The sequence below is a fragment of the Vidua macroura genome, chromosome 3 (genome assembly GCF_024509145.1).
Source record: "Vidua macroura isolate BioBank_ID:100142 chromosome 3, ASM2450914v1, whole genome shotgun sequence".
Lineage (NCBI taxonomy): Eukaryota > Metazoa > Chordata > Aves > Passeriformes > Viduidae > Vidua > Vidua macroura.
In genome coordinates this window covers 6,604,969-6,676,251 of record NC_071573.1, presented here as the reverse complement: position 1 = coordinate 6,676,251, position 71,283 = coordinate 6,604,969, and the positions used below count along the sequence as shown (strand labels likewise).

Below are 71,283 nucleotides of genomic sequence, written 5' to 3'. Positions count from 1 at the left end.
TCCGTCCCTCTAACTCCCAGACTCCAGAATGTTGGGCTCATGACTGTCCAGCCACTGACCAGTGGCTGTTTAGAACTTCTAGAGCCCCTTCCAGTACCTGCTGGGGGCCTGTAAGAAGGCTGGAGAGGGCCTCTTCCCAAGGGCAGGCAGGGAAGAGGGGGAATAGCCTTAAGCTGTTTCAATTGGATATTAGGAAGAAATGCTGGACATTAAGAGCGGCCAGGCACTGGCACAGGTTGCCCAGAGAGGTTGTGGCTGCCCCATCCCTGGAAGTATCGAATGCCAGGCTTGATGGGGCTTTGAGCTACATGGTTTAGCAGAAGATGTCCCTGCCTATTGCAGGGGCGTTGGAACCAGATGAGCTTTTAGGTCCCTTCCAAACCTAGCTCTGATCAAATTGTCATCATGGAAGCATGCTGGGACACTTCCCGAACTGCACTGCAGCTGAGGGCTATGGGCTTTTCAGAAGCAAGAGGCTGGGAAGGCGGGGGTTCAGTGTTAAGGAAACTTCCCTGTCCAAACACCCAAGAGCCACTCTGGAGTCACTCTCACATCACCTCATGTGGGATCAAAGGCCTTCCCAGCTGTATCCTCCACTCCCACAAAGTCAGACCAGGTTTCCTTACCAGTTTAGCCCTGGGTTTCCCATAGCAGAGTCTCAGATGTCCAGATCCTCAAAACAGTTTAATCATGATGCAGTAACTAAATAAACAAAATAACAACTCAAGCCGGTGCCTCTGAGGAGGAACTTGAATAAAGAAACTTGTGTGCTTTTATCCCCTCACCATCTAAGGTCATGAAGGTCTGGGCTCATCAGCTCCTACTGTGTCTCTGAGTCCCCTGGCTGCCCCACAGGTCCCTGTGCCCTTTGTAATGCAAAGGGCAGCTCATGACCTCTTGCCTTGGGCTTGGGCTCCTGCCCTCTCAGAGCTCAACCTGCATCTTGTACTGCAGCTGCATCCCGAGTTTCCTGCACTGAATGTATTCTTTAACACCTACCTCACCAACATCTGCTGAGAAAGTAACACAGCAGGCTGCAAGCAAGGGCACTCCTGGAGCATGTAGAGGACAACTTCCTGATCCAGGTGTTAGACAAGCCATCCAGAGGTTGTGGATGCCCCATCCCTGGAAGTGTTGAAAGCTAGGCAGGATGGGGCCCTGAGAAACCATGTCTAGTGAGAAGCATCCCTGCTCATGGCAGAGGGGTTGGAACTGGATGATCTTTAAGGTCCCTTCCCATGAAAACCATTCTATGACCCTATGATTTGGAAGAGATATAAAAACAGTAATAACTGTGTCATGGCTCTTACCCCGTGTTGGCTTGTTAATAGCAGCTGGTTTTGTCTTACCAGTAAGCGCAAAGAATAATTCATGTTTGTCCAACACCTTAGAAATTTCAAATGACATTCTAAGTGTTCTTTTCCTGTCATTTAATTTAAAGCTGCTACATGTCCCTTCATGCCACATTCACTAAGGGCCACACTGGCCCTTCCAGCAATAGGACACCTGCTGCAATAAGGGAGACATCAGTGACAATGAACAATTCCACTAGCCCATTAGGGCTGGAAAGCCTTTTGAAATCAGATGGCAATGAACAGGTCCAGTGTTTCACAATTCAGGGTGCGTCCCAGCTTCTTCTACCCATGGGGATGCCTTAAAAAACCTATAAATGAAACGACACACACTTTCAAGATACTATTAGTATAGGAGGTAATATAAAGGCTGGTGTTTATTGGAGGCCTCCAGGGGCAGATGTGGAAAATGTCCACAAAATGCACACACACATACCCCTCCCTGGGGTAAATGCAGTTTTCTAAGTTTAGCAAATTAGCATAATTGACAAAAATCACCAATCAGAGACAAGACTGGTGGGGCAATTTCCCTCAGTTTAACCCTTCCCTGATTCCCTCCTCCCCTTTTTAGGGACTAAATGTTCTTGATGAAAATGCATCTCAAAAAAAACCTGCTGGTTTTGACCTTGGTTCCTAGGGAGAACTGAGATGGGATAGGGGCCTTGTAACCACTGGGGTTTAGAGCTCTGGAATATATTTTGTCTTTCTGCCCAGGGAAAAAGGTAAGGAAAAGCACTGGGACAGTGAATACACTATTAGGCTACAAATACATCTGTAAAGAACACAGAGAATATATTAAAAAAAAAAAAAAAGCAAAAATCAATTCAGCATCAATGGAAAACTGCATCTGAAATAGGCATGAAATGAGTCCCATGGAAAACACCACACAAAATTTTCTGGGGGCCTTTAGAAAAGAGGAGACCATATGCAGGAACAAGTTGTGATACTTTTTCCAGTCAGAACCCCATTAATAGAAAATTTTTACTGGAAGACGTTGATTTATTTTTAGCAAAATAATCATGGTAGAAGCCAGTTTTGAGGAATTCCTTATTTGAGCTTTATGGTATGGATCTTCTCTTCATAGTTCTGATACTCTGTTTCCTTTTGCCTTTGAAAACACTTTTCTAAAAAAAAGAGAAAGCAAGTGTAATAAATGAGAGAGATTAGAAATAAAATGTTTCAACCCTAGTCACATATTTTTAATTTTCATTTTATGAAAATGCTCAGCTCTGGATTTTCACTTTAATTAAAATGTCATAAACCAAGAAAAATATTTCTACCTGCTCCATTAAAACATGCAAAAGTACTTTGTGGAATATGAACTGAAGGGTATTTGGTCTCCAAAGAACCAGAGATCTGTCTTTCCATTTGTGGGGATGGGGGGGGAAGGAAGAAGTGATGAAAGCATTTCATAAAAAACATCAATTTGAAATGGAAAAGAAAGGACTTTTAAAAAGACTGGCTAAAGCTTACAGATATTAGCTATGAAGTGACAATGTTGAAACCAAGTATTTAGTCAGCTAGGAATAATTCCCACTTTTCAAAATTCTGGTTTTATGAAGATCAGCTCAGCTCCATTCACAGAGTTGGTGGTGTGCTCTCACAAGACTGTGGATGATTTTTTACCTTTAAAAGCCACAGAGGAACAAGATTTGCGAGTGTGACAAACACTTTTCCCACTACACTGTTAATCTGACTGGGTAACTCCTCTATGCAGCACTGCAGACCTGAGGACATTCCCAGGTTGGTGTATCCATGCAGACTGTGCCTTAGTTCTCCGTACATCGCAGGGGCAGAAATAATCACACTGCAGCATTACAGCATCTTCTTTAGCCTCAAAATGCTGGTCTCTGCTGAGGACCAGCACCAGCTCTGAGAGCCAGAGGCAGGACTTGGGGCACAGAAAGTTCCCAGCTTGTGCTGACAGATGCTTTGCTCACCAACTCCTTTAGTAGTTAAAGATGGGTTCAGCTGGGACTGTTGGGGCATGGGGTGTGTGGTACAATTTTTGTTGGCTGGTTTATAATGGGTTTAATTCTTTCTTGAGTTTGCATGAAAAACCTAGGCATGTTTCACATTATCCGAGGTGGCTGTTCAGAGTGTCTTGATCCTGCTCTGCCTGGATATCCAGGGTGTCCTTCAGTGACAGCCTGATCAATATATCATTCAGATATGCTTGGCAATTAAGGAGCTCAGATGTCCTTGTCAGAACCAGAGGCACACTCTGAATCCCACTGATTGTCAGTGCATTCTGGGACTTCTAAATGGCTTTGCTGATTTTTAAATCAATTAAGAGCCTGAAGAACCGATATGCTTTGGAAAACAATAAATAAATATGAAGGATTTACACTAGAGGCATGCCCGGAAGCCCAGCATTGGCAAAGACAGTTCCCAACAAGGAACAGCTTGGTCATTACCTGCTCCATGCTGTCTTGAGGTGATTTTATGATGATACTCTCTTCCCTAACCATCTGCTCTATGCCCAGAAATGGTTGCTGTAGTTTTAAGGTGGGTCCAGGGCCAGTGGTTGAGCCTTGGGGCTCAGGTTGAGCCTGGGGGTTCTTGTGCAGGCTTTTTCAAAGCCTCACTCCCAGGCATCCATGGTTCCCTGCAGACGGGCAGACTTTAGCTTAGCTAGCTTGGTTTTTGTTAGCTTAGGCAAGAAGGTTTTTTTTCCTTTCCCTGGCCTTGGAGACTTTGATAGCAAACCTTCCACAGTTTTGTTTTATTTTCTCCTGAACTGTTCAGTTTGGTTTTAGTCTGAGACTAAAACCAAACTTTAGTTGATGGGAGAAGCAGAGGACTAGTGGGGAGACAAGGAGTTGCTCCGTCCTGGCCCCAGACCTCAGAAAAGCCGAACCCACAAGAGAAACATCAAATCCAGCAGCTTCATCTGCTGTGAGGAGGACACCAACACCAGAGATTCATCAGGTTCCCATCTGTTTGGTTTTTGTCCCCTGAGCTACTTTGTGAACCTTTTGGTTTTTTTCTTCCCTGAGAAGAAGCCAGGTGCCATTTTGTTCCTCCCCACCACACGGTCAGCTGCTGTTTTTCTCTTTCTTTGGCATTTTGAGGTTTTCTTTTGTTACAGTATGAGTGTGTGCACAGGGAGGTTGTTTAACATAGCTTGGTTTTTAAAGAAAAAATTCATCAGTTACAAAAGTGATTCCCTGTAAGGACCTTGGCAGCTTCCTTTGGATCTGACAAAAACGATCAATGGCTAATTTTGAATATTGACACATTGTGCACTCTGTTTGTCAATAAACAGTTGGTTTTTTCGCTTTCATCTGCTAGTGTTAATTCCTCATTGGCAGAAAGGGATTTTTGGAACCTTTTTTTTAGAGGAAACACTCATTCCATAGTGTTTTCTCCTAAACTTGTCTCTAAACTGAGGCACATGCCAGGTGTGATCAGGAAGGAAGATCTGCTTAGTACAATTAGACATTAGTTTTGCAAGCTGCAACCCACATTTAACCCTTAAAACACTGTTTAAATCCACATCACCACAGCCCAGAGTGGAGATGAGAGAGACAAGTACTCCTGGGCTATATAGGTTTTATATACCTCCAGGGATTTGGAGTCTCTGTCTGCAATTCACACAAAGTGGAGGAGCTACAGGCTTAGCAGCAGTCCATAGGAAATGCTAACTGTAGAGATGCATTAGAAAACACTTCTTCTTCTCAAGAAGGAGAGCTTTGGTGCTTGACCTCAGTGCCCTGATCTCTGGAGAATGTGACACCCCAAACGTTACGTTGAGAGAGAAACAAGAACTGGAGCTAGGATTTTCAGCCACGCTGGCATTTGCCACTCTGGCAAAGAACTTTCAGTTCTGCTTATGGAAAAAGATATACTTCACTCAAACACGAGTTGCAATTTAAAAGGTACTTCAGCAGCCAGCAGTCCAACTGCAAGAAATTGATCTTTCCATTCCCAGGTACCTGTTTAATGTCACAGTCTCTTCTGTCCAAAATCATGGTGCTGCTGTCTTCTGGGACATCAGGGCCTGCTCCATCCACCAGACTTTAATGCATAATCAGAGAATTAAAGAAAGTAAGTGGCTTCTCCAGAGTCCATTCCCCAGTTCTAGCATGTACTAAAAGTCATGGAATTTTTCATTGGTGGAAACCAAGAGTACCATCTCCCCAGTATTACCATTACAAAGAACACACTGATATAAAAAACACAGAAATGTGCCACTAAAAAAAATGTTAGACTCCAAGGTCAGCTTTAGCTGAGCAGAGGATACTCTAGCTATTCAGTGGATAAATACTAATGTAATTTTTTTCTTAATCCTCTGCAACTAGTTATCAAGCAGGGCTGGTCTGTCTTCTGCTGGGGTAGAGAAGTAAAAAATACAAACTCTGAATACCCTCAGTATTTTCAAAGGTACCTTATAGGAAAAGCATGAAAGAGGTTTACACATAGCAGTAAGTATAAGTGAAGTATATATTCATTGTGTGCTTATAAGTCAGAAATAGATTTTTTTTCAAATTGAAATATTTTAAATGTGTTTTTAAAACAAAATTGTTTAATTTCTCAAAGGGAAAGAAATGCAAGACCACAGAATGCACAGTTGTTTCCATACTGTCAAATGAACTGCTTTCCCAGCAATGCTCAAGGGTTTTTGCTGCACAAGATCAGTGGAAAGTAAAGCAGTGGCATTTATTTGGTGCAGAGAGATTAAGGACATTATGCAGGAGATAAGGAGATGTACAGCCCTTATTGCAAGAGGTCCAAATGCCCTGAGGCCTGTGTGATCTGCCAGACTGGACTGAGAGCAAAATGGACCTGACTAACCCTTGCTGACCTTGCAAGATATCCATCACAGAAACAGAGATGTTCAGCAGTCTTTGCTGTTAAAGCAAAGGAGTTTGCTTTGTTCTAGGCCCTCTTAACATGACTAACAGAAGGTTTGCAGAGTCCAGACATACCACCCTGAGGGACTGAGGAAGGCAGAAAAGAGCCCCTAAGCTGCCTTCAAATATCATTACTATAATTTTATTAGATATTTTCATGTTTTCATTAGCTGTAATACTGTAGTTGCATAATTATCACAATTAAACTTTCTTACCCAGAATAAGGAACTCCAGAAACCCACACATTCCAGCCTCAAAAAAATCCCTTTCATGCCCTTCTATTTAATCATCATCATCTGAGCCCTGTATTAAATTCTATCTACAAACATTTCTACACTGAAATCCTTATTGATTAAATCTGTTGGATCTAAAGTTTCTCCCTCTGCATTTTTGCAAAATTGTAACAAAACAGAGTTGACAGAAAAAGACGCAGGAAGGAAATGTTGGGGTGGATGCCCATTCAGGTGTATTCAGGCAGAAAACCCTCTCATCTCACTCCAGTCCAATGAAATTTCAAGCACAAAAACCTGTGGCAAGGCTGGATAAGACAAGTAAAGCTCATTATTTTGTATTAAGCCATAGTACAATCAAGTTGGCTTTCTTGCAAAAGACTGAACATGTCAAGATCCTGAACTAGCACAGAAAAATGAGTGAAAGTTACTGATACACTAGAAAGCAAAGTTAAGGAATGTGTCCATTGCCAGAAAATTGTAGTTATCAATTTTGCCACCAGCCTCAATGACAGTGGTTAAGAGCTTTCCTGGGTCTCTTCCTGGGGAAGAGGTTGGAATTTAAAAAAAAAATTCAGTCTTGAAGCACCACTGTGTGTTACAGTCAACTGGCAGAATAGTCTTTGAGTATAATACAGATTGAGAGGTTTTAAAGGTGGCATTTTTGGACAACCTACATGTCATACCTCTGCCTTTTGTATTTGAGTGGCACCTAGGAGGAGGCTGAGGATGAAAATGCTTTCATTTTAAAATAATCTATTTCAGCTTTATGGTCCCCTAGGAGAAGCATTATCCTCCTTAGAAATGGAAGGGATCTATGCTATATATTTATTTTCAGGACATAGCTGGGATGTGAGCAGGACAACTGAAGGAAATTCATGTGGGATGCAGAGGGTATTGAGCCTCCAACAGTCCCAGCAAGCCAGTGTTTAGGGGAAAATGATCAGAACAAAGTAAATTTAGTCCTTCTGCCTATATCAAAAAAACCTTCCCAGAAGTACTAAAGTTTTAATTAAGTTGCTGTTTTCATTCATTCGATTTTAAAGACCAACTTATCTTCTGGGAATTTTGTCTTTTAGCAACCCTAGAATATCAGAGCAGCATATTTTATAGAATTAAAGCAATCTCACAGCAAATTCCAGACTGGCTGTGCAGCACAGCAGTCCCTGGGCAATCAGCACCTTATTCAAAATCTGCTCTTTGCTTAGACTGTGTTTGGTGACGGTGCTTTGAGCCAGAGAAGGGACAGAAACCTGTAAAATGCATCCTTTCCTGACCATCCGGGCCCTCTCTGCTCCCAGTGAGGCAGCCTTGGGTCCAAATGTTGCAGGGTAAATATCACTCCCTCACTGGAGATGCATGAGGGTGGTTTACTAAAAATCATGCCCAACATGCAGGTGAGATATTCCAGTGCTTCTGGGACTCCTGGGCAACACGGCTGGAATGAATCAAAACAACTGCCTTGAAATGTACATCTATGTAAACATCAACAAGGGATTTGGTGCCCCTGACTTAAACACATTTCAGTTTATTTCCTTACTTCTCAAATTCAGAGAGACACCATTCAAATCAAATGCTACATTTCAAATCATGTCCCTTCTTGAGACTAAAGAAAACAAATCCCTGGCTGTGGCAAGCACATTTCTCTCTCTCTCAGGATTTTTTATTGAGGTGCACAGAGAGAAATGAAAGAGAAAACAACTTCTATTTCTGCTCCTTGTTTTTATCTTGTGGAATGTGTTTGGAGAATTGTTTACCCTGAGTGAGTGCTTGGTTGGATCATGGTGGATTGTTTGGGCCTAATGGCCAATTGGATCCACCTGTGTCTGGACTCTGGAGAACAGGGTCTCGAGTTGTGAGTTAGTTAGATATGATAGTTAGAGAAAGTAGCATGTAGTATTTAGTATCCTCTTTTATATAGCATATTAATGTATTATAACATAATTATAATACAGAAATAATTCAGCCTTCTGAAATGGAGTTAGACATCATCATTCTTCCCATTGGGTTCGCCGACATCTACAACACCCGGCTGCTATTTACTTTCCAGTTCTTTTGCAGACACTACAGTCCTCATTATTCAAACATAATCCAAGGGGAAAACATAATGTTCTTCATGTAATTATATTTCAAATATTTCATTTTCAGGTCATTAAATCTCTGGTATCTTCCTCCCACTCTCCAAGCACCCCCTTATGTTGTTGCTTCTCAATGGCTGCTGCCTGTGTGACCAGACTTCCAAGCTAAGGAGCCGCTAATACTGCAAATAGTGCTATATTGCCATTAATGGAGCACACAGTAAGGTGCCCAAACAGCTGAAATTACTTCTCCCAAACTGTCATCTCTTGTGTTTATTGACTATGAACTCAAAAGACACTTGCTGTTGTGCCACTTGTTCATTGCTCCCAAGAAAGACCATCCCAGGTAAACCTTTCTCCTTAGAACATCTTGACAGAAAATTCTTTTTCTTTTTTTTTTTTTTTTTTAATCTTCCACCATTCCACTGCTCCTTTCTTCCTCTCTCCTAATATTCATGAGTAATGAATTAATATCGAGGTTATTGCCTCGAGGAAAGGTCAGGTCTGTGGTGAATGGACAGTAAGAGTGCAGAAATCTGATGCCTGTCACTGCCCTATCGCAAGGAACTCCAGGAAGTCAGCACAAGTCACCTGAATTCTTCCATAAAACAAGGGGAAATGTTCTATACTCTGACCCCAGAGGTCTTCTGGGAATCCCTCCAAGGAAAGTTTCAGTTCTAGAACATGAACTTTTTTTAAAAAGCAATTTTTCAGAAGTCAGAACTCCCAGAACATGACCATGGATAGAGATCAGGATGATTAGAACTATCAGGATCAAAACATCTATACTTCTGGGTTATTTTGCCAAAGAGTATTGATGTTCTTGTCCTTGAGCTTTCATGAGTATCTTCCACTGTGGTGCTAATGAAGGAGAACACAGAATTCCTCACAAACACAATGTAACAAGGGCAACTTCCCAGAACTGAGTGACATTTGGCTCATGCAGAGCCTTGTATAAGGAAGTCCTTAAAAAAGTACAGTACAATTGAAATATACAGAATAAAGAATGGGAGTAAAAGTGACTATTAAGATTTTAAGGTGCTGATACTGCAGCTCTGAAGTGGCTTCTAAAACAAGGTGATTTTAAAGTGCCTGAATCCAGAGTGACATATCAAAAAAGGTTTTGGTTTGAAGGAGATTAGGACAGTATTCATGCAAGAGGAAACCTCCTGCCTGTTTAAGTGCACTATGGATTCTGGAGGAATGGCTTCACTGTGGCAATCCAGCTGTCAGTTTGTTTAAGCAAACATGCATTCAGCCCAAACAATAATGTTTTCTTCCAAAAGTTGCTAAACATCTCCACAAAGTGGATTAAAATTACGCAGTCAGCAGTTTTCCCTGATTGTTGATAAAACTCCAAAGTTGAGAGAACAATCAGCAGTTAAAGAATTGCAGCATGTTTGTGTGTGAAATTGGTGAAATCAGGGACTATAGAAACAAAGTCTTCCAAAATCAGGATTGTTTTGACTTTTGTTGATGAATGATGATGCTCAGAAGAATTTGCATAGTTCTCCAGGAGCAGCTCTGATGTGCTGGTTCCCTGAGAGTCAGCTCATTACATCCATAACAGCAAATGTCACTGATTTCCTTTCTTTGAAATTAAGGATTGAAAAATGTGAATGAAATGAGCTGAAATACTCTCTGAAAGATGACAAAAACCAATGAAAAGTCTATGAAAATCATTGTTCTGTACTTACTTTTAGAAAAAAATTTGAATACTTACAAAACATTCTGACCAGCTGTTGTTATTACAATAAAGTGGTTATCACTGTTATCACTGTTGTTATGATGAAAATGATCATGAGCTCCCTGACGTCAATACAAGGCTCAAACCAACATCTTCTGAAGGATACAAAAAGCCTTGAATAACTATTTCTCTCTTAAAAAAAAAAAGCCATTGTATATTAATAGATTAAAAAAAATATATTGTAAATAGATCTGTATCTTAGCCATGCAAAATGTTGGATCAGTTTTGAAAATGTAGAAGTTTAGAGATTTTAATTCATAGAAAATATTAACAGAGGTGCTTTGGTGCAAATATAAGTGGAAGTATGTTTAATATCAGCATGAAAGAATGTTTAGAAAATAGAGATCAAATGCATAAAATTACTGGAAAAATGAAAAACATTTATTGCCTGAACTTGGTTGCTTGGTTTTACTTCACTCTCTGTATCTGCTATACTGGTCTGGACCATGGCCAACAGAGCCATGGTTAGGAACAGAGCCATGGCCAACAGAGCCATGGTTAGGAACAGAGCCTAACAAGGTTAGGAAGAAAATCTGCAACACACAAGAGCACTCAAAGCCATTTTTGAGTAGTAACTGGTACCAGCACTGCACACGGTTTCCTATCTTCTCTGCAGGACAAGGCATATTCAGTTGTGAACACAGGCTTTGGATACCTAGAGAGCAGGGATTGCCACATTGAGCTTCCCAAACTTGATCCTACTATTTTCCAATCCTCTCTGCTAGAAAATTATTCTTTCAAAGAACTGCACAGGCCCAGCAAAAGGCACAGGACTCCAGGATCTGGGCTGCTATGGTAGAGGCTGTGAGAATCCATTCTCAGCAGTTAAAAAAACCCAAAAAACAAACAAACCAAAATCCTTCTTAATGACTACACAAATCTGAATATAAGGCAAGATTCTCTTTCATTTATAGCAATTTAATTCCCACTAACAGAACAAAATTGATTCACTTTTACAGCCAAGCCTTTTTATGGCAATCCATCAAAATGAGGTAGTAATTTATAAAGGTCCCTTATAATACTGTAGTTAGCAGAGAGTCCCAAGGGACTGAGAATCAGATGTCACACACACACGAATAAGCACAAAATCCCCTCAAGTGCCAACATCCTTTTTTATCATCCAAGTGTACAAAGAGATAGCAGGGCTGAGTAAAAATAAAACCATGGTCAGCCTACAGCTGTCCATCAGAAAAGCCACTGAGGTGCCTGAATATTTTTAAGAACTGACACATAATCTTCATCTATATGTGAGACTTGAGAGCAGAATTGGAGAAAACTTGATTTTGGCAAGGGGATTTGTTCAACAAGGGAAAATGCAATATTTGTGAACTTAAGTGTCATGGGGCTGTCTTTAGACTAAAGTGGCCCTACAAGCTGTGGTTTTTTAAGAACTAAATTCTGAAGTAGTGTTTTCATAGAAGATTTTTGAAGAAGGATAATGAATATATTTTCCTAAATTAGTAATCATATAAATAATTTGTCTTTTCACTTGAGTAAAGGATTACATGGAATGGTACCACCTGAGTTTTAGCTGGCTTTCAGAACTCCTCCCACATCCAGTGAGCAGTCAGGCAAGGCCATATGACTGAAAAGAGCAGCATGGTGTCAACACTTGGCAAAAGAATCTACTAGTTGTGGGTTCAGGCAAATTATCTACTGGCCATGCCTTATTCCAAAGGGAAAATGCTAGGGCAGATGACCTAGCTGTCACACATCCCCCAGACTGTGCTAAACCTGCAGGGGTCAGAGCTGGTCTTGTGGCAGAAAGGGTAATTATGAAACACCACATATTTTATAACTGGGTTTGCTCCCAAGTGATGTACACAGAGCAGCACAGACAACCCGGTAATTTTTTTTTTCCCCCTTTTCTTTTATATAAATCAGAATTACACCATCCTTTGATTTATGTTGTTGTTGGTGGTTTTTATGGTTTTGTTTTAGTTTTGGTGTCTTGGGAGGTTTTCTTGTTTGCTTGTTGTTGTTGGGGTTTTGAGGTTTTTGGTTTATTTTGGTTTGTTTTTTTTTAAACAAGAATGCAGAAGACTGAGAAGGAATATGAAGAACTTGTTTCTATGAAATAAACTTCTCTAATCAGAGGAATGAAAGGAAAGCCATAGGAAACAAACAATTTAGTGATTTCTTATTAAGATCACAAGAATTTTCTTCATGTGGCATGATACTGACTCCCAGGAAACCTCACAGTGACCTAATAAATTCAGTATCATTACAGTGCTGCCTTCCAAGTATCCTAATACTGAGTCTATCTGGCATTAAGGAGGATGACTAAAACTGAGGGAGGAAGTGAGCTTTTACCCCTGAGAAGCAAGTGGAAAACCACTGGCAATATTCATTTTAACTGTCTTTTGAGTGGTATTTTTTTTCTCTTCTTTATTTTTTTTAAATAAAGCCACAGGTCTTTTGTTCAGCAGCTCTGATTTGTCTTACATGTCGAAGCTCTATCTGAGGCCAAGGTCCCTCCCTGGTCTATAATCAAAAGCAAAATGAGGATTTGTTCGAGCTGTAGATGTCAAGGCAGTGTTAAGGTATGGGAACTGGTGCAGATTTCAGAAATAAACTGGCTGTTGTAATGTGCAGCTTGTGAGAAGCTGAATGAAAAGATCCACATGAGCTCATCCCACTAGTAACAGAGAATTTATCCTTCAGCATCCTATGCTGACAGTCTCAAGTATATTTGAGCAAAAGTCCCATGCACATCCCAGCTAAAATAGAAAAGGATGAAAGCAGAAACAAGACTGAGATAATCTGCTTATTTCCTGGACATACATGGATCAAGGAACTAAAATAACAGCACGCTGCCACCTAGCACCTTCCCTCCCCACATGCAGCAGAAGTGGAATTAGCTCTTCTGCCAGGAACAAGGGTGTCTCCCACAGGTTTGAAGGCCATGGCCCTCAGCACACTTATCCCCCTCAGAAACTGCTGGTTGGTGGGGTTACAAGAATATTAGAAACAGAGATAGAAATCCTAAATTGGGACAAGTTTGTTACCACACTTCTGCACAATCCTTACATTAATGTGTAGCAAAGGCTCCAGGTTCTCACTTCCCTGTTTGACAAGGAAGCAAAGGTTCAGGGACAAGAACCAAGGACCACATGTGCATGTTTTTTAGTGAGCAGGCTATTATGTCTGCACCTGACAAAAGCAAACACAATCTGAAAGAAACCTTCCTGCATTACCTACCATTACTTTGTGGAACACCTGGCACAAAGACGACACAGGCTTGAATGAGTTTATAACAATTGAGCACTGCAAGGAGAATTTTCTTGCTTCCATTGTATCCCTTCCAAGTATTTGAGAAATCATGTCATGGTAGAATTGCAGGATGGAGTGAAGCAGCAGCTAGCAAGGCTTGAGTAAGCAATTAGCCAACTTTAGATACAAGGGGATTTCACATAAATGTAAGAATCACAGTGTGATTTAGGTTGAAAGGGACGTCAGACCAATCCACTAGCCAAAGCAAGATGGTTTAAACCTAACTTGTAAGAGTTATCTTAGATACATCATTGAAGAGATACAAGAAGACAAAGAGAAACAGTATTTTACCTTTTCTCCCCTCAGAGAAACACTTATAATGTATAAACAACACCTATAACCATCCACTTTGACAAAATCCATGTGCTGCTGCTACTAGAAACACTTACAGAAATAATTCTTTTTTCACACAGATGTTCATTTTTAAAGTGTAATTAGCATTTCTATATAAGCAATCTATTCACAATTATATTCTCAAATCTTTTGCTAAAACTATTATTCTTTCACTTGGAAGTAGAAATAAATTCAGTCAATCTTTCACTTGGAAGTAGAAATAAATTCAATCAATCTATCTGATAACTCACAATATAAAATACCAAGTCTCAGAAAGAAAAAAGGTACAGCTTGTGTCAGATGTGCAAACTTGGAAGTGCTTGCATAAAATCTATTCACCCTGCCACCAGCACGTGGAAGAGGCTTTTATTTACCCTTTTGATGTACAAGTAAAGCCTGAGAATGTATCTCATATCCACTTTTACATCTCTATATGTATTACTTGCAGTAATTCACACTGGCTGAAATGAGGATGAATCAAAGTTTTGGTTGGTGCTTCTTTGATAAACATCTTACAGATTTCCCCATTTAAATACACTCAGCCTTAAAAAGGCACGACTTATGTCAAACAAATTTAAGACTCTTCTACATAAGTAATGGCAATTACAAAGTAAAGGGGGAAAAAACATTCCTGTTTCAGTACATTTCAGTATCATGTATAAAGGATCCTCACACTTCTAGAAATCTCCAGTAAATGAGAAGTACCAAGGGTTTTGGCCTAGACACCTGGAAATTACAAATTTTTTTTGTTGGGGTTTGAGCAGTTTTTTGTAAAACAACATGAACACATAATTGAACCCCTTCATTACTCATCAGAACCATTTTTCACTGGAAATACAGGCACTTCAGGATACAATAAATTATTTGCTAAGAGGGCAAAGAATCCCCAACCAAACAATCTGACCTTCTTTTCAAAGGCAATGCCAATAATCTTGCCTGCAAAGTCCCTTGTTTCAGTGCTTCCCACAACAGTTTCTTGAGTGATGGCTTGGCACTGAGTGTTTGCTCTGGACCTGCCTTCAGCTGTGTTGCTCTTTGCAGTTTTTCTGCTCTAATTCCACATGTGCACAGTAGGAACTCCTCAATGCTGTTTTTAAAATAACAGGTGGCTTTTCCCAGCATTTTTTTCTCTATAGACACAAGAGAAATATCAAACTGGTGAGTTGTACTGCTGTCACTCATACAGTGGAGGTGGTAGTGAGAAAAACAATGCCAACAATTAATGTTTACAGTGGAAAAAGGTACACAAATTGACTTTTAATGGTCTGCTGTAGCATTATTTCTAATTGGCATCTCGCTATGGAATTAGAAGATCATGCAGCATACTTGAGCAATAATGCAAAGATAGATAATTTATGGGAGAAAAAATACTAGACTTGATAATCAACACCGTGTGATACGTGTGGTCTGCACTGAAGTTGGCCACATCTCATTCCTCGTTTTAAAAATTCCTGAAAAGTGCACATCATTACTGCCCTATTATGGGGGTGCCCCCCAGAAACCATCAGCCTTTCTGCCTCTGCACTTGGACAGCTCCTGCCCTGAGGGGCTTTTCATAGCAGCTATTCAATGAAAAAAATCCCAAACAAATAAAACCACATGTTCACGTGCTCACACGTGTACCTCTGCCACAAAAAAAAACTCCACCAATGTTGTCCTTGGTGGACAGCACAACCCTCTCTAACTGATCTCTCACAAAATAGATGTAATGGCAGCTGAAGACATCAGAAACAGGCCTTGCCCATGACTTTTCTGTACAGAATTTATCCACATATAGATGGCACAGAAAGACTTTATCAGGAGAGTAGGATTCCCTGGCACCACTTTACACTAACATGTTTGTCAAGCTATAATTTGGACTCCTCCTCTGCAAAGAACTCCATGCTGTCAAAAAAACCCCAAGTGTTGTCAATAAAAGTGTCTGGTGAGATATGAAACTTCTTTGAACCTGTTTTTTTCCTCTGAGTTTCTACTTCCTCTCTGCTTCCCACCCTCCTCCTGCATCTATCATCCAGCTTAAATCTAAAAATGTCATGTGCTGAGCAGAGGGCATAAGCTGTCTTCATCTAAATGCAGGAGGCAACTGCTCCTGCAGTTCATGTGTGTTTCACAGTCATGAACTGCAGAGAAAACAAAAACTTCAATAAAAAAACCTTAAATCTTCTCAGCATCATCCTATGGTAACTCTTTGTCATGAAGATAAAAGGACATTAATTACACAGTCAAATAACTGTGTTATATATAATCCACAATAAAAGGACATTAAGACTGAAAATCTTGGAAATAGCATGACAGCTACAATAAAGCTCATGCATCATTCCAACATTATTCATTCCAAATTGGAAGAATTTCAACTGGGGTTCTTCAGTGTGTTCAATGCAAGCACCCTATAAATCCAGACAAAAGCTCGCGATACACTCCTTCCAGTCTATCCTCACTAGTGACAATACAAGGCAGGGACTGAAGAAAAAAACTGTTGTGGGAATAATTAAAAAGAAATAATTGTCTGTAACACCAACACTTCTCAGCTTTAAAATCAAAATTTTGCTAAGGATTAGAAAGTCACCAAGAGTTACGCTGTGCCACTGAATTTTCTTAGGCATTCCTAGGAAGAAAAGTTTCCTCAGGGCTGAGAATATTTGCTTTGCTCTCATCCTAGCTAAGAAAAAAGAAAATTGCTTTTAAGACCAAATGTGCAGCATGGCAGACTCTGCTGCTTAGAAGATTCTCATGTCTGAACTGTCGATGGGCAAGACCTGAAATGTCTTTTTTGTCAAAGTCAGGATCTATGGAGAGTGTTCTGTGCTTTGCAGAAGAGGCTCCTCAGTGCACAGGATCTGACTGACAACAATCTGTGAGGCACAATAACATCCCAGCAACTTGGAGCATTTCAGCAGGTGCATTTCTAGTTTTTTTTTCCCAGGGAAAGCTACTCATAGCTATTATGCAACACCCCTGCAACAGCCATGAAAGAATCCTAAACACAAATATGAAAGCTCAAAATTTCAAGGGTTTAAGGGTATATTTGAAAAGGTGATATTTTCTTTTCCTTCCCCTACAAAGAAGAGAACCCACAGGAAACTCACAATTCCTCCCAGCCTCCCTCATTAAACAGCTCATCCTCCTAGTGCTTGTGTCCACAGTATATGCAAATCTCAAAAGACAAATGCCAATTCATCTGGCACAGACGTAACTTCAAGGCTCTCTGCTTCTGAATATCAGATTTTGTGAAAATGTAGGCATCTGTTCTCACCTCAGGGAAAAACAGATGTCTTTTCCAAATGCACAGGTTAGTTATTTGTATCTGTGCCCTTTGTGACAATCACAAGTAATGACATCAATCAGATCAGTACAAGAAAGTGAGCTGAGTAGAAAGGAAGTGCTGAGATTCAGCCTCCCTGGGAAAAGCAAAGACACGTTACCATTCATTTTGGATGTTTTCTGTATGAAAACAAATTATTCACCACCAATATACAACATCTGTATGGATTAAAGATGAGTAAACACTGGATACTAACTTGTCCTTTCTGCACAATTCTTTGGAGACAAGAGTGGCAAATCAACTTTTAGAGTATCTATTAAATAATGTATCTTCATATAATTAAGTATATTCTAGTCAGAAGCCTTCAGCTCTTAGACTTTTTAGACAATTTTCAGAATAATTATCTTTAATTCATGGTCCAATTTGGATTGGATTGAATTTTATTTTATTTATTTTAAACTTATGACTGAATAATTGAATTCTTATCTGATCAGAGCAAAATTATTTCTGAAACTTAAGAGTACTAAACCATCACAGTTTTCACTACTAAACATATTTCTTCACTGACTAAAACCTCACATTTCTGCAGCCACAGGATGGTTTCTTTTACCAGGAAACTGACCCTAGCAATTCACTTTTCACAAGTTTTGCAGAGCATACACTTCGCAGTGGTTGGAAATGTCATCCAGTTATAAATGCCAAATCAGAGGCAAATTCCTGGGAGCTTTGACAGTAAGGGAAAGACAGAAGAAACCATCGATGCAATGCCTGTGAGGCTGGTGTCCTGCTACTCCAGTGGCACTCATACATCCTCAATTATAATGTGGGTGCTGCTTTCCCCTTCTGCTAACACTACTGCTGCTCCCTCAGATAGTCAGATTTCTCCTCACACCTCGCAATCCCATCAGCAGTGACTGGACTAGTGAATATAACAGCCAGAGAAACCACGCGTGGAAAAGGTGTTATTAAGAAAGTTATTTACAGATTGAATTACTGCCTCTTTCAGCAATATCCTAGTTAAATTTACAGAGTCTAGCAGAAAAATGGGAATACTGGTGAATCACACCTGCTCCAGTATTAACTATCTTAAGCCACATGAACCAGTTTTCATGAATTTATTACCCCTTCAGTTTCAAAGCCAGGTAATAATTTGCAGGGCTTTCCATGCCTAAGGCACAAGCAATCCAGATCAGTGGGCTTCAAAGAACATCTTTATTATAAAAGAGAAGAACAAATGAATGGTGAAAATATATTTTCTTGCATCCAGACAAATGCACAGTAGGCAAGAGAACAAATTTCAACTTAATTTTTATTATTTTTATCACAAAACTGGTGCTTTAGAGCATGAGATGTTCATTGTTTTGCTCAGCCAAGTGGAAATGGCTTAGAAGAGGCTCAGAGAGCCTGTGCTGATGCCACCTCCCAAGTGCCCATGTGATTCCTAGGCCAGGATGCAGGGATTGCCCCCATTCCTACTGCAGGGCATGTCAGTCAAAGCTGCAGCAGTGCCCTGCCCACAGACACAGGAGCTATCCTGCAGGCTGCACAGATGCCAGAAATGCTAACAGAGTGTGCTGTGCCTACATCCAGCTGTGAAAAGGTCCCATCTGCACATCCTTTGCAATTTTCCACATCAGAAAAAAAGCAGATTCTAAAGTACTATCAAAGCTGTTCATATAAATAGCCCTTCTAACATGCAGCCTGCCTGCAGTTTTATTTCCCCTCTAGCTTGTAGCTTAAGCATTACCATAGACAGAGAACTTCTTTCCTGCTATTTTGATGAATGAGAGTCACTGGCAGGACAAGTGTTATTGAAAAGTGATGTTCTGCAACTCACCTGCATTACCAGTAAACCCCAAATCTTCTTAAATAACTGCAGAACAAGGAAGACTTGTGCCCTTTGTGTCTAAAGATCTGGCTAAGCTCCAATATTCTTTTTTTATATCATAGATAAATTTGTTTTCCAGAGAAAATAAGAAGGCTCAGAAAACTCAGGCCTGCCCTGAGTGCTGGTGCCCAACAATCACAATACCCATGAAGCCTCAAGAACCTGAAAATGAAACAACACACTTTCAAGATAACATTAGTATAAGAGGTAATATAAAAGTTGATCTTTATTGGAGGCCTCCAGGGGTAGATATGGAAAATGTCCACAAAAGCCCACCCCCACAGGGGTGAATACATTTTTATAGGTTTAGCAAATTAGCATATTTGATAAAAATCTCCAATTAGGAGCACAAGTGGTAATGTAATTTTCCCTGCCAGTCCAAGCCCTTCTAAATCCTCCCCCCTCAGACAGGCCTAAACACTGTTGATGAAAATGAGTCTCAAAGAGTTGTTTCTTGGCCTTGGCTCCTAAGAAGAACCAAGACAGGATAGGGGCTTTGGAATATTTTGTCTTTCTGCCTATCAGGGTAGGGAAAAGTTCTGGGAAAACTAGCTATGAATGCAATAATAGACTACAAAGCTACAAATATATGTGTGAAGAATACAGAGAATATATATTAAAAAAAAAGGCAAAAATCATTAGGCATCACCCTGAGCTGTCACTTGCTGTCTCTGTGCTGAATTCAACCCCTGGCAGACAGGTCTCCAGCCACAAGGCTGCAGAGGGAGAAGTGCTGAAGTGAATTCAGTTTTCTGCACTGCATCTCTGCAGCACAAATCTCCACCTAAGACTACTTGTTTGGTAGATATGGTGCCAACTGTGAGGCAGATAGAGAAGAGCAAAAAACTTGGGGATATATAGATTTACAACTAAGAACCAGTAAGATCATGATCATTAAGCTATTAAAATACAACTACTGGCCAGCCATCCTTAGGAAGCTGTGTTGAAGTACAGATAAGAAGAACTTAGGTACAAAGACCTTATTCCAGAGCCAGTTAAAAATTAGCTCAGCTATGTTTCCAGTCCAGTGTTAAGATGAAGCTGGTGTACCAGAAATCCTTTGTCTTCCTGCCAGATGGCCCCTGAGAGACTCTGGATAAGAGAATTTAGGAGTTAGAAACAGGTGTTACTGGGACTCTCCTGTGGTCATGCAGGAAACTGAGGGATGCACATCTCCTTAAGGTTCTTTCATCAATAGACTCACAAATACAAGCCCCTGACATGCTGATCCTTAAAATTTGGGGGAAAAATCACAATCCAACTACCCAGCTATTCCATTCCTGCTCCTCCCTACATCCTGTAGGAGTGAGCAGGTACAGAATTTCAGACCTACTGTATCTATTTGGTGGTGGAAAGCCAAGCTTCAAACCTAATCAGCAACTTCAAACTCCTCTCGCCAAGGAATCTGCTGTGCGGAAGGGATGGAAATTGCAATGAGAGCTTGTCTGAAGTGCAGATCTTTGATTTGATTTTCAGGTAACATGGAACAACACACAGAGCTAAACTCCAAACATGCTACTTTGTCCTTTCAATTTGAGCAAGGCTATAAAATCTGCGTTAAAAGTTTAGGGTGTAAGAACAGAACAGTAAAATAATCTATCACCAGTTATCTCTTTTAATAAAGATTGTATTTCTAATTGTTTCCTACCATTTTAAAGCAATTGGCCCTTCACTGAACTTCAACAAATGAGAGCTTTGAAAACACAGCTATTAAGAGAGATTAATAACAGCTTCTCATCTCTTATCCCAGGAGCCCAAGATATTCTCCTGTTATTGCTATTCCTCTCAACATGCAGAATTAAAGAAAAGGGCACGAGGACATGGAAGCCATTAGCAGTTCCCAATTGTAAAGATATGGCGAGACAGGCAATAACATTTTGTTTCAAAGCATAGCCCATTTAGTCCAGTGAAATTATTTTAGCCTCTAAAATCATAAATCCACTTAAAACTAGAGGTCACTGAGCATCTAAGCTGCCATGCAGCACTAGTACAGTCAGGTGCCTTCTGACACTTGCAAAGCTCAGTGTTAACAGATCTGCTCTCTAGTGCTTATGTCTGGTTTCAATGCTCTCTTTCATGAGAGAATTTATTACTAACAAATTTATTTATTACTAACAAATATTATTACTAACATATAACATAATTTATATTATTTATAACTAAAAAAAATATTACTATTTATTACTAACAAATATAATCCCTCTATACGGCTTGTGTATCTACATTATTTTGGGTAATCAAAGAGTTAGAATTTCCAAGTAAGATTCCTTCAGAGCCAGGTCAGAACAGTGCTAACACAACATAATTGCCCTGATTATATACAACTTCTCACTGAATCTATACAACTTCCTTTTATTGAGGAAAATAAACAGTGAGCAGTTATCAAACACCTGTATCAGATATTCCCTTGTAAGATAAATACTGAGACTTAAATAGAGCCAGCTATCTGTTTTGGAGGTTACTTGATGTTTACACAGAGAAATCCTGATTATTTTTCTGTGAGAAGTACAGCAGCTAATGTGATACAGTACATCTATAAAGGAGAATGTTCAAAGCAAATTATCTCTCTTTGGTAACATAACTCCTTGTTATAAATCAAGACAAGGTTGTCACCTCTTTTGGATCAAGGTTAATCTACTCATAGCCATTAAATGCACACACATGCATTATCAAGGATCTATTTTACAGCTGCTCACTCTAATAATTCGAAGTGCTACCACCTGAATGTGACATTTTCTATCACAGATGCAGAAAAGCCAGAAAGGATTTGTACTGTTATGTCTAGCTTCTAGGCTATGCACTGAGCTGCTCAGGAACAAGATCAGTAAGAAATTTTAGCAATACAGCAAGGCAAAGCTATAAAAACACGGGAAAACAAGGCAGATTGTCCCACTACTGGGTTTTTTTCCCCCAGCAGATGATGGAAAATATTTCTGCACAGCAACAGTGTTAACCTAGCTCCTCCAAAAGCCTAGGTAAAAGGTGACCAAGCTAAGCCTCACCACTCCCAAAGGCTGGAAATTATTGCATGATCAAGCCCAGCCCATATTCTCCTTGCTAAAAAGCTGAAGTTTTATTCCATTTAATAGACTTTGTTGCACTAAGTGACACATCTCGAATTAAAAGATACCATGTTTTACTGTGAAAAATCCTGAACTACAAGGGAAAACCAGAGCCCTATTCCACTTTTCATATTTCCAGGAATCCTCTACAAAAAACTATCAGTAGTAAAATCCATATATTTTGCTAAGAGTGGACAGATTACTGTTTAGCTTTGCAAATTGAACAAATGAACGGGAGTTTTACACCACTTGAAGATTTATCCCTCTTTCTCCACCTTGCATGCTGCAAACAGCTGGGCACTGCAAATCTCTGAGAGCTCAAATGTCTAAGCAAGAGCAATGATAAACACAAGGTAAATGCAAACTTGAAAACTGTTTCCTCCACAATCAAAGAGGACTGCTTTCAGGCATATGAAATCCAGGCTAAGTGCATTTAATGACCCACTAGCATTTGCTGCCAAAACCAGTTGGATTTGAAACATTAGCCTCATCTTTGATTAACTATCTAGTAATCTATAAGGGCAGCTGCTTTAAGGCACTAAACAGATGTATCTCTAAAAGGAAATAGAAAGAAAAATGTTTCCTCTAAGTTTTGAAAAAAACTTGACATACACTTTTGCAAACAGTTGAGAGGTAGCAAATATAGAGATGAGACTGTCAGAGAGATGAGGCACTGCCTTTTTTTTACAGCAGGAGTAAACACTAAATTTTAGACTAATTATCCTACTTTAATGTTACCAGAGGTATCACTGGTGCTTGACTAAACTCAAAGCAGTGGCACGTTCAGGATACGCAGTGCATTACTGAATGGAAAAGACATGGAAAGCCAAAGTCAGAGGCTGAGTAGTTTTTTTGACATGTAACAAAATTCACAAGATCCTCCAAGATCCATCCGCATGAAATGGCTGTACTGATTACATGAACATTCCCTGAGAGCACTTGTGTGGATGCAGAATGAACAGACAGGCAATGAATTCACAGCACCAGGCCCTTGGAAACTGAAATGTGCCTTTCACAAACAATCCACTAAACCAAGTTTAAAATAGGTTATAAAAGAGATTTCAGAGAATTAGAAGTTCAATGAGTTCATCCATTGACATGTGCTTTCCAAAGTGGCATTTTCACAGATTAAAGCAGTGCCACCCTCCATATATAAGAAGAGGTGTGATTACCTGGCAACAAATTACACATTTTTGTTAAGGAAGATGACTGAAGCTTTTTATGAAGACTGGCATAGGCAGCACACAGGGATGAATGTTAAGTTCCTTAGATTCACAGTGAAAAACAATAGCACATTCAAACATTCCACATAATGCCTCATCTCACACAGCCAAAGGACCCAGAATTTCCTCACAGAGATCTTGTGAACACAAACCCCCAGGAGAGATGAGGGAGGGCAAGTGCTGAACCTGGGAAAGCACATGGGAGAGCACATGGCCTCAGCACAGCTGGGAGCTCCAGAAAGGCTTCTCTTCCCAAGAAGGTTCTGTCTCTACTTCTTTCCCTTCTGACAGAAGACACTAAATGGACATGATTTTGGAACTGCACTTTCAGCCAGACTCCAACACATTACAGCCCATGTGAAAGAACTGAAACTGTGTGGAAATATGTAACCCACATACCTGGCTTCCTTTTTGTAGTAGCTTTTCTGACATAATGGACACTTCCTTGATAAGAAGTCCTGCTGTTTTCAAAGTAGAGAAGATTGGCATTGATTTCAAAAGACTCCCTGGGGCAATTTTTCCACAATTTCTCAATGCAAAATTTCCCCTTTACACTTTCTCTGCCATTTGTGTGTTCATGGCACAGTCTTAATCTGCACATACTTTGGTGAAAAGACAACTGCAACAAAAAATATCCATCATTTAATGCAAAAATGCAGAGGTGACCAAGGACATCAGATCTGTCCAGGTACTGGGGCAATGTTTGTTCTTGTACAGACTGAATCTCAAAAAATTGGTGGTGCTTCCACCCACAGCTCTGCTGAGTGGCAAATTAGGCTGTGTTATGGGAGTAAATGCCAAACTCAAAAGTGATTCATGGAGCTTTCCCTTCCAGTGGTATTTCTCTTAAAAATGGAGTAGCTACTCAAATTCTACTCCCAGGCCAGAAAATGAGCAGTGTCTAAGTGCAAATAGAGGTAAAGACACCTGGAACAGCCATCTGGAACTACTCAGCATCAAGTCAGTCAACATGACAGAGCTTTTGCTGTCTTACAGTGTGTTAAGAATGGCCATATTCTCTGTCAAGATTTACCTTTAAAAGGATCCAAGTGTAGCCTGAAGTGAACTGCAGCACAAGTGTACTGATGAAGCTGAGAGCAGCAAGCTTTTCAGCCAGGAGGAAAGGACACAGCTGCACAGCCAGATGTCAGTAAGAACACCGCAGTCACAATCAGGACACATGGTCATCACAGGCCAGCCAGATGTCTAAGCAGTATGGAAAATAATCATGCTATCAAAAGAGCACAAATCTTATTTTCTGTTTATCGCCATGAACTGGTTTGATGGCAAACCAGCAGGAGGAATTAACTCTGCACAAATATATTGTGAGAGATGCCAAGTCAGAACTACAATTTAATAAGAAAATGACAATAAAGGCAATAGCACAGAAACAGTGGCTTATACCAACAAAATCAGAATATGACCTGACATCCTGTTGGTCAGGGTAGTGGCAGCAGTCTTGTTGGAGTGATGGATGTGGTCCTGTTGAAGTGGTGATACTGTAGAAAGGCCTGGTCCTTCCCTGGAGGTCCAGTGGTGGTTGTTGAGAGCTTTCCTCCTCTGGGAATCCAGTGGTGGTATTGTGGTGTCCCAAGTCTCAGATTATAAACAGGTAGGATTGTTGGTTCCTCTCCCAGGGCAGGGCATCTCACAATGGGATGATACAATTATATGAGAAATTCTGGGAGACCTTGATGGCCCATTAGCAGAGATGGTCCCCCCAGGTTGGCTGCTGCTTGCCCAGAGGGAGTTATCAGGGCTGAGTCATACAGATCTGGGAGATGCAACTGGCTCCACAAGCAGCAAAAGAAAATAGTAAAATGGTAAAAATCTCCAGTGGTAATGTAATGGATCAGCTATTGGATAGAAAAGAATCTGACATGATTTCAGATTGCATTTGCATGAGAAGTGAGAGAAAACCTTCTGAATAGTACTCAAATATCCAGTCAGTCATCCTTTTCTCTTCCAAGTGAACTCCCTGCAGCAAAATTACCTAAATTAGGGTACACTAAATTAGGGTACTGGGAAACTGTAATTTTTTTATCTAGTGTCTTTACAAGTGCATTTCCTGATGACTAATGACAACAAATCAGTTAATAAAGAATTGCATTTCAAAAGGCCAGCTGGCCTTAGATTAAATATTTCTTCTGGGAGAATTTCAGTCTTAAAATTCCAAGTTCATTTAAATACAAGTTTGCTCAGAATAGTGGGAAAGAGCAGGCTGTCCATCAGCAAGCCATCCCATGGCCTGGGAGCTAACTCCCAGTCTGGAAGGGGTAATCTCCCTTGCCTCCCTCTGCAGTCCTGTGGACAGAAACACCCCCAAAGGGTCTCTCACAGCAGCTCAATTTTACTCTGGATCACAAACAGCATTGGATCCACTCTCCTAGCCGAGGAGAGGAGAGGAGAGGAGAGGAGAGGAGAGGAGAGGAGAGGAGAGGAGAGGAGAGGAGAGGAGAGGAGAGGAGAGGAGAGGAGAGGAGAGGAGAGGAGAGGAGAGGAGAGGAGAGGAGAGGAGAGGAGAGGAGAGGAGAGGAGAGGAACTAATTTACTTTGGGATCAGTAGTCAAGAGATACAAATGACCTCTGAACAGCTAAATTTCTTGCTAAACAATTCTGGAGATTGTATTCTAGCTGATTCATCCATTGTCCTGGTGTTGGCTGGGATAGAGCTCATTTTCATCTTAGCACCTGGTACACGGCTGTGTTTTGGATTGGGATGAGAATAAAGTTGATAACACAGTGTTTTGGCTGTTGCTGAGCACTGCTTTCCCTAAGTCAAGGACTTCTCAGTGTCTCCTGCTCAGCCAGCGAGGAGCAGCACAAGTGAGGGAGCACAGCCAGGACAGCTGACCAGAACTGGCCAGAGGGATATTCCATACCACAGAGCATCATGCCCAGTACATAAACTGGGGGAAGCTGGCTGAGAGGGGCTGACCACTGCTCAAGGTCAGGATGGGCTTTGCTCAGCAAGTGGCGAGTAGCTGTATTTCTTGGGATTTAGTTATCTATTCTTGTTGTTATTGTTGTCATTGTATGTAAGTTTGCTTCCATTATTAAACTGTTCCTATGTCAACCCACTAGGGTGTTTTTATTTTCTTTCTGATTCTTGATGATCCCCATCTCTCTGGGAGGGGGCAGGCAGTAAATGAGTGTCTGCACGGGGCTTTGTTGCCAGCTGGGGTTAAACCATGACATCCCCAATGCTGAGAGATGCGACTTTGGGCTGAACAGCTCGTTCCTCCTGAGCTAGTTTTGTGGCACTGTGCCATAGCCCCTGTACAGTTTTTTGTTTTTAAGATCACAGTTAATGGGGTCTGATTTCAAAATGGCAATTCTCTGCCAATTTTGGTCTCTACCAAATAGAAACAATTTATAAATAGACCCCTTAGAAAAGTCTGGGACTTAGCATGCATTTTATTCCTCAGGAACTTGCAATTCAGGAATTGAGGGATACCCATTCCCACACAGCTCTAGCCATGCCACATTCTCCTATTGCCTCTCATTTGTCCACAGCATTTCTAAATATTCTGGGAAAAGCACCACCACTGTTTTAAACCAGGAGGTGCTAATTTGTTGTGATCCTAGTAAGCAAGGCACTCAAAGTTTGTACATTATCACCTAAAATGCCTTTTATTACAGCTGATACAACAAAAAGTAGAGCATGGATAATCTTACCTGACGCAAGTGGGACCCCTGAGCTGTACCTCATTCAATCCATGCACATCATCCTGATGGACATCCGTAGGAAGGTTTCCCCACTTTACTGTTTTGAGCTTTGACAGGATTTTCTCAAATCCTACCCATCAATCCTACTACCGAACAAAAAGGATTTTTACACAAGAACGTGCGGCTGCACTTTTAAAGACAAGAAACATGGGGGTATAATTGCCTGACAGCTGTGACCACCAGCAGAGAGAAAGGGAGGGTTTTCCTCCTCACCACTACCAAACGGTAAAGAGGTTCCTTTCGCAGTGTGGGGGCTTTGCCATTCCTGCCCCAAAGTATTACATCAGTCTGTGTATCACACCAGAAGGGAGGTGCTGAGCCCTTGGCTCTAACATCCATGCCCCTGAGCTGTCCCTCTCAGACAAACCAGCATCTGTCTCCTTTAGATTGTAAATAACCTATATTCCACAGAGCCCTGAACAAGAGCCTGTTCCACCACTCTGCCAGCCACATGGTCAGCAGTCAGCCCTGGAGTGCCTGGGGGGACACAGACTCCACCCCAAAACATGGATGGACATCTTCTGACATGGGTTTGCTTAATCTCCACCTAGTTTGGGGAGCATGGACATGCCTTTCAGCTCCTGTCCCTTCTACAGTGCTACTCCCAGACTTCAAAAATATGAGGAGAAGGAAGCTGATGAAGCCCTGCACTTTTGGCACCATAGCAGAAGTACCACAAGGCCTTTTTTATGTTAGAAATTAGGTGACACCGTGTTTTCATGACTCATCCTGACACCAAGATTGTGTTTTCATGCTCTGGGTAGCTTCAAATGAAACCACCATTAAACATTGTTCTGTTGAATTAGAATTCAAGAAAATCTTGGAACTATTCTGCCTGCCATGGTGAAATACCAAACTGTCAATGACAAACAGCAATGGCAAATCCACCACAATATTCCAAAGGGGAGACGTGAAGGAGCAGGATTCTGTCCGCAGCAAATGAACAGAAAGTAATGATGACTGAATACAAAGAACAAAATAAAGAAGATGCTGCAGTGATGATAATCACTTTGTTAACAGAGAACAGCAATGGCAAGGGAAAGTGCTGACAACTGAGCTTAAATTTGAGACTGTAGCTGGAATGGATAACACTCAATTTTTTAAATTAATGCAGCATCCAATTTTTCCACTTAGACCACCAAAGAAATTGGCAGGTTTTTGGAAGGATCTATCTCCTACTGAGACACTTCAATTAAAATGCTGCTTCATTTCCAAAAATATTCCACAGCTCATAGCACCCACTGAAAGAGAACCAAGTGTGTCTCTGAGTAAAATCCAAAGTCAACAAAGACTGAAAATCCAAAGGAATGACAAGACTGAATGAGATACAGGACATATTAAGCTCCTTTGCCTGTTTCTAAATTCAAAGGCTTTTGAATATGGGGTCTTTATAAACCTGTATAAATTTTGAGGAAGAGGCCAAATGCAGACTTTAGATCTCCCAAACAGGGCCAGCAGAGGCTCCCTTGGAGGGTGAAGGGGCTCGGAGATCCCAGGATGTCCCCTGAGGTACCCAGGGAGATGTGAAGGGTCCTTTGTTTTTGAGGTCAGCTGTTATTAAGGTCCCAGTCCATTGGCCGCTCTTAGGAGCAGAGCTCCGCTCATGGTAGAAGGCAGCAGAAGACAGAACCCAGCAGTGGTGGTGAGTTCTTCCTACAGCAACTGCAGCCTCCTTCCCCTCCGAATGCTGACCAAGAAGGAATGTCCCCTAGCGGCTGCTCCAGCCTCCTTTTCCCCAGCCAAATTCTTTGGTATCTCTGCCCCTCCAAGAGAAATCCTGAGACAAGAGGAGTGCAGCCAATGCCCTGTTCCCCTGAGCCTGGCAACTGCTTTTGTCTCTCTTAAGTACCCGGTCATTATTGTCTCCTAGCAATACACATGGGGGAAAATTCCCTGAGAGAAAGAAACAAGAGGAACAACAAACCCCAACATTTGTGTATATGTAACACAGCCCAGGAACAGCAGTACAGATTAGACAATAATCCTGAGATTTCTTAACATTTGCCTTGCAGAGGCCTTCTGCTCAAGAGAAGGGTTTGTGCTAACAGAGATTTGTTCTAAGGCAGGCAGGTTAAAAAAAAAAAAACAACAAACACACAAAGCCTAAAAAAATACATCCAGAACCCCCAAAGGAATAGTTAATAATTAAACAAGAAGTTGAATGTTTAAAGACTGAAATGTTTTTCTTGTGGTCATTCATGTCATATACTGCGGCATCAAGATTCATGCACAGTCCCTGGGCTGCTCCTTGCTTCCTACCCTGCCTCAAATACTGTTATTTCTCCTTCTCTAGTGAGGGTGACAAGCGACAGTCAGAATATCAGCTTCTTAGAGCTATTTCTACATATTTTATACACTGTTTTGAGGGGCAGGCGGTGCTTCTCACAAAATGCCATGCTAAGCTGAAGTGAGCAAAATAAACACCATTTTCCTACACAGTCACAAAAGGATGAACAAAGATGAAGAAAGCGGGAAATAGACACTGTCAGAGAATTATAAAGTAGGGGGAAAAGCCCCAGTGAAAACAAAGGATCTTCTACTTGGAAGTAGAAGAGCTGCTGATTGCCCCTGTGTCACCTTGCACATGAAGTGAGCCCTGAGCAGCTCAGCTAAATCTTGTGTCATTCAGCTGTGAGAGCCACCTGAATGGTCTTGTCCACAGAAACCTGTGCTGCTCTGAAAGGAGAAGATCTTTTGGATGAAAGTACCACATCTGCTGTTCCCGCAGTTATTGTAAAATGCAGGCAAATCCAGTGGGAAGAAATGATGATGTCTAACTCCAGTTCAGAAGGCTGAATGATTTCTTTATTATAACTATGCTATAATACATTAATATACTATATAAAGGAAGATACTAAAACTACAAACCTACTTGTTCTAACTACCATATCTAACTAACTCACAACTTGTGACCTTCTCTCGAGAGTCCAGACACAGTGGATTGGATTGGCCATCAGGCTCAAACAATCCTCACCAGAATCCAATCAAGCAATCACCCCAGGTAAACAATTCTCCAAACACATTCCACATGGGAAAAACAAGGAGCAGAAATAGAAATTGTTTTCTCTTTCTTTCTCTCTGTGCTTCTCTATGAAAAATCCTGAGAGAGAGAGAAATGTGCTTGCCATACGCAGTGCTTGCAGCCATCCTGCCAGAGTGTCACTGTGGTTGTTGACAGGCTGCTTTATGGCTCCTTCACATGCTTTGTGCCTTTCCCCAAGCCACAAAGTGATACACACTCAGTAAGGAAGCAGAAGAAGTGATAAGAGGAAACTAACATGGTGACACAATCCAGTAATGAAGTCAAATTCTTCTCTACCCACTCCTTTCCAGGACACTTCCACATCCCAAGTTACCATTGGAACAGCTGAGTAAGGTCGGATTCCTTCAGTGTGCCAAGTATTTTTGCCAAACCCCATCCAAAAGTCACTTTCACTTTCCTCTTATGTCACAAGACACATTTCCATGTATTAAAAATATATATATACCTAACTTTCTGCAGGCAAATGTGGTGCTCATTAACATCAGCTACAGACTCTCAGATTGAGTAAAGCCACTGGGCCAGGTGGTGGGAATACTGAGCAAAAATATACATGGTTGTAATCAATGTGTACCTGCACCATCTGTTTGCTTGTTTTCCCAGAAAATCACAAGTCTGATGCTTTGTCCCACTGCACTGCCTAATTTGTATTAGCAAACTTTGGAAAACTCCAGCTGTGCTTTTAGTCAAAGCTTAGGTTAAGATTAATTACTTCACTCAGAGTCCAATTTATTTAGCAATTAGGAAAAATTAGACAGTAGCTGAGTTTGCTGTTTTGAAATGAAGGGCCTGAGTCCTCAGGTCTACTCCCAGGCTAAATGCTGAGTTTAGAACTCAATGATTTCAAAGTCTCCAAGCAAGTACTTTACACTGCAATTGTTTTTGCATCATTCAGCCTCCAAATAACCTCCCTATTCAACCTGTGAGCATACTAATGATCAAAATATTGATCAGCAATGATCAAAAATAATGATCAACAAATAAACAGAAATGTGAATCTTTGTTGTGGTTTGATGCTGGCCAAATTCCAGGCACCCACGAAAATCGCTCACTCACCCTCCCCTGCCTCAGCTGGGTAGAGGAAAGAGAAAAGTTTAATGAAGGCTTCATGAATTGAGATAAGGACTGGGAGAAAACACTCCATGGGCAAAACAGGATCAGCCTAGGGGTACAAAGTGAAGTTATTGCTAACAAAGTCAGAGGAAGATAATGAGAAGCAAAATAAGCCCTTAAAAACACCTTTTCTTTCCCCAACCCCTGACTCCTTCCCACTGACAATGCAGGGAGAAAGGGCAGTTTGTCAGTTTGTCACCCAAGATTTTCTCCTGCTGCTCCAGGAGAGGAGTCCTTCCCCTGGGAGGCCATGGGGTCCCTCCCACAGGAGACAGATCTCCACGAACCTCTCTGATATGGGCCCAATCTCACAAGAAGCAGTCCTCCCAAAACTGCTGCGACGTGGGTCTCTTTCCACAGGGTGCAGTCCTCCAAGGACAGGCTGCTCCAGCCTGGAAGCAGGGCCCTCTCTCTCCACTGGTTCTCCCACTGGATCACAGCCTCCTCCAGGCACCCACCTACTCTGGCATGGGCACCTCCTCCATGGGCTGTGGGTCCCTGTGGACCCCCATGGGCTGTGGGAGGATCTCTGCATCCCCCATGGATCCCCATGGGCTGTGGGTGGATCTCTGCATCCCCCATGGATCCCCATGGGCTGTGGGTGGATCTCTGCATCCCCCATGAATCCTCACAGGCTGCAGGGGCACAGCTGCCTCACCATGGCCTTCACCATGCTTCACCATGGTCTCACCACAGCCTGCAGAGGAATCTTGGCTCTGGCACCTGGAGCACCTCCTGCCCTTCTTCTCCACTGACCTTGGTGTCTCCATGTTGTTTCCCTCACATATTCTCAGAGGAAGCTCCTCCTCTTCTCTGGCTAGGAAAAAAAAAAAAAAAACACCTGTGTCCCCCATTGCTTTGATTTTCTTCTTAAATCTGTTATCACAGAGCCATTACCATCATCTCTATTGGGCTCAGCCTTGGCCAGCAGCATGTCCATCTTCAGAGCCATCAGGGATTGGCTCTGCCAGACATGGTGGAAGCTTCCAGCAGCTTCTCACAGAAGCCACCTCTGTTTGACCCCCCGCCACCAAAAACCAGGCCGTACAAAACCAACACAGTATTTTCCATAACAGTTTTCGGTAGCAACTTTTCTTTCTCAGCCTGAATGTGTCGCACTGGTAACACTGCTCCCAGGAAATGCTTTGTGATGCTGTGTTGAATGTTGTGACACCACTGGGGAATCATCAATTAATGTTATTAAGGAGAAGCCTTGTCCTCTGCAGAAACCGTGCACCTGAATCATGTGCATACACTTGCTGCATGTACCCCATGGCTTTAGAGCCCTTAGACTACCACAGTAGCCCTTGCTGCAGGGGTCAGGGTGCTGGGACAGTCTTTGAGGCTCTGGACCCACCCCCTGAACTTCCACTCTGCCCAAGGACAGTTCCCAGCACCACTGGTTTTGTTCTCTATTCAGTGACTCCCAGTCAACAGCTACAAAGCACTGCCTTGTAAATGCATGGAAATCACATTGTTTCACAAGGCCACTGGTGTTCTCTGAGAAACAGCTGGACACATACAGCACCATTCCCTGGAGCACAGGAGATGAACTACTGCTGTACAGAAGCTCTCACTGAGCACGCAGCGCACATCTGCAGCTACCGAGGTTCTGATGCCAGCTTGCCTTCAGTCAATGGGGAGAGACAGTTCTGCAGCAGATGAGGTTTTGGCCTAAAGGAATATAAATATCTGGATATCATATTGCTTGATTAGCTCACTAGATAACTTCATGTGAGACAGCTGAACAAAGTCTTAAAGAGATCACAAACATTCTGAATGCAAAGCTCCCTTTAGAGCATGGGCTTGTCTTCAGGGGCATTTAAGGTTTATGTGGCCCATTTTAGGGATCATTTTAACATGTCTCTGATGTACACAGTTTCCTTTGCCTCTCTCTCCGTATTTACTTTATTTACATTTTTTGACAGAATTTAACAGGTGGACTGGATCTGATTTCCTCATTGTTCATCTGGTTGCACCCTTTCAAGACATTAAAAATCCCTTAGTGTATTTTCAAGTATTAAACTGGCTGTTCAAAACAAAGCCAAGCAAAGTATTTGTTGTGAAATTCTTAATTCTCTCTGCTATCTGCAGACACTGGGGACTTCCCAATCTTCTTCAAGTTTTCTGGAAGGAATGCCACAGTAGTGGCTCTTTTACCCCAGCCATATTTTACATTCACAGGTTTCTTTCCTTACCTTCTTTTTCCAGAGCTAAGTGCCCACCAGCTCACAAGAGCCCAGCCTTGTGCATGTGCATCAGGGACACACAGTCTAAGTTTTCTGCAACCCACCTACGCCCTTCATGACCTTTGAGAGCCTGTGATGGTCTCCTCTGCTGGGGACTATGTAATGTGTCCCACTATGCACCTTGGAAAACGTCAGCTAAGTGAGTAAGTCTGGAGGTGAAGAAGACAGGTGATGTGCCACACGTTTCCTTTCCTTCTGGAGAACTGGAAAGCAAAAGAACTGCTCCCTCAGTTGTGAGGGCTTTAGAGCAATGAGAAGGCAGCCTTAGCAAAGGACACCAAGTCTTTAAGGATTCACTGCCACTTTTCTGCTCTGACTAATTCCCTGAGAAGGCAAGGAAAGCTGTCAGGGGTCCTCTGATTTACGGCTATTCACTGTGTGTCCCTCCTGCTGGAGCTACTGCAGCTGCACTCCAAAAGACAATAGCCAGAGAGAGACACACAGAGAAAGGTTCCCGGGAAAACACATCACCCTCCTTCCTCCCCCTCCTTTCCAGTGTATTTTGCTTCTGTGGCACATCAGGTGCAGGCTGCTGCTGCCCAGCACAGGCAAAACCCAAAGAGCGAGGGCAGACCGGGGTTTATGTGTTCCATGCTCAGGCTTGCTAACAAAGCCACCCTGCCAATTCCACGCATTCAGGGCGTTTAAGGCAGAGGAACCCCAAAAGGGCTGTGGTCTATTGTCTCCAGATCGTGCTGCCTCTTTAAAATCAGAAATGCACGGACAGCTTCAAGGTGCCTCCCACTGAGCAAAGGCTTTAGATGCAGGCACAGAGGCAGAGGAGCCATCCTCCCCTGAGCACAGGGCTAACCTAATGGGAGAGAAAGCAGCGCTCAGCGGAGTCCTTGGCTACTTCCAGTGATCCTTTCTCTCCTCCTGTAACAGCAGCACGTGCAGAGGAGAAACCTGGCGGCTCTCCACAGGGTGCCTGAGACCTCCAAGAAGATGAGCGCAACTGCAGGTACCCTTTGCTGATAGTGCTCTGTCAGTTTGTAGATGGTTGTGTTGTCTGTATTTATTTTGCAGCTCTTTTGGTATTCCACAGCAGTGGAATCTGACACAGATACTGCCCCTTGCTTTGGCCAACAGATTTTGCATCCAAGTGTTTATTTAGCACTTCTCTTAAATGAATGTTTACCTTTCCAGGCAGCTGTGCAGGTGTCTCCTTGAAGCAGTCTCTTGTCAGAACTGTTTCATTTCAGGCTTTAGCTTTCTGTCATTCTGTTCTGCAATGCCCAGTTTAAAAAACAACGTGGTGACCAAAGTTGTAAAAGAGAGTTTCTGACAGGTATTTAAGTGTCAGTACATCAGGGTCTGAGGGTGGTTCCAGGGAAAGAAGGGAGCAGATTACCCTTTGTACCCGTGACTGCTATTGTTCAGTGGCGTTTGACACCCCGAGGACTTACTGCTTCAGGGCAGAAAAAGCCGTAATGCTCCCTGATCTTCTGTTCGGATGAGGTGAGACTGTCCTGACAGCTAGGAGTCTGGTGTGAAGATTCCTAGATGGACCATGGGAAGATACAAGAAGATGCCCTCTCAACATTTTGATACAGGGAGGCAAAAATAAGGAGTAGATGAAATGGCTTTTCCCCCTCTGTGTGGGAAAAAAATTATTATTTTTTTTAATATTTGGTACAACTGGCATTACAAAGAGGGGGGCCTCTTCCTCCCCAGCATCAAAAATGCAAGGCACTCTGTCTTGCTTACAGAAGATTTTCTCTTTCACCTTTCACTCTCTGTGGAAACACTTTCCCTGTGAATGGCAGATTTGCCTTCACAGCTAAGCTCTACAAGTTGGTTCATGGGACAAAATTCTTGTCTCTGCAAATTGGCAGACTTCACCTGTTTGACAGAAGTGATAATGGATTATACTGGCAGAAAAATTTTGTCCTTGACTCAATTAATGGCTGCCAAAAGTGAAGTGCTGGATTTAGTATTTTCTTGGTCTTTGCAACTCTTACTTCATTAAGAAATGTATTTAGAAGCAAGAACATCAGTTCTCTTTTCATTCTCCTCTACCACATCGCTCTGAAATAACCGGAATAAAGCATAAACTTTGTCCAAAAGGCACATCAAATGCTTTACAGCACACTGAGTTGTCATTTTAGTGTCTTTTACCTTGCACAACGATGACAGCATCATGGGCTTGCAGGCTGGTAGAGTTTTAAACTAGGTTTTACATTCCTCCTAGGCTGTCATTTCACTGCCTGGTGAAAATTTCATTGTTAGTAAATAGAACTGCTGCTGTAACAAACAGTGCATGAAGCAACTAGAAGCATTTATTTTGTGAGAACAGAAGCATCCCTTCACAGGGTATTTCCTCCTTCTGTGCACATGCAGCAACAGATCTGTGGGGCAATCAGGTGGCTATTGCTTTCCTTCAGGATCAGTACTTTTGCTGCCATTTCCTTTCAGGAAACATTTTCCTCTTTTTGTTCCCACAGAAGGAGAAAAGTGAGGCTGTTGTCCTATAATCTTCTGGGGACAAAGACAAGGTTACTCACTGCTCAAAAGGAAGCTTTGGATGAGGTCTCTCGCCTGCCACTCTTGTGCCCTGCCACGCTGGGCTAACACAACACCGAGGGCCAGCCAAGCTGCACATGCCAAAAGAAGACAGACACGGCCATGGAGCAAACTGAACGCGACCTAAATGCTACCGCCCACCTCAGCTTTGCTGCAATCTACAACATCCGTGATGGGGATTTCGCCTCGTTGAGAAACTTCTCTTTCAATTTCACTTACAGTGATTATGACTTGCCACTGGACAGTGAAGATGACATGACCAAAACCCGCACCTTCTTCACAGCCAAGATTGTGATCGGGGTTGCTCTGGCTGGCATCATGCTGGTCTGTGGCATTGGCAACTTCATCTTCATTGCTGCTCTGGCCCGCTACAAGAAGCTGCGAAACCTCACCAACCTGCTGATTGCCAACCTGGCCATCTCAGACTTCATCGTGGCCATCGTGTGCTGCCCCTTTGAGATGGACTACTACGTGGTGCAGCAGCTGTCCTGGGAGCACGGCCACATCCTCTGTGCCTCAGTCAACTACCTACGAACTGTCTCCCTCTACGTTTCCACCAATGCTCTCCTGGCTATAGCTGTTGACAGGTAAGTGGGATGCTATGACTGCACAAAGATGTAGCCACAGCTTCCGAGGTTCTAAACCATGTCCTCAAGTGCCACATCCACATTTTTTGTGAACTGTTCCCTGGGCAGCATGTTTTGATGCCTAACCACTCTTTCAGTGAAGGATTTTTTTCCAAGTGTGCAGCAGCCCTGAGAGACTGCCTGCCTTTTACTCCAGGAATTTTAACAATTTAATTTAATTGTATCCTTTCTCAAGACTCTTTTCTCAGTCTTGTGCACCACTGACTCTGACAGACCAAGGCACTGAGCATCAGTCTGATGCTGGCATAAATCTGACATGACTGACTCACAGAAAGCCAGAGACTCGCTCAGTAAACTCTTTACAGAAAGGCCATCATCACAAGACCTCTTTCATGTACAAACACAATACACATCTCTGTAAACCCTTTGCACACACATATGTGATTCCCACCCTTCTTTCCTCCTCTTTCCCCCAATTTCTCTCATGTGCCATTTCCAACTTTAGTGTAGCATGGCAGTTTTCAGTCCCTGACACAAAAATCAGCTCAGGAGTAGTGAGCCCTGCTGAGGGCAGGGCTCAGATACAGCTTGTATCTGTTCCTGATGTGAATGGAAGTCTGTGAAGACACTCTGGAGAAGCTCAGAGATGTTTTCCCTGGTGTGGGCAAGGGGACAATAAGCTCCTACAAAACAAATCCTTAACAAACATCTAACAGAATAGGCTTTCAACAGCAGCTGAGGACTCAGGGTAAAGCTTCTAAACCTACCATGTATACATTACCATTTTCTATCAGTTTTTCAGCTTCTACAAGGTTTTCTTGGAAAGCTCTGCCAGTGCATCCCAGGCTGATGAAGTAATGGGTCATGGTGTCCTTATGTCTGCTAAGAAATCAGATTTATAGCATATCTTCCCACACATCTTTAAAAACAAGCCTGATTAACACGATTAATCACTGAAGCTTGTTATAAGAACACACTGTTTTGGTTTCATTGCTTTTATTTTTTCTTTTTCTTTTTTTTTTATTTGCAAGCTATTGGTTTGGTAAACAGAGAGAAACCCCACTGTTTAACAATCACCTATTCCATGTTAGTTATGTCATGTGGATTGTTGACTTCTGTCTCTAAAAGGAACAGGCTGCTAACAAAAGTCTTCCCATGTTTAGGTCATTTAAAAGGAATCAACCATGCAAACTAAGTCTGTCCCACTGAGGACTTTCTTTAGAGGGGGCTCTTTTTTTTCTTCATCCATGTCTATTCACATGAAAAAATAGGAATTTCACATTTTTAAGGCCACACCTACACTAGAAAAAATACAACATCTGAAGAGGAAGAACACGTGGTAAGGGTCTAAGTCCGCACTGCAAATATTTAGCTGGGTCCCCTGGACCAAACACCCATGGGCTTTTGGTGTGTTTTATGTACACTTTTGGAGCACATCTTCCAGGATAGTTTCACCTGAATTCAGTTTGTGAACTGCAGAACCATTCCATGGTAACAGCCCAAGTGTGGTAAGCAATGACAATCAGGAAATCCACCACAAAAGCTTCCTCTGGACTCTGTTGGACAGATTGATCCCATCCAGCCAAATGTTCTGCTGAGCAGATATGCACATTTATGAATACATACACATACATTATGCCACAACTTACTTCCCCAGGACCTGATCTAAAAATGTTAACCTTCTGCTCCACAATGAGGCTGACTCATTTTGCTGTCCCCTGACATTTACCCTGCACTATTTAAGAACCATGAACGATTTATCTGCTTCCAAGAACTGGCTGATGAAAAGTGCTGCTGACTTTCCATTTTACTTTAGAATAAATATATCTTATGGATGCTATTCTATGTATTGAATATATACAGATGGAATAGACTCCAAAGGAATGAGAAACTCCACTTTTTGAAACAATACTTTGGGTAAAATACGGTTGTACTGGGATGTCTGATAAAAATCTCCTCCTAGCAGGAATACTACAACCTTGCAGCTTTACAGTCCTAAGCAGTGCAAATATCTAAGTCAAGTTTTCTGCTTTGCCATATTATTTAATACTGTATATTTAAGATGAATAAGCAATAGTCACCTCCAGAATACACACAAAAAGGGTTTGCGTGGGCAGAAAATAGATACACATTCTATTCTGTTGGTGGCTTAAACTCATGTTCCCCTGTAACCAGACATTAGCATCACCTGCAGGTCTTTGCAGCCCATGGAATAACCAGAGAAATAAGAAAAACACCGTGATGGATATATTCACCTCTTTGTAAAAAGAGCTATTTAAGTAGCTCTCTGCCTAGGGAAAGTATTTTCCTGATTCTGCATGTTTGTCTTTTCTTCCCTGAACCTGACTAGATACGCAATACTGCATTTTTCAAACTCTTGCTCCTGTTTAAAAGGAAAAGTTGTGATACAAAATTGTAACTCAGCTCCAGGCTGCTACTTCACAACATCTTCTTACAGATGATTATGTCCTTACAGACGAGTATGTTCAGGCTGTCCCCTCAGGAATGACAGCAATTTCCTCCTGCCCAATTCTGTTTGCTTGTATTTTGAAGTGTGTTCTGACCAACAGTGTTTTCAGACTTAATTTTGAATATATTTTTCTGTTCTAGGTATTTGGCCATTGTCCACCCACTGAAACCACGCATGAATTATCAAACAGCAACCTTCCTCATTGCCTTGATCTGGGTCATCTCCATACTTGTAGCTATTCCATCTGCATACTTTGCTACTGAAACTGTGTTGTTTATAGTGAAAAACCAGAAGAAATTTTTCTGTGGCCAAATTTGGCCAGTTGACCAGCAGATGTACTATAAATCATATTTTCTCTTCATCTTTGGCATTGAATTTGTAGCACCTGTGATTACAATGACCTTGTGCTACGCCAGGATCTCTCAGGAGCTTTGGTTTAAAACTGTCCCAGGATTTCAGACGGAACAAATCAGAAAGAGGCTTCAGTGCAGAAGGAAAACTGTCATGGTACTAATGTGCATTCTGACTGCCTATGTTCTCTGCTGGGCACCTTTCTATGGCTTCACAATTGTCCGAGACTTCTTCCCCACGCTCTTGGTGAAAGAGAAGCATTATCTTACTGCCTTTTACATAGTCAGGTGCATCGCCATGAGTAACAGCATGATAAACACCATGTGTTTCGTAACCGTGAAAAACAACACCATGAAGTACTTCAAGAAGATCATGCTGCTCAGATGGAGGTCAACGTATAAGGGAAGCAAATCTAGCACAGATTTGGACCTGAGAACAAGTGCAATGCCAATCACAGAGGAAGTAGACTGCATAAAACTACAATAAATTTTCTGAGGGTCTCATCTCACCTTTTTTGGAGAGGAGCTACAGAGGAAATAATACCTTCTCAGAAGCTTCTTCCTTGTCTGTGGGAATACCCACCACTGGCGAGAGCCCTCAAAAAAGCAGCCTACTTTGCATTCCCACCAGAACTCTTCTCACTGGACTGTTGGATAATCCTTAAGCTTGAACAGATGCTGTGCTTCAGTTCATACATCTGTCAATTTGGGATGTAGACACTAATTTTATAGTTGTTTAATAAGAACAAAGACGTCTATGAATGCATTCAAGCATACTACAATGATGGAAAAGTTGAGTGCAGACCCCAGCAGTGATGCTTGTTTCTTAACAGAAACCTCTTAACCCATTTGAGCTTATGACTTGTACCTTTAAGCTATTTGGTGTCCTTTTCTTTCCGCTCAGAAGAGAAAGGGTGCCAAAAAAGCCCATTTTGCTTCCTGCCACTCTTTAACCTCTCAGTTTATCCTTCCTCTTGAAGTCTACAGACCACCAGCTTTCTATTGTCATTGGACAATATGCACAGCATGCTCTTATGAAAGGCACATGCTCTGAAAGCTAAAATCTGCTTCAGTCAAGTGAAAACCTCAAGTCTCTTCCTGTTACACCTTGTTTAAGAATGCTTTATCAATATTCCACTCTTTAGTTTTATGGAGAGTGTTACTCTGTTATGTATTTGGAAATGCCACAGATACATATGAAAAGGATCTACTCCCTCACCTCCAGGCACGTTGTGGCAAGCTTCTGCTGCCTTGAGATGCTGAGCTCCTCACAGAATCAATCACAAAATTGTAGAACTTGCAAATAACATCTCCACATTGTCTAGTCCATCCCTCTGCACACACTAGCCAGGACTGTGTCCAGCTAGGCTTTGACTGACTCCAGGGAATGCTGACAGTCTCCCTGGTCAGTGTTCAACAGCTCTCACTCAGTGAAAAACTGTTTTCTTACATTCAGATGGAGTTTCATGTGTTTTACCTTGCTTGTCAGTGGGATCCATACAAATCTACAGCATGGTGGTGGGAAAAATCCAACCAGACATCTTACCAAGTCTGTGTGCACCTTCACGATAAAGGATAAGCAATGCCAAAATACCAAGGAGATCCCAAGATGATCCATCCATCTTTCTGGGAGCAAGGCTTAGGCTTCAGCGAGCCAGCCTCTGGTTGAGTTGATAAGCTTATTGTCTGCTCAGATATGACACAACAACTCTAGATGAATTCTGCTTTTCCTTCCACAGTGCTTCTTTTACTGTTCTGATTTAGTGCAGCTCCACTTTGGATGTTTCTTAAGTGGTAATTGTGACAAAGCAGGTGACAGTAACAGTAATACCTACTCATTTCAACTACACATAAGATGTCATGGACTTCTGTGTATGGAAATAAAATATTTTCTGTTGTGATGACAAATGCTTCCTGTTTTAAAGTATGTGGTTATGCCTACTTTTGGAGTAAATGGTTTTGGTAAATAACTTGTCTATTTGTGAATTTAAAGTGAGCAGCAAATCCTGCAAATAAAACATAGCCTCAGTATAATTCTGAATTATTTTTTGTCTTTTTCTCCTAGCCATCACTTTCTTACCCAACTGAGTAATGTGAATGATCCCATTGCTGCTGAAGAAAAAATGACCAATTAAATTTAAGGGCAAAAGGATATTCAAATCCATTAAAATGCTCAAAGCCTCCCATCATTAGCTGCTCTTAAATATATGTTGAAGAGTATTTCATAATTTGCTGTTAGGCAAAACAATGACTGAAATCATCCTTCAAAATGTCAGTTTTGAACAGGGGTAAGTACTAAATCTGTTTGTTTTCCAGCCTGCCACAGAAATTTAAAGGACCAGAGAGATGAAATATTTCACTATCAAAATCTTATGGTTCCTTCTGAAACCTGCCCTAGTTGTAAGGGATTAGCTAGCCTGTTATTAGAGCGTGTGATACTCCTTCCACTTGTTTTTCCTACATGGTTTTGGTGCAACAAAGTCAACAGACAATTTCCACACCAGGGAAATCCATCTAAGGCCGAGTTTATAAAAAAACCCAACTTCCACCAAGAAATACAGTACTAAGCAAAATCTGGGGCAGAGAATTGCTTTAAAACTCTGGAAATCACTCTGAGAGCTCCAAGAGAGCTTTTGTGGACTGGCCTAACCACTGTTCTCATCCCTGTGCCTGCAAAGGGTATTAAAGCAGCATCCTCCACAGCCCCTGCTGAGGGTTGAGGTTTTGGGACTGCTCTATTTTGACATTTTGAGGTCCTCCAAGCAGCAAAGCAGTGTTGCTGCCTGAACCTCTGGATAGGGCAGGAGAAGTCATGCTTTGCCTTCTGCATTTGTTGTGAGCTGCATCCACAGAGAGGGACTCCTACTGAGGAAGGGTGACAGTTCTGTTCCCTGATCCAAGCACGAAGCAGTCACATTAGCCTGTGTCAGCACCAACTCCAAACAGCCCAAAACAGGGCACTTTCAGAGACAGGATTTACTTCCAAACTGAGCTCCAGCAAGCAGAGGCCCGGGGCCAAAAGTCACTTAAAAACTATTGTGAATACTCCTGAAGTGTGCAGGCAGTGGGAACAGGCTGTGACCCACGTGGCTCCCTCAGGCAGGGCAGGGTCTGAGGGAGAGGACCAGACCCCACATTCCCTAGGGCTTATGTGAGCTGTGCAGGGAAGAAAAGAACAAAAAGGCTTTTTTGTACCTTCACAACTTACTAAAGGACAACATTTAGAGAGGGAATTGAATATGGACTGCACCTACCTGGAGCTCTGCTTGTAAACAGAGAAAGACAAGCATAAGCTGGGAAGAAGGCAGCACTTGTTTCAGAGGAGAAATTTGTGCCTTTCCAGCACAACTCCTGTCTACTGGAAGGCAGGAAAAACTCCTCTGAGCAAGACCTCCGTGGCCACCAGCTGCCTACTATAAACTCTAGGAGAACAGCTGCAATAAGGGCACCATCAGGCAAGAACTGTGGCATGTGTCATGGATGAGGAGTAGGTGGGACCTGAGAGCCCTTGGCAGTGTTTAGATCACCACACAGTGAATCAACCAGATGATACCATGTCTCGGTTGTGGCTAGCTCAAATATTTGGTGCCAAATGCAAAACTGTGGTGCTACCACACCAGATCACTGCTCAGTTGTCCTCCTGCAGCACAGCTCCAAAACCATAGCCTCAATTCCTTCAACTGCAGCTTCTCCAGGGATAACTTGAGAGTAAAATCCAGTCTCTGCTCCTTCACGCTGAAAAACATAAACCCAGGTGCACCTGGAAGCTAAAACAGTGACCTGAAATGGCTAAGAGCATTAGGAGAAGAAAAAGCAGCTATTCTCAGCAACAGGCACTGAGAAAACAAAGGCTGTGTCATTAAAGCAATTGTCCCTCTACAAAAGGGGGATGACCTGCAAGATCCCAGGACAGAGTACATCAAAGTAGCCAGCACAGAAAATTTCCCTGGAGACTGACTCATTCAGGAGCTAAGACTTTGCTGTAATTCTTCTTCTTTGAGCCTTTCCTGTGGCAACAGCACCCTCCAGCTGCTGCCTCTGCAGCACAGTGTCACCACAAACTGCATCAGCTCACATCGAACACCGTGGGAATGGCGTCAAGCTGGTATTCCCAGGATTCCTATGGCTCCAACAAGTAACAGATGCTTCAGCTTATGATAGTTGGCTACCCAGGCACTTATCCAATGCTTGTAATGCCTGCATGCTCCCTCTCTCTGTGTTGGAAGGGCTGTGACAGACACTGGGTGCTTGGGCTGTCCCCTTTCTAAATACTCTGTACCACCTGTGCAGGAAAACACACACCATTGAGCAGAAAAAAGCAGAATTGAGGCAAGATAGACACTTGTCCCTCAGACTCACAGAGATCTTGCTCTCTCATACACTCTGTTAGGATCCTGTCCTAGGCTGCACTGTAACCCACATTGCCAGGATAAGCCCTAACTCACAGACTCAATTATGTTGGAAAAGACTTTTGAGATCCTTGAGTCCAGCCTTTGGCCAAACACCACCCTATCAACCAGACCATGGCACTGAGTGCCAGTCTTTCCTGAAACACCTCCAGACACAGTGACTCCACCACCTCCATTCCAATATCTAACCCTTTTTGTGAAGGAAATTCCTCCTAATGTCCAACCAGAACCTCCCTGGTGCAGCTTAAGACTATGTCCTCTTGTCCTGTTTCCTGGGAGAAGAGACTAACTCCCACCTGGCTACAACCTCCTTTCAGGTAGTTGTAGAGACTGCTAACGTCACCCCTGAGCCCCATCTTCTCCAGGAGAAACACACCCAACTCCCTCAGCTGTTCCTCGAAATCACTAGCAAGGCAGGAATTCCTGCAGCTTCAAAAGTGACCTTTGTAACACCAGCCAGAACAAAAGAGTGTGGAACAAATCCCAGTATAAAAATCACCAAATAATCATGGTCACTCTCACCTCACCCTCCCTGTGTGCAGCACAAATCCCATGGCAGCTTTTCCCCAATGCCAGATGCCACCACAAGGCCCTGACACGGCACTGTGCCTAAGAGGCAGACAGGAATCCCTTCACCCTGAGTGAATTCGCCTCGTAGGAATGCCCTCCCTTTTGGCAGAGGGAAGGGCACCTGAAAGGAACCAATTTGGCTTTTCTTTATGTCTCAACATACGTTATATACAGGTTGAAAAATTACTATAGGGGCTGTTAGACATGCTGGGAGCCTTAACATGGACCACGTGATAAGGAGGCAGAAATGTAGGAGTCAGGAAAATTAATCCACGATGTCAGAAGTTTATGTCTTTATGGTGGGATGCCCCTGTGTCCTGGCAGTAACACTGTCCCTGTCTTTTCTTTCTCCCTCCGTCTCTCTCCCTCTCTGCTCTCTTTTCTATCCCCCTCTAGGTGGGCCCATATCCTTTCTTTATCAAGGAACAGTTCTCAGATATAATATTGCCACACTGGCGCTTTATTTTCAACCGAGAAATCTGTCAAAGAGAATGCTTCCCCTTTCAGCAGAATCTGTAAGGACCAAGATGACCCTCCAAGAATGGAAGTTTCCAAGTGTCAAGGGGGTGTGTGTAATGAGGTTTTTTGAGGTAGAAACGGGCAGCAGCTGAGGTCCACAAGGTTCACCCCCAGTGCCCAGCCTCTGAACCGCTGGGACCTGAGGCTGCATAGCCCCATCTTGCATCCCACAGCCTGGAGCACACCTCTCCTGTGCCCCAGAGGAAAGCAACTTCTCCCTCTGCCAACACCTCGGCATGAGGCCGGCTTCCCCTCCTCCTCTTCCTCCAGAGAGCGCCGCTCCAGCCTGCGGCAGCTGCATGCACCTGCTTGTGGAGGTGCCTCCTGGGCAGGACTGAGACAGTTCCTCTGGGACACAGCCCAGCTCAAGCCAGGTCTGTGCTCTCTTGCCTCCTGGCCATGAGGGCAGCTTCCCCTGAGGCCAGCAGCTTCCTTCACAGGGCAACTTCCCTGCCCAAGATGGCCCCAGCATGATGGGAGCAGGAGATCTCAGGGCTGCTGAGAGCTGAGCCTGCACACAGCTCAACACAGCATTGGCAAGGCCCAGAGAATGCTTGGTTTGATTCCCCCTTGGCAGTTTTTCCTGTAAGAGGAGCCTCTTCACAACAAGACAAGCACACAAGCTCAGTCAAAAACCAGGGCATTGGAGCTGTAGAGGGCACATCCACAAAGTCCTCCTGAAAAGTCCATAAAACCACCTGGTGTCTATTTGGATGCCTACTTGAAGCCATACTAGAATGCTTCTCCTGCTGAACTTCAGGACTTTGACCAAAAAAGGTGCCAAATTCACAGGGCTCCAGTCATCTGTCCCAAAATATAGCAAAACCTTTTAACTTGCTTTCCAGGAAGCTCAGGGGAGTGATGAACACACTGAAGGCAAGATCTTTCAACAACGTCTTTAGAAATCAAGAGACACAGTTACATGCTCTTCCCACTGTATGTTACAAGTTCAATTGTGCAAAAATACAGTCATCAAGACTTTGCTGAGAATTGGACACAGTTCCAGTGATGTACACAGAAGAAGTACTGTTGTAATTAAAGCAAATAACACTTGTTGTTGAGCCCATCAAGTGGCTCAATACACTGAGATCCTGTCTCAAGTGATTTAGACAACCTGTATTTAACTACTGTACCTCAAGAGAACCAACAAAACAACACCTGGGAAAGATGGAAGCAGAATAATGAAGTTTAAAACTGCACTAACTCAACAATAAAAATGGCTTAGGCTTTCCTATCAATATTTCTTTCAAGCACAGGAAGATGGGAGTTTTAACAACCTTTAAAATTGTATTTCAAAATATGAGATACCAATGGTGTTGCAAAAAAAAAAAAAGAGAAAAAAAATTTCAGAGCTCTATCCTCTGGGTCCATGACTTAATAAAACAAACACCACGCCAGCCCCAAAATAATACATATGGATAAGAAAGGCATTGCAGAATCCCCTCACCCCCATTATTATCTTCCTGTAGTGCCTACATCATGGACAAAAAAATTCTCAAACAATTCCTCTCCTTCGTGCAACCATTTTTTAACACAACCACACTGGACATTTATAAGGCTGTTCTCAGCAGCTATTTTTTGATCCTAATAAATCTACATGTTTCTTGTACAAGTGTGTCAACATCTTAGTCATCCTTTTCTTCTGAACTTGGTTCCCAGTCCGAATCTTCATCAGTAGGTTCGCACTCCTCCTCCTCCTCCTCGTCTATAAAGCAGTCATTGAGGTCATATTCATTGGCTTCACCATCATTGGCACTGTCTTTCTTCACAGCCCTTTTTCCTGTAGGGACAAAATGTCATGTATTCATGATTAATAAATGTAGAGCTCAAGATCCCTCCCAGAGTCCACAGAGTAAAGCATCTCTCCTCAAAAGAAAGAAACACCTAAACAGCACATCCATCCTCCAGTTAAGCCTCTAGCTATTGCTAGATGGCTATGCTGACCCTAAATTTTCTGCCTCCATCCACCCATCCATCCATCCATCCATCCATCCATCCATCCATCCATCCATCCATCCATCCTTTATATTCATAGTCTTTGTAAGCTAATAGCTTCACATGAGAAGGAAATCTAGATCACTCACCTCCTATGTTCTCCACTTGCCTTCATGCTGGATAGTCTCTGTTTCCCTTCTGAAAGTCATTTCCTTCAGAAATGCATTTTGGTAGATGTGTTTCAGCCTTTCTCTCAACATCTGTGACACCTCTTTTCTTAAATGTCCAAAATTCCTAACTAGCCATGGCCTGTTAATATTCCAATCATGTCTTATTCTATCTTTAAGTCACATCTCTGAGTAAAGTCATGTTCATTCCTCTGCCTCCCACCTTCCCAGTTTTGCACTCTTACCTCATCTAGAAATAACCATGCAGTGATATCGGTCTAGCTAATTTATCTGTTGAGCAGTTATCACCAGCTTTCATGTGAAACTATGAATATTTTTTTTTTCTTTAGCTACAGCCACAGCCCAAATCCTAACTCTTTAAATTAACCATAAGCAATTCTCAGCAAACTCTTTAAACCTCAGGTCAGAGCTCCAGGCACAAATACCACCACCAGTACCTCATGTAGCCAGACTACAGCCTCTTTCAGTCACACTTTTCTGTGAGTGGGAATGCTCCTGTTCCAGAATTACCTTCCTTTTTATGCTTGCTGGCTTATTGTTGAACAGACTTCAGAGGAAAGTAATCATGCCATAACTGGGAGGGCACATTCATTTCAGGATGTTTCCTCCCAATTTGTCTCAAACCAAGACACATAACCAGCAGAATTTCTTAGCAGAATCATAGACTATAGTGATTAATTATGCAGAATTAATTATGCCTTGGAGAGGAAGGGTCAAAATGAAGATGCTGAATAAAGTAAGAACAAAATCCCCCTTCTCAGACTAAAGTTATGAGAATAATAAGCCCAAGAGCTGCTTATCAAAGAGAAGCCCTTTGCCACTTTCACAGAACTGTGAGTGGTATTTTACAACAGAAGCAGGAATGCTGGCAAAATACTGATAACTTTCATTTCCTTCTTACAAATGTAAGAAGTACATACTGTGTTCTCCCTCCCCATATATCAGTGCTTTGATTTTAGCAGTGAGTGATGCACTTCCTCTTATGCCTTTCCTCTCCACTTCTTTCTGCTGTAGTTTAATTCAGCCCTTCAGCCCCCAAAGCTGATGATTAAGCTCAATTCTGCCTTTTCTCTAGTAGCCTATCTATAAAGATGACCTTGAAACTTTCTATGGAAGTATCTCCTTGACGTGGGGGAAAAAGCTTGCTGACTGCTCCTCCCAAAACATTCTATTTTGAAGTGAGCTGATCAGCTTGCTAGAAAACCTACACAAAAGTATGTAGGAGAATCCTGCATATTCCATGGCTACAAGGTGTTATTCATCTCAGTAGCAACAATCTAGAGAAGTCATTCAGTAGTGACAATTTAACAACAGCATAACTCTTTTTTTTTTTTCCAATTCCTTCCCTACAATTATTCTCCAGTAATTTGCCTCAGATTATTTTTCAGAACATTCTCTACAGGCAATTCTAGCAGCAATTAGACTTAAAAGCTAAACACACATTAACTGTCATGTGGTGGGCTCCCCTCTTCTCTTGGCTGGTGGAATTTAAATACACTTGTAGGGAATTTAATCCTGCTGTGTCTAATGGTGCAGTTGTGCCAAATATGACAAAATAAAGGTTAATGGAGCTCTTACTGTCTGTCTGACCCTGCAGGACATGGTATGATGGCCTCAAGTGTGAACTTGCTGAGCACTACCTTTTATAAGCTTTGCCCTCCACAGAGCTAAGTAAGCCAGTCAACAAGACATTAATTTTTTTTTAAATAGTAAATATAAAAATAACTTAATAAATTAATTCCCTTCTTTCCCGTGTGTGCAGAATATCAGTTCTTCCCCAGTTCATTCTTAGTAAGAAAAGCTGAATTTGACAGACTGAATTTCACTTCTGTGTGCAAGTTTTACATGCTACAAGAGCAGCACTTGATCCTTCAGAGTCACCCCTGCCTGACCATCAGCTGCACACACAGGGTGCAGGGTGCACCCTACTATTTGGGTAAGGAACGTGTTCTTATGAGAGGCACAGCTGCAATTTAAAACCTTCAAGAATAGATTTGGACTTTTAGATATGCATACAGCCCAGCCTGCTCCATTCTAAAATCTTCACCACTCAGTGCATGCCTCAACACTCTACAACAGAAATTTCTACCACAGACTTCTGATCACAATGGAGCTGGTACTTTTATCACAGGATGCACTAAAGCACACAGGTAACAAGCATGCCTCACAATATGCTGGTGCACAGATATAAGCATAGCAAATATTTGGTGATAGCCAAAGTGCACACAAACTTGGTAAGAAAATGGTATGGCAAAGAAATTTCTCAGTGGAAAGTTTAAAACAACCTCCTGCATTCACCCAAAACAGAAATAGAGGCCAAAGCACTTTGCCTAGAAAACTAACTACAGCTATTTGCACTTTTTTTCTGTAGAAAGCAGATCTATTTTGAAGATTTCTTTAGGAAATTCCCAGCCACTCCTAGGTGATCTCAAAGAAGTCAAGCCAGTTCTCACTCCCACTCAAAATGCAACAGTTCTACACCCTCCTGCTTTACTCTGGCCACTGAAAGCAAAGACTGCACAGCATCAGACTTTCAGACTGCCCTTTAAAGCTCACTTTTAATTTTAGAAAGCATAGGCAGCTTCACATTTGGAAGACGGGACACAAAAGAATCCTGGAAGCAGACCTAAGCACGTGTCCTGGGTTGTAAGAGATGTGTGTATTCTATTCCTAACTGTTAGAGGTGGGGCAGTTATCTTCTGTTCATTGGGCAGTTTTCTTTAACTCTTCCACAACCAATCCTCCCTGCAGGAGATCTCTTCTGTTCATGGCCAGTGAGTGTCCCTGCATGGCTGAGAAAATTCCATCATCCCATTGGGAGATGCTCTGGCCAGGGGGAGGAGCCAAACATTCCTACCTGGATACAATCTGAGATTTTGGAACACCAGAGCAGCCTTTGCCCACTGCATTCCCAGAGGAGCAGCTTTCTTCTCCCCTGCACTCCCAGAGGAAGCCCAAGCCCATCTCCAGCAGCCCTGGAGCTTCAGAGGAAAACTCCAGCCTTGTCCAGGATCCTGCTCCAGCAGAAGCACAGCTGTCACTGCAGGAGGGCTGAGCCACCATGGAATGGCACTGCTGCCACCACCCTGACCCACAGGGTGTCAGGGCCTGTTCTGACTCTGGCACTGGTTTGTTTTTGTTTGTACTATTGCATTTGTATTTTTAGTTTTCCTAGTAAAGAATTGTTATTCCTATCCTCATATCTTTGCCTGAGAACCTTTTAATTTCAAAATTATAATATCTCAGAGGAAGGGGGTTTACATTTTCCATTTCAAGGGAGGCTCCTGCTTTCCTTAGAAGGCACCTGTCTTTTCAAACCAAGACAGCATGTTTAAAACTTGAATCTATGTGCCCCCAACATACATAAACTTCTATTCTTTGATCCTAAGAAGCCCTGAAAGGTCAATACCTCACTGTAAGAGTAAGAAAGTTCATCAGCACATGCACAGATTGTCACCTGGAAGTTATTTAAAGGTCAGAGGGAGTATCTCCATGTTGCAGGAGCAATCACTCATTACAAGGCAACCTTAACTAGCTGTGCATGAAATACTGGATTCCTTTCATCCTATCATGGCTGCTGTGTAAGGAGTGAAGATGGAAGACACCATTTAGCCATAAGTGTCTCTCCTTAAAATATGTTTGTTTTCTTGTCTACTTCTAGGAAAATACAGGTATTATCGTACAGATTATTCAGGAAGACTGGCACAAATGCAACTGAAGCACTATTACTTGTAAGAAAACAAGAAGGATTTTACTAAAATAATGACTACTTTCTGCTCAGCTAAGTATTATCAAGCACCTCCAGCACTATTAAATGCAAAAAGAGCCACAGCAGACCAACTGTGTCCCAGGCTGATGTGCCCACTTAGAGCTATGGAATACACTCACCATTGCTTGAAGCTCGTTGTCGTGCTCCTCTTCCAGTTACTAAAGAAAGGGAAGTTGTCAGTCAGGACAGAGGGAACCCTGCCATAAGGGTTATTCTTAGAGCTGCTACAACAGGAAACTGACCTATTAAACAAATGCTGAAATGGTTGTGCTGTACTTACAGGTATAAAAGCTACTCTGATGCCCCAAAAATACCGTCTTTGTCTTGAATAATTCCCAAGAGATTACCCAGATAAATTGTTCTTAAAATTACTACCCCTGCCACCTGTAGACAAATGTCATCAATTCTGACTGGGGGTTTTTAAGCAGGAAATTGGAATATTTTAGGGCATTTAAATATTTTACACTACTGTTTCCATAAATGCTATTCTTTCTTAATAATGTCACAGCCCTGAATCTTCAAAGTAAAATGCATTATCGTGACATTTTCATAAGTGTTCTGCTCTGAACTACTGTTTATTGCATTGGGATTTCATGTGGAAAAACTTCAATCCAATAATCAAGAGAAAGCACCCCAAAAAATAAAACCAAGAAGTATCTCTTTCAATTCTCTAAGAGCATAAAAAAATGTAAACAGCACATTCCCCTGTGTTTTTTCACCAAATCAAATTACTGGAATATAAAAAGACTACAAAGTGTTAGATTAGGAACTCAAATTCAATTTTACTTATATTTCCTCCAGCCCTCAAGAGAACATATATGCAAAAATTAGCTCTCACAGTAAGAAAATCACTGGTAAAAAAGCCCAACACAAAAAGATAACAGATGTGGTTGCAGTATTTTGTTTACAGCACCAGAATACCCTAAAATTTTATCTTACCTGAGAATTTCTGATTTAAAAAAAAAAAATCCCAGAAAAAAAATAAGCCTAATACAGAGGGAGCTATAAATGGAACTTTGTTCCCTAAAAGGAGATTAAAGCATTTTATTTGGATGGTCCTTGTGGGTCCCTTCCAATTCAGAATTTTCTGTGATTCTGTAATATTGAACAAACTGGCCCACCTGGAGGTGCACTGTGCTTGTATTCCAGCTTGTGCTGGGGGTTCTTCCTGCAAAGAAGAAAAGAGTAAAAGCTTGATTCCATCACCTTGTTCCACATTTTAAAAGTGCAGAATTCCCTGGTATTTTATGGATAATTTTCAAGGCACAGCATTTAGATCAGTCAAGTAATAGCCAACAGATAAGGACAACAAAATTAACACAAAACCTCTTCAAATTGTATCTGTTGCTTCATCAAAAGAATGATCCATTTTTCATGGGTGCCTCCTTTCCTCAATCCCCAAAGAATGAAACACAGATTAAGAAATTACCAACTAATGCAACACAGAGGTTGTCTTATTTGGAAGGAGAGACAGTCTGGGGTTTAGATAAAGCATCTGTTGTACTCCTGAGAAGGAAATTGGCAATTTCATATAAGTCTGTATCGCTCAGCCTGAGATGGAAAATTCATCTCATAGATGTTTTTAAGAGAACCACTTTTTCTGCATTAGCTGAGTATCACCAAAGTTTTTTCCTAAGTGCTGTCCTCATTTTGTTACATTTCACAGAGACCATGCTTTTTAGGACAACCACACTTTTCAGGAGAAAATGTTTCTGAGCAGAAACAATCTTTAACAGCAGCCACCAGTTTCAATATGCTCCCATAGAAATGCTATTGCCTCAAAATATATTTTCTTGTCCATTGTAATAATTATGCAGCCTGCTAATTATGTAAAACCTAGATACTGAAAAACAAATGGAATACAACAATATATCGAAGAAAATCAAATGTGCTTAAAAGAAACAGCAGTCAACCATAAACTGGATTTTATTGCTGTTACCTCAATTATGCTTTGTAACAAGTCAAGTACTGATTAAAATAGTTTTTTTTACAAAATCACAACAAACACATTGCCAAAATTTAAATTAAGTTACAGATCAAGAACAACATTTAACAATAAATTGCTTATATAAAAGAACAATTTACTGAATGTTGAAAATAGATACAGTGTTGATCTCCAGGTCACTGAATAGGCTCTTTGAACAGTCAAGTTTTCATCTCTGACAGCTGACATAATTACCAAAACAGTGATTTTTACTGTGTCAATGTTAAAAATATGCACAGACTTGGGTGCTTTAAGGGTAGCAGTAAATTTCGGAAGGCTACAGCCAAAGTAAACATCAAGAATTAGTCATTAATCTACTGTCCTTCTGCAACTGCAGGGGAGAACATTCTTAACCTGTCACAAGAAGAGCCACTTTGCACGTGTTTCTCACCTATAACAAGCTGTTCCATATGGACACTCAGGTCGGCTGTCATCATCACCCTGAGCCACCACCTCCGTGTTGTGATAGTCATCATCATTAGGATGACTGAACTGCTGGAAGTGAATGGGATTCTTCCTGCAAAAGACAAATACACACTGAAACTGACTGTTCCATTTCAACACAAGAGACGACATATAAAACATGTTACTGAATCATTGACAGCTCATTTTTCCGTGGTTACATGAAGAGGAATTAATGCTTAACATGATGCAGAACGTATGACCTACTTTCAGGATAACAGAAGAAATTATATCTTAGCACTTGCTGCAACAGAGGTTAAACCAGGAATTTTCCTATTTTCCATCAGCTTTAAGTTTCAGACCTCCAACACATGCACAAAAGGCTTTATTTGAATTACAAATTAGCATGCTGACATGAAGTTGTACTGTAAGACCTTAACAACTCTACGTGTAGCTGAGTCACACCAGTGTTAGTAAGGACAGCACAAGACCATCATCCACAACTTCTTGCTCTACAACACTTGAATCCGAGGTGAACAAGTAAGGAACACAAATGTATGCATCGCTGAAAGAACATTTCTACCACTTCTAGGCAAGAACTTTGTATACACACCACTCAAGACTAGGCAATCATAAACATCACTTAAAGAAGAGTTGTCTTCTTTCTAGAACTGTTGTAAGTGGAGTTTAAAAGAACACAGAAAATCAAGTTCCCACTTCAGAGAAATTCATGTGACAGATCAAAACAGGCTAAAAAAACTACATCAAAATTAACATACTAGTAGCAAGAGCAAATCTACTTTTTCCCTATAATTTCTTGTAGAATTTTTTTCTAAGCATAAAACTGAGAAGCAAGAAATGTGAGATTTTAAAATAAATTATTTTCCAAAAGACATCTGCAAAATACTTTACTGATTACCTCTATTATTCCCAGAGTACATAACCTCTAGTGTATTTGTGCAAATTATGGAAGTGAGCAGCCTGCCTCAAGCAGGAGGAATAACAACTTTCAGCTACAAAGTAGTTACTGCTTTAGCTTAGACTTGCTACAGCTGCATTTAGAAGCAGGTATGGAACATGCCAAGGAGGTGTGCAGCCACCTCCATACACAGAAACTTCCTCACTGATCAGAGAAACTCCTTTAACTCACAAGTACCTCTTCTGAACTTCATAGAGGAGAGTCAGTATTCATTTTAGCATTTCAACTACAACAGAAGAGCATTTGTTACAGCTTTTACAAAAGGATGACTTAAACACTGTGAGCTCTGCTGGCCATTCAGGCCTCCTTTTAGCATTCAAGAAATACCAGATATTTAGTATTAATTCTTTAAATCTCCATTTGCCAGGTATCTTTCACTCAGGAAACTCCACAAGCAAGCTACACATTAACTCTTCTATAAGCCACTTATCAAAGATCCAGTATCCCTTGGATCTACTTACATACGTGATAGGCTTCTTGCCTGGTCTTTTGTTGCTTCTACAAACTGTAGGATAATTGAATGATGTTTCACTAGAAACTATTGCAAGGTTGCAGTCTTTTATTCCATAACAAATTCTCATGAAAGATCACTTCTTGTGACAAATTCAGACTGGCTGCCTACTTCTTTCCCCATTAAAAATAAATGGGATGAAACCAAAACGTTTAGAAGCCATTTTCCACTTTGTTTTCTTAACACACAGAACTAACATACTTGCAGTAATAGCAAGAATTCTCAGTCACGTGAAATACAATTTATCTTCTGAAAGGGATACAGCAGCAATTGATGTTCTTTGAAGTAACTTTAATCCTTATTCCTATATCAACATATATATAGCATCCTAGTTGCCAAGGAAAGAAGGACTAATAGCTGTCAATTAGCAGATTTATTGTATTTTAGGAGATATCCATTTCCTTTTAAAATGCTGCTTTAAGACCTACTTGGACAACACCAAACAGCCATTATTGAAAGAGAGGGGGGAAAAAAGAAAAAGAAGTAGGGGAGAAAGGAGGAAGAGCAACGAAAGAGTTGTGATGCACAAGTCCTTGTCACTAGGCTTCAGGAGTCTTTTGGCCAGTAGATGATGCTCCTCAAATTACACATTACCTGTGGAGCACCTCAAACATGTCCTATCTCTTGAACATGTTCTACCTCAGATGCTCAGTTGAAACACCCTATTTTATCTTAGCTTTACCTGCCTAATTTATATTTATTCTATGTGTAGTGCAACAATACCCCACAAAATAGAAGGAAGCAGAGAAGTGCAGAGCTAATAAGCAAACATCTTCCTTTTTTTTCAGAAAAACCCTAAGGCTTCTTCCTTAAAGGTTTTGTTTGGGTTTTTTAATACTTATTTGTAGACATAAGATATTTGAGTTACAGGAGCACATCTATCACACTGTAAGTTGCACTCCAAAGTTAATTGTTTCACAACAATTGTTTCCTCAGTCCACAGGAATGTGTTAATTAATTTGATCAAAACAAAATCATCAGGCTTTACTTGCATGAAAAGTAACCAATTAAAAGCCTATTTTAATAAGAAAGTTTTGTGACTGTTGCCTTCATATAAACTGCAGTTACTGCAGCTTTGCTTTCATAGAAGCTCTAAATTTGTGTACTCAACACTTCATGATGTGAACTAAAACTATGTGAACTAAAACTATGCAAAGAAAACTTTAAAACTTCTTTATAATCAATGCACTCATCCTCAAGCAAAACTTGAGTATTGCTCAGTGAAATATTTAAGACAGTTATTCATCTGTGTAGCTATCAAAAGTAACTTTAAAAACTTTTCATAAAGGAAATTTAACTGACCAGTTCAGAATCCCTGACTCCTCACAATCCCATGCAGAAGACCCCTTGCCATGGGCTTTTTCTTCAGCTAGTGAAAGAACCTCCTAGTGAAAATGTAATGAATTATCAGTACTGCTTATAAAGCCATAAAATTCAAGCCTGAAGCTATGCCATGACTGCACATAACATGTTTGTAAGTTATATATTTTAATTCTTAATTAAAATATAGGAGACAGGACTCAAAAAAAAAAAAAAAGGACAGATGCAGGTCTTTAACTGCCTGATTTACAAGCTTAGAGTGAATTATTTTCATAAACAAACAAACAGCAAAGTATTTAGAAGAACCCACAAACAAATCCAAACATTGGTTGAGCATGCCCTGCTCTGACAGTTCTGGGAGAGATTTACACACCCGCAGTCAGCAGAGAACTGCACTCCAGACTATGGCAAAAGAACTGAATTGTGGAAGAAAGATTGTGAGTTCCAGTTTCAGAGATGAGAGCTCAAGTCTACTATACCCCTTCTATGCTGGCCCTTAAAAAGGGTGGTGGTGGTAGATTTATTTTAATTCCTTATTCTGCTAACTTCAGAAAAGCAAGCAGCAGACAAAAATGTGACAGCAATCAGAGGGTGAGTTCCTCGACAACAAATAAAGGCAGCTACAACATACACAGAGCACTTTATCTCCTAATGATAACAGCAGCTCCTTTGAATTTGGCCACCTCAGAAAGTGACACTGAACGAAGGTGACAAGAAGGGTCCTTGGGGCAAGAGGTGTGCATCAAGTTTAACTCTTTCAAAAGCAGTGTTTTCAAATTCATAAATGAAGAAACTGAACTATGGGTTACAAATTTACTTGCTAAATGTTTGTGACAGGCTAATAGAAATGTAGTCAAATAACTAGAACTAACATTTAATCTTTGCTCTAACACACTTTTGCCACCATGCAGAACCAACTACTTACGGGCCTTGAACTAAAAGCAAATACAAAGACAGACTACAAAGCATATTTCTTTTGCTGCAAGCAAACAAGTTGAGTTTCATAATAGTTCCTGAAGATCAAAGCTGACATTTTTGATTCTCCCTATTTACAAATTTCTCTGACAAAGGAAGACTACTATTTGTTATTTCAGAACATTCTTTTCTTTTTATAAAGCAATACTTTCCAAAAGTATTGCTGCCAAATGTTTCACAATCAAGAGACACAGGAAGAAACGTGCACATACAGACTCCTACTCCCTATTACCAGTACCTACGATTTGCCTTCCTAAAGATAAGGAATATTTCTTCATAGCAGAGCATTAAATCTCCTTAATACCCACACAGGGCAAAACCTGTCTCAGCAAAATTCAAAGTAGCTGGAGCAAACCAGAGGCTGCATTTGCACTACTGGATCAACAGAACTGTCTAATAAGACATGCTTTTGTCATAATCATTAAGGGGAAAAAATAAGATATGTCAAAGTTACATGAAAACCGACACATGATGTGCTCATGAACACAACAGCTTTACAATTTTGATATTCACAGTTATCTCAGCATCAGGCCCACCAAACATACAGGAAGGCAGTCACTTGTGCTTGTTTGGTTCCTAATCAAACTCACTGCTTTTATTATTGCTGAAGCCCCTTGGGGAAGATAAAAAAAAAGTCACAGATCTGCTGTTCCCTGGAATAGTCTTGTCTTTTGTATTTATGAAGTACATGGGATTATCTAGGGCTAAAAACCTTCTCCTAAATGTAGTTCACAGGCCACTGGACATTTTCTAGACTCAAGAGCATCTTTAGATTTCAACCTTCCCTTCAATATAACACCACAGGACACCACAGATCTTTCCTGGGCAGAAAGAACTAGCAGGAGGCCAGGCACCCAGCACTGATATTTTGGAACTTCTCTGAAATATGTGTCTGACAAATCTTCTACCACATCCATCTTGAAAGGATATGAGTGGGTGAAAAAGAAGAGGAAATGTTATTCCTCATTTGCAGTATTTCCCAAGACTGTCCAGATAAGGGTTAACCTCGAGTTTTAAGTATGGTTTGTTCTGGTTTTAGGGGTGACTGAAAGCTTTAAAAAAATTGCAGAAACACCAAGTTATAATAAGAAAAATTCTTGATTATTTATGGATGACAAATAATAAGTATTTTAAACATTCAGATCACAAAGCAGGCAGTATCTTCAATAAGCACAATAATCTTTCATATAAGTCTCATCTGCTAACAAAACAAATCTACAGGGTCTGTGTTAGGTATTTGAACCTTTTATATCTCTTCTCCCTGCCAGTACCTTATACCTTAGACACAGGTCTTTTATTTCTTTTCCTTTTATAATGGACCTTTATCTTTTATTTCCTGCAACACTTCATCTTTTAGTCTGCTCAAGTACTTAATCCCTTGTTTGGGTTGTATTAGGAGTTAGCAAGACATCCCAGCTCCTCCTTTTATCCTTTTAAAGTTAGTGTTCTGCTATTTGTTTCTCATCAGACCCCTGTTCCACAAAAGATTTTTTTCCAAATCAAAGCTTATAACAACTTTACAATTTTCTTTTCCATAGCTACTACATTATTTCTGAATAACAAGCTACACCAAGCTAGTTTTAATTTTGCTTTACCTGTAACAGCCACTTCCATACTTGCAAGGTGTCCTCTTATGCTGCATCTTTTTGGAGCTTTCTGAAGCATCTGCACTTCTGGCTGAATCAGAAATCTCAGTGTTGTAGTCCAGATTTGCATCAGGCTCAAGAATCCCTTCCTGGGCACCAAAATATTGGGAAGTCCTGCCCCAGTGAGCTTGTTGGCTTGTAGAACCAGTAATGAGCTCTTTGTTTTCTGTTTCATCAATTCTATTGTCTTTACTGGAGATCTGACCTACTCTTTTAGACCATTTGCTATGCAGCTGCCTATCATGTTTTTCCAGAGAACTTCCAGGGCTTTTTGTTCCAGTCTTGCCACTTCCTTCCATATCTCTCATGATAGTCTCAAGAGGAAATCCAGATGTATTCTGTGGAACAAGGTTACATTTTGAAGAACCTGAAAATTTACACTCCTCAGAATTAAAAGCTTTGAAGTAAAACTGTGCCTCATCATCCCTGCTTTCAAAATCAGTCACAGAACAGCCCGAGTTAGAAAGGACCTTGAATGATCATCTGGTCTAGACTTTAAAAACCTTCTACTCCACTTCCCAAACTCAAATTCACTGCTAAACACAGCTGCTGAATGAAAACCTCAAGTTCAGAAAATACAGAGAAAAACTTATCTTCAAAGAAAAACTTAAAGAAAAACTTATCTAACAGCTTCCTTCCTTAGCTTCAGTTCCCTCACATGACCTGTTCTCTCATCACCTCAGTTTGTGAACAGTCCAAGAACTAGTTTTAATTGACTTACAATTTAAAGTACTGCTCCTGAGAAATTAATGGGGATTATACAGGTGAAGATGTAGCAGACTAGAAGAGTGTAGACTCCTACCCATTAATCAATTTAAATGATTAAGGAATCACTTACTAATTTAATGAGTTTTTTAATAATTTAATCACCAAGATACATGGAGTATATATGTATTCATCTATATAGAAGATATATGGAAACTCAGGACACATGCCCTGAGGTTAATCCCACACTGATACATCTTAAATGCTTCAGCTCATGACTCTAAATCACAACAGTCTGACATAGACACCATTAAGCAAATATTTCAGTTTTGACACAAACTGCATTTTAAATTTTGGGAAAAAAAATGTACATTTAAAATAAGAAATGTGTTCTTTAGAAAAAGAATATGAGATACACAACTGAGGAAAAAATACTGTCCTGACAACTGAGACATTACCTGGAAGCATATCACATTCAAGGCTGAACTACTTTGATACATCATAAACTATTCAAAGGTCTGTGCTTTCTAAATATTATTATCTGTGTTTCTCCTCCAGTAAATTTATGCTCAGTTTACACAGGTGTGTTTTGCAGAGCTTGAAAATCAGCCAGTGATCTCCTATTTGATTTTGTTCCTTTCCAAGCAAGTCTCATAAAATGTTATCCAAAACCAGTTACATTTGAGGAGCAACTTGATTAAGAAAGGGCAAAGTCAGCATTAACATCAGATGATCCTGACAGAAGCATATTTAGTGACTCAACTAGCAGACAAAGACAACTCCCAAAATACAGCTCAGCAATCAACTGCAATTTAAGAAATAAGCCTTCCTTTGCAAAAGAAAGCACAAATTACTGTTATTTGCCACTGCCACTTGTGAGTTCTCTACCACGTATTTCCACCCATTGCCTGTATTGTACATAAGGAGACAGAAGGCTCACACTGATTCCCTGGTTACACACCAGGCTGTGATCCAGGGAAACCAAAAGCCACCAGTGCTCAGCACTGGGACAGCCTCTGGTGGCTGCTGCCAACCACAACAATTCAAACATTTTTGCTTTCTTCCCTACAGAAGATTTTCTCAGTCGCCTTAAACACGACAGCAGGACCATGATTTAGGCTCTGATATCCAAATTACATTCTTTCAGAGCTCTCTGTGGTTACTGCTCTTGCTTCCCCTAATACATCAGTTTCTCTGCAAAGTCCTGAAAGCAATTTCTTAAACTGTACTTGAGATGAAAATGATTTATGAAATTATTAGGTGAAAATAAGTAAGGCTTCCTACTTACAAATTGCAAAATTGAATAATTCATTATGTAGGCACTTATTCTATAACCTGGCAAAGAGAAAACAGCTCAGCAGCTGTTATTAATGGACCTAGTGGACCACTGTTATATCAAAACTACTACTTGTTCTCCATGCACAGTTTGTTTCAATTAACGTTAAAGCCAAAACCCTAATAATTTTCAGTGTCAGAAGCATTTTAAGTATTTTATCAGAACCTAGAACACACCCAGGCAATTTTAATGCCAGACATTAAAAAAACCTCCCCAGGTGGTTCACTTAAAGGACACAAGTCAGTGAAACCCTCAGTTTGCTATCACCAGAATATGCTTTGTTTGACTTTAGCAATGATCCTTTTCTCTTCACCACTTACAGGATGCTGTTAGTAAGGATTTAACTGCCTATAAATGCAGCTGTAATGTGAGGTCACAGAGAGACTAGACCAGCTGGACCAAAGGGTCTGTTCACTCACTGCCACGGATCGTTTTGGGTTTCGGGTTACTTTTTTTTCGCCTTTCCTTTTTTTGACTCAGATTTTGAGATGGTGGCATAAACACACTCCATGCCACCTTTGAAACACAGCAGTTGCTGAGCCACACACCATCCTCACGTGACCATAAACCCTCACCTACTAGAATGGCAATAGCTTGGGCAAAGCCCGGTGCTGCATTGCATCAGTGTCACAGCATCACCTATCCCCAGGGGTTCTCAAAAAAAGAAGCCACATGCAGCAGCCACTCCTAGGAGCAGTGCTCTGGCCCACGTGCTCCTGCCTCTTGCTGCAAAACTCTCAGTCTGGTATTTCTGTGGGACATCTGGGGCCCAAGTCCCAGATCCTTTGAAGGATATGCAGGAAACCAAAACTCTGAGGCTTCCATGATCGTTGCTACAGAGCTATCCAATGGACTGGTATTTCAAAACAACAAATCATGATCAGAACACACAGAACAAAAAGTTATGTTGTAGACTCAACCTTCAACGTGACATTGCCAACTGCATTCTCATTTTTTTGCAATATCATGGTTCTGCCCTGAGCCAAAAAGTTACCTGAGATGAAGGAACAGGGATGGAAAGGCAGCTCCTTTTCCCTTGATCTTGCTCTCCACTTTCAAAATCCTCTATAGTTTCTTCAGAAGCCAATCTTTTTTTCTGCTGTACATGTACTTCTGATTTTAATGACTCTGTACAACTTTCTCCCCTTCCTTGGCCTTTTTTCTTTCTACTACCTTAAAAAAAAAGAAAAAGCGTACTTTTGGAATGCAACTTTTTAGTGAAATCCTAACACTAGAAATCATTAAAGCAGAACACTGGGCACATGGCATGAGAAACAGCAGCAGTTGTGAAAAAGACTTTTTAAACAGTTCCAATGTTTGCATGTATCCCCAGTTCCCTCAAGGTCAGGCCTTCAGATCCATCTCACCCACACAGCTCCTAATCTCAACACCGACACAACCAAAGCATTCAGTCTTTGAAATAAACATTATATTCACACGTATAACAAACGTTATAGTACTAGCAGAGAAACAAACAAATAGACAAACAAACCCCACTGCCCCAAAAATACAAAACAAAAGCACAATCATAAGAAAACTATCACACCAGTTCAGGACTCAACACCATGCAATTTTTATATAAATATGGCAGGAGGGAACAGTCTAGATTTAGAGGGGGGGATGAAAGAAAAAACTACTGAAACACAGATTTTCTTTGTCATCTTATAATTTTTTCCAAACTAGCTTTAGATGAAAAGAATAGGCAGCATGGTGGAGGGCACATGACTGAGGTGTTTAAAGACACAGTTGCCCTTATCAGTGCACACAGACACCTGTACTTACAAACCTGTATTTACATCTGTATTTACATCTGTATTTACAAGGAGGGAAGAAGCAGCTGGGCAGACACTGCATAACATACTCCTGTGGGCCTGCTTGGATATTAAGAGCCAAATGCATAAAAGCAGAAACAGAAACTGAAAAAGCAGTTTTTAAACTCCAGAAGGAGTCACTAGAGTAGAGCTGCTGCACACAGGGGAGCAGACCACACTCACCAGCCACAGTTCTTATACTTGGAGTGATCAGCAAAGGAAACTCAAGTTTGCACCCAAACCACTTCACACCTCCCCACAGAAGGGCAAACAGGGTGGGGTGTGCTGTGTTCAGCACAGGGAATGACAGAAATACTTTCCCCCTCTCACTTCTTTGGCCCTCCTGTTCCACCAGTAAAAGTCACAAGGGCAATAAATGCCATGTAGAAAGTTTGTCTAATGGCAGTTTTAGAAGCTCCCAGGAGCAAAGGCAGACATGTTAAAAAGTCTTCTTGAGCTTGTGCCAATGCACAGGCACTTTGTATGTCCCACTGACAGTGACTGAACACAGCCTTCTGCTGCTGTCACTGCTGCTAGGCAGCATCAGCAGCTTGTGACACATCCAGCAATTTCTTTTCCCACAAGAACAGAAGGGAATGCAACACTATTTTGGCCTTATTTTGGTAAGAATCCATCAGACTATAATGAACTGCTCCTCCTAGGAATTAACTTTGGACTAAATAACCAAGTTTGATTCAGTAATGATTAAAAAACTGACATGCAACACCACCCAAACCCTTCTGCCTTTAAAACCTGTGAAATTAAGACTCTGGATTTAGAAGGGCAAAACATCAGTGACTTAAGTGTGGAGAAGGCTAAGAATTAAAGAGACAGAAACTACTTAGAATTTACATACAAAATAGGCAAGTTTATAGGAAAGGGCTCCTGAACATCCAACGCTCAGCTGTACAAACAGAGTTTATTATCTGGCATTAAAAACAAAAAGAACAGAAAGAAAATTAACTGATGAAAAAGAGCTCTATCACACCCATAGGACTGATGGCAAAAGAGACAACAGAAGTCAGTCTTTGTCAGCTGCCCCACAGAGAGCGTGCAAAGAGAAGTAGCAAATTAATACTTCCTACCACCATCATTATAATTTTAAATATTATACCAAAGCACAGAAATGCATATTGGAATGCAATCATTATCACACTGCAAACCTACCTCCTGTCATAACAGGCTTGGAAACCCTCTGCACCAGAAGATCTCTTTCCAGCATCCAAGATGGAAGCACTCTCTTTCTTTGAATAGATTTTGACTGTTTGCTTTCATTATCGTCAGAGAGAGGAGCCTGAAAGAACATTTACTGTTTAGTGCCTTATCCAGTTACAGAAGAGTGGGGGGAAACTAGGCCACAGTTTGCACTCAGTTATGCCCTTCAAAAGCAGTCTGGGTAACAACATACTTTTTGTATGAGGACCATTGCTCAAATATTTTACTTTTTTTTGCAGTTTCCACCCACTCAGAAAAACAACATTTATAGGAACCTTCATGCAGTAAAAACAAAACAAAATAAAACAGAACTTCTTGGATCTTTGGAACAAGTATCTAAAAGGCTACAAACTGAAAGAGTCATAGAAGAGGTTTACTACCACCTTGCTCTAGAGTTTCCCTACACAGATATAACAGAAAGAGCAAGTTTAACAAAAGCCTATTTGTCCAAGAAAAAAAAACCCAAAACCATGCAAACATAAGTCTTTATTGCATTCCTACAATTTATTTCTCCAGAAAGTAACCAGACTCTAAATCTCTGTAAAAACAATGCAAATACACTAAAGTCACATTCATTATTTACTGAAAACAACACTATCATTTTGAATTTCCTGAGGCAGCCCAGGGATCTCAACTACAGCAAAAGCTGACATTTCATTTGTATAGAGAACATAACACCTCCTTAACTTTCAACACATGCTAACAAATATTAAATTTCATTAAAAACTTAAACACCCACCAAATATCTGGAGGTAGCATCATTATTCCTTGTTTTTGCAGCTCCCTGTACCTCGGAGCTGGAACATGCTGGTTCCATTAACAATGGAATACAGGACATCTCAACAGATGAACAGTTGGTGCTTCTGCATCAGCCTCCTGTTTTTTTTCTGACAAAACAAAATCAATTTTAGCTACTCACATACTGCAAATATAAACATGCACTTTTGACTCAAACACAAAAGTTGGTCTGAATGTTTGCCATTAACAAATGCAGTTTGAAACTGACTGTCAACATCCTCTTAACATCAGCTTACAGAGGAAATAAATGCACCTTCCTTTTACCTCACACCTGAAGAGTTTTGAACAAAAGACTCATTATCTAATAACTGCTGACCAAGACTGTGGTGTTTTGGGGTTTAAGTGCATAATTTACACTGGTTGCTGCCATGACAAAACTTCGAGAAAGCTGAAACTGCATCTAAGAATTTGATTTATGGTAAATCTGCACAACTTCCCAAAATCTGATCCTATCCTAAGAGTCAGGCAACTATTTTAGGATGCCGTTTTCAGCATTAGATGCCCAATGAATCAAGCACTTCCCAGCAAGTTCTCACTACAGGTTCTCAGCCTGCAGCACTGAGGTGACACTAGATACACAGGCGCTAGTTTCAAAAGCCTCAGTTCAGAGCCACTACATCTAAAAAGCTTTTTAGGTTATGAAAGCACAACCAAACTGCAACTGTTTTTCCTTCAACACACTGCCCTTCCACTACTCAACTCACCAGCACAAATAATCAGGGAAAAACAAGTCTAATTGCTGCAGTATTCCCTGCACAGAAGCGCTGGGGAGTCTCTGCCAACCCTTCCAGAACCTCCTGCACTGCAGAGACGGCACACTGACCTTCTCTGTCGCCCTGCAAAGAGAAACACCAAAGGCTAAGCTCTGCCCTCACCCCTTCAGCTCTGCAGGGGCTCACAAAGCCCCAGGATGGGTGAGGTTCAGTGGGACCACAGGGAGCCATCCGGCCCCAGCTCCCCGCTGGAGAAGGGTCATCCCAGAACACATGGCACGGGATGGCGTCCAGATGGTTCTGGAATATCCCCACTGAGGGACACTCCTCAGCCTCTCCCGGCAATCTGTTCTATGTGCAGCCACTGCACAGTAAAGAAGTTCTACCTCAGTCAAGTGGAACTTCTGTGCATCAGTTTCTGCCCATTGCCTCCTGCCCCATAGTTCTGCACCAGTGCACACAGCCTGGTCTATCCTTTCGGCACTCTTCTATTAGATACTTATACTCATGAATGAGGTCCCCTCTCAGCCGGCTCTTCTCCAAGCTGATTAGGCCCAGCTCCCCCAGACTTTCCTCCTACGAGAGATGCTCCACTCTCCCAATCATCCTCGCTGCCCTCGGCTGGAGCCGAGCTCTCCCTGCCCCTTCCACCCGCGGCGGAGCCGCCTCGGGGCTACAGCGCTCCCCTTGGAGCCCCGCGGCTGCGGACACGAACCACTCCGGCCCTGGGAACGGGCGTCGCTCCCTCGGGCCCGCGGCTCTTCGGGGCCGGGCCGGCCTCACCTCAAGGTTGCCGGAGCCGCCGGGACAGGTCCGGAGGTGGTGCCGAGCACCGGCAGGAGCCGCCGGGACAGAGCCGGAGGTGGTGCCGAGCCCGGCAGGAGCCGCCGCCGCCGCCGCCTGATGACGCGCGGCCGCCCCGTGACGCGCGGCTTCCCCGGGCCGCCCGGCGGCGCCGCCTCCGTGGTCCCGAAATCGCGGAAATTCGCCCCGGAACCGGCGCCCCACGCGCAGAGCCGCAGCGGGCGGGCGACGGGGACATGGCGGCAGGCAGGCAGGCAGCCCAGGGCGCTGCCGGCGGCGGCCGCCCGCGCACGGAGAGGCCGCAGTGACGCCTCGCCGCCCCGAGGCCGCGGGGATGGACGCGGGGCGCGCTGCCGGCCGGGACAGCGCCGAGGGAGGAAGAGGAGGAGTGCGTGACTTCGTGTCTGCCCTTCCTCCCGAGATCAGCTCCCGGATTTTCAGCGGGCTGGATGTGGAGAGCTTGTGCCACGCGTCCGTGACGTGCAAGGGCTGGCACCGCGTCATCGAGAGCAACGAGCGGCTGTGGCGGCACCACTGCCTGGCCGTGCGCGCCGTCTGCCAGCGGGAGATCGACTGCGACCGAGGGAACGGCTTCTCCTGGAAGGTAAATCCACCTCCAGCGGCCGAACACCGGCAGTGACATAAGCGAGAGTGCCGAGGGCCAATAGAAAAGTGTAAGGAAATGACATCAGCCTGTCGCACCCGTGCCAGGGTGGTGGGGGGATCCGTGCGGTGGCAGCGTGGCTCGGTGGCGCATCCCGGCAGACGGACATCTGGTAAAATGCACTGGGAGGCAAAGCAAGGCTGTCCCTTTTCCTACTCAGGACACGACCTGCCCGGCTCGGCATTAGTCCTCCTGCTGCCCCGCACAGCCTCAGCGCTGACCTTCGTCATACACAAGCCCTAACACGGGGCAAAGCTCACGTTCCCGCAGGTAGGGCCGGCAGGGAGAAGGTGACAGAACTCCGATAGGCAGTGTGTGCTCTCTGGTTGTATTTTGTGGGAATAGATCTGCTGGTTAGGAGTGACTTCCTGAAAAATCATCCTGGATAGCGCTGTCTCAATACACCTCAAGTGATACACATTCAGGAGAAAAAAAATGGGGAATAGAAAAGGAAATGAGCTGGAGCTTTTATAAGGTGTTCAGAAAATCGCCCCAGACACAGACTGCTCTGAGGAGTTCGCAGTGGGTGCGGCTCCAGAACCTGCTGAATGATCTCTCACTGTTGAATCCAGCTTGGAAGTTGAGATTGACCAGGACCTGATCAGGTAGACCAGATAGCTGGTTCCACAGATTACTCTGGGCCAGCTATAGGGTAATCTCCCACCTTACTTAAGCTGGTGTGTTTGAGAGCACTGCAGGGCTGAAAAGAGAGAAGCAGCAGCAAAAGAAACAAAAGCAGCCACTGGATTCTGACATTTCAATAACGTTTCTGCAGTATGAGGCACAGCCATGAGCAGATAGTGGTTACCCTTGCATTGTACAGATCTTGCTACCCTTGCACAGCAATTTCCAGAACTTCCTGCACTGATTTTCTGTTTTATCTGGGGGGGATTTGAAATAGAAGCTACAAACACACCAAGTCTACATTTTCTTGCCCTTAAAGTCTGGCAGAAGAGAAGAACCCAGCCAGCCTCCAAACAAAAGAAAGGTCACAACCTAAACAGAAAGTGAAAGGTGCCTTTTTAAAGGAGTAAGACGAATTCCTGGTTTGGGTTTTTCAACTTGACCACCAAAGAATTGAGACAGGAACAGAAAAGTTGGAAGTGGAACATGTTCTGCTTCTCAGCAGCATTGCACCTTCCTGAGTTTAATGTCTAGATATCCAAAGGCACATTCCAAATCCCTTTTCTAGCACTACTCTTCTAGTGTAAACTTGTTATATTGAATGCAGTTTAAATTGGTTCCTTTCTGAGATCTGACTGTATGTTTTTCCACCAGATTACACTGTTGAGAAACTACTGGAAAAGCAAAGTGAAGCAAGAATGGCTTAGTGGGAAATACAGCAACATTCCTTCTCAATTCAGTTTGCCAGAGAAAAGCATGTATCCAATGGACGTCGACACGTGGGGAGAGATCTTGGAAGCAGAACTTGAGAGATGATAAACCAGTGCTGATTCTTGCAACTCAGACAATTTTTGCCAATAGCAGCCACGCTGTTCAGCAGTCGTGAAACTGATTTTGAACTGATTATGAATTTATGATGAAAACTTCTGCAAAAAAAAATTATGGGTGTCTTTTTTTAATTTGCATTTTACTGTATTAATTTTATGCAAAATTCTAAAGACAACTAAATCTTCAATTGTAATTTATATTTATAAATTTAATTTTCTGCTGCACTGTCAAAAATATGCTGATTATCATTTCAGTTTGCACTTTTTGTTTTGGAAGAGATGATTTTTATATTAAAAAAAAAAAAAAACCCTAAAACCGCCCAAGGTGTGTTTGACCTTTTGACATGAAATGTATCAGCAGCACACCAGAGCCCACAAAGGAAGGCTGGGGAAGGGACAAATCCAGACACTGGAAAGAATCCTCTGGGCAGCAACACTCCATTCCCCTCTGAGCCCAGCCCCTCGCTAAAACCTCGCTGTATCTCTGCCTTTTCCAAGGGAAAAAAACCCTCACCTATGAGAGTGCACCCCCTTCCCCGTGGCTACATGTTTTGTCTCTCTTAACTACCATCGTTATCATTTCTTAGACAATAGATGGGAGAAAATTCCATGAGAATAAAAAGGGAAAAAAAAAAGAAAAATCCTAACCTCCAACAAGTGTAATTCAGAGTAAAGAGCATTCCTAAATATAGAGGATGTAGCAAAAAGATCAATGAGTTGCAAACACTGCTTCTGCTATTGTTAGCTGTTCTGCTCCAAGACTGCATCTAGGTAGCGCAAATTTAAAAAATTAAAACCAACACAAAAAGGCACACCCGAGCACATTGAGGGTACTGCTTCACTCCCTGCTCACAGCATGTTTTACCCTGACTTAAGAGAGCTAGAAGTGCAAAAAGTGCATCTAAGTTAATAAAGAAGAAAACAATTCTAGCAGTACATTCTCATCACTTCAAAACTGCCCAGTTTTTTTAATCATAACATAGTGAAACTGCGCAATAATGGATCTAGTCCCTGACCTGTCTCATCCAGCCTTCTCTGTTACCTCCAGTCTGTAACTCCCTGACATTTATCCCTTATTCCTGCTCCTTTCATGCCCTTGTGCTGTAAGTTCTCATGTATTTGTCTCAGGATAGGGTTTGTAAATAGAATAATATTCAGGTATGAATCCTAAAACAGTTACTTCACTGTGCACTTAGCTGTAGCTTTTCCCCATTCTCGAATGAGCACTGAGAATCCCCAGTATCAGTTGTGTCTGCCTCTGTTTGGATCAGGTGACTGTGCCTCTTTAAAAACAAGGAATTAAACATGCAGCTATGCAATTACACAAGGCCTGCATCTTTAAAGCGGGAGTAACAGTGGTGTAAATTTCTTGTGAAAAATCTGTTACTGAGAAAAAAAAGTATTTAAGTACAAATCGACATAAAAACGAAGTTTTCTTCCTCTCCCTACTCTGACTTCTTCCTTTAAGGGTTGTAATTCTCCCTGGAGATTTCATTACATCAGTTCTAGTCATCTTTTCTCCTCTCTGCCCCTGCACCATCTACTCAGCCTCCCATCTTTGCTGCAGGATGGATGTGTTCCCTTCCTTTTAAAGACATCCCAGCAGCATCCAGTGGTGCACTCCTTGCACCACCTGGTATGGGCTCATTTCTTGCCCCTTCTGCCTGCCAACAAAAGCCACTGAAATGCCAGAAACAGGAAGATTGTACCAATGCCTAAATTAGCACTCACATGTGGGTGTTCTTCCCCAGAGAGCACGCTCAGCAGCTAAAACCACACATGTAAAGCCCACAGCACCCGGGGCACGCATTACCTACCCTCACTCCTTGGCTGGTGAAACCCTTTTTCCACTCTGGTGCTTGCCTCTTACCCACATGTTTTTGCTGAAGTGCAAAGTTCTACTTTTGCAAACCCCACTGAACTTCCATTCTCATGCCATTTTTATGTCCCTGACACTTGGAAGGTGTCAGCTGCAGAAAGGTCAGAAGTGTCCATCACCCAGGCTTTCCATTAGCCACCTGTGATGCCTCAGGTTTTATTTTCAGATTCTGTACTGCTTTAGTGTGTACTTCTGAGCTTCATATTATGGGATGGTAAGCTCTCTTCACAGAGGAGGTAGACAAAAAAATTCCTTCTCTAGCTGGGGACCAAGGACAAATGATCCAAATTTCAGGCCCAAGAGCACAAACATCTGTGGACTGAAGAGAGAAAACCAAGAAGGATGGGACTTCATAACCTAAAGCTGTAATTGGACAATTAACCCCAATATGCAAATGAACCAGACCTTATAAAAGTATGAGACCCTGTGCATTTTGTGACCATTTTGGGTTCATCTTTGGTGTAGCCCTGGCTGGGCTCTTGTGCTGCCCAAGGTGCATCCATTGAGGCCTTTTAATAAATCCCTGCTTTATTCTTTAGCTCTGTCTAGTCTCTGTTCTAGGTCAGCCTTCACAAGGTATCACCTGGCCTTCCTGCCATTCACCGTCCTACCCACCTGGTTTTCCTAGGATACAGAGCCCTTTGGAGAAAGCATGTGAACTTTTTGTGTGCAGAGCTGTTTGCAAATGTTTTCTGCCCACACAACTCAACTATGCAGCAAGACCTTTAACCAGCCAGGCTTCTGTGAGGACAAAAGGCTTCCCTCCTGCACGAAACCCTGAGAGGTGCTGCACAGCTGGATATCAAAAAGACCACCAAAGCTCAGCTGGAGGACTCCCCAGGTCAGCATTTTATTTCTGCATCTCCAAAACCACCTGTGGTGTTTTTAATAACACCTTCTTTGCAACTGCTCATTGTTGCAGTGCTCCATTTTTTAAGTGACTAGCTGACAGTGTGGCTTTATTTCATCATGGTGCAGGATGTGGCTTTGGGCCATCACCATTAACTGACTAAATGAAAAAGTATGCACTAGATATTTAATCACCACAGACTTTTGATCAGACCACTCAAATTTCAAGGCTAATTTGTCAAGTGTTTCTGCCAATAGGCAGAAACGTGCAGATAGTCATGTCTTTATCCTGATCATCTTTGGAAGGTACCAAGTGACAAAGTTATCCCAACTGAAAGCAGAACAGTTGAGCTCAGGACTGGGATCAGTTGCTTCAGCCCACCAGAGCTGACAGGAAGATAATAAAAGCATACAGCTGGGAGGACTTAGGTGGTGATGGTGTTATTTTTTTATTTTCCCTCCAAATGAACTTGGGATGAGGTATAT

General features: G+C 41.9%; 3 protein-coding genes across 5 annotated transcripts; 2 read left to right on the top strand and 1 right to left on the bottom strand.

The window, feature by feature from the left end:
• Positions 1-35,954: 35,954 nt before the first annotated feature.
• On the top strand, positions 35,955-39,852 carry PROKR1 (prokineticin receptor 1). Its single transcript, XM_053974187.1, has 2 exons — positions 35,955-36,545; positions 39,156-39,852. Exons 1-2 carry the CDS (start codon positions 36,061-36,063, stop codon positions 39,850-39,852), a joined length of 1,182 nt encoding a protein of 393 aa, XP_053830162.1. The 5' UTR covers positions 35,955-36,060.
• Positions 39,853-44,783: 4,931 nt separating this feature from the next.
• Positions 44,784-66,227, bottom strand: APLF (aprataxin and PNKP like factor). Of its 2 annotated transcripts, none has more exons than XM_053974189.1 (9): positions 65,934-66,227; positions 64,379-64,526; positions 63,592-63,718; positions 61,608-61,786; positions 58,522-58,910; positions 53,131-53,256; positions 51,877-51,923; positions 50,875-50,913; positions 44,784-46,643 (listed from the first exon to the last, which is right to left on the bottom strand). In XM_053974189.1, exons 2-9 carry the CDS (start codon positions 64,475-64,477, stop codon positions 46,489-46,491), a joined length of 1,161 nt encoding a protein of 386 aa, XP_053830164.1. In that variant the 5' UTR covers positions 64,478-64,526; positions 65,934-66,227; the 3' UTR covers positions 44,784-46,488. The 2 variants fall into 2 exon arrangements, with proteins under 2 accessions (XP_053830164.1, XP_053830163.1); XM_053974188.1 differs by lacking the exon at positions 65,934-66,227 and adding an exon at positions 65,142-65,255.
• Positions 66,090-68,369, top strand: FBXO48 (F-box protein 48). 2 transcript variants are annotated; one of them, XM_053974194.1, is made up of 2 exons: positions 66,090-66,558; positions 67,897-68,369. In XM_053974194.1, the coding sequence occupies exons 1-2, from the start codon at positions 66,289-66,291 to the stop codon at positions 68,056-68,058; spliced, it is 432 nt and encodes a 143-aa protein (XP_053830169.1). In that variant the 5' UTR covers positions 66,090-66,288; the 3' UTR covers positions 68,059-68,369. The 2 variants fall into 2 exon arrangements, 1 of the variants encoding a protein (XP_053830169.1); XR_008436454.1 differs by lacking the exon at positions 66,090-66,558 and adding an exon at positions 66,565-66,888 and having other exon boundaries at positions 67,897-67,985.
• The last annotated feature ends 2,914 nt before the right edge of the window (positions 68,370-71,283 follow it).

Coding starts and splice junctions, on each gene's coding strand:
- PROKR1 (XM_053974187.1), top strand. CDS start 36,061: ATGGAGCAAACTGAACGCGACCTAAATGCTACCGCCCACCTCAGCTTT. Junction 36,546..39,155: donor CTGGCTATAGCTGTTGACAG/GTAAGTGGGATG, acceptor TTTCTGTTCTAG/GTATTTGGCCATTGTCCACC.
- APLF (XM_053974189.1), bottom strand. CDS start 64,477: ATGTCCTGTATTCCATTGTTAATGGAACCAGCATGTTCCAGCTCCGAG. Junction 58,911..61,607: donor TCCCTGTTCCTTCATCTCAG/GTAACTTTTTGG, acceptor CTTGTTCCACAG/AATACATCTGGATTTCCTCT. Junction 46,644..50,874: donor ACAACGAGCTTCAAGCAATG/GTGAGTGTATTC, acceptor TTGTCCCTACAG/GAAAAAGGGCTGTGAAGAAA.
- FBXO48 (XM_053974194.1), top strand. CDS start 66,289: ATGGACGCGGGGCGCGCTGCCGGCCGGGACAGCGCCGAGGGAGGAAGA. Junction 66,559..67,896: donor GGAACGGCTTCTCCTGGAAG/GTAAATCCACCT, acceptor TTTTTCCACCAG/ATTACACTGTTGAGAAACTA.